General features: G+C 46.1%; 1 long non-coding RNA gene across 1 annotated transcript; it reads left to right on the top strand.

Moving 5' to 3' along the window:
* The first annotated feature begins 20,426 nt into the window (after positions 1 to 20,426).
* On the top strand, positions 20,427 to 58,153 carry LOC109280284 (uncharacterized). Its single transcript, XR_009458989.1, has 6 exons — positions 20,427 to 20,521; positions 31,242 to 31,321; positions 31,946 to 32,036; positions 34,045 to 34,131; positions 43,386 to 43,540; positions 56,207 to 58,153. It is a non-coding gene; the product is annotated as an uncharacterized LOC109280284 (long non-coding RNA).
* The last annotated feature ends 13,936 nt before the right edge of the window (positions 58,154 to 72,089 follow it).

A 72,089-nucleotide genomic window follows, 5' to 3' on the forward strand; every position in this document is an offset into this window, starting at 1 on the left:
AGCTCAGAATGGGGAAAAGGCTGTATTTATCAAGCAGATGGTGTCTTGGGACATTAGGTCTGCAGTAGTTCTGGTCATCTAAGGAAAAGGCAGGTAGATAGGCACCGCAGATACAAAAAGTAAACCCAGAAGATCACTACTACTATGATGTGGAATGGCTCACACCTGCACAGCAGGTACCTTGCTGATGGTAATGTTCCAAGGCTTTCAGGCGTTTCAGATATAGTGTCCAGGTTTCACACCCATATGACAGGGAAGGGATGACAACAGCCTGGTAGGACCACTTGCCTCCAAGGGTGGTAGTAATAGTAATTTATCACAGAAAGGATCTCTTTTGGCAGATACCATGCTGAGTACTTTCTCCTTTTGTAACAAATTATGAAAATTTGAAATATAACCCCCTCTCCTCCTGCCATTTTACTTTGCTTTGCAAATAAAAATCTAAAAAAATTATGCTGATGAAACTATAGGTAGACAAAAACAACAGGTGAGAGTGGTCAGTTGCCACAGTCGGCCTCAGTGATTAATGACTCAGGCAGCAAAAAACCCACAATTAACATTTCAGCCTTCTATGTCTGTAGTCTGACCTGTATGAGTTCTATACCTTCCTGAAGCTGTCATCTCATGTATTCCTATCTGGTGAGTTCAGCTGTAAATTTTACTGGTGCAAGGACCATGCCCTCTTGTGTGTTTTGTAAAAACCACAATATAACAGCATCAGAAGTAACACCAATAATTAGAAATGTTTGCAAGTAAATGAAGCAAGTACTCAAATTTAACATGATTGTAAAATATTTAATTGCTAAGAAATCATATACCATAAATGTAACAGGTAAGAATTATTTAGTTAAGACTAGCTAGCCAAATCTAGAGAAATTACAGAATTTAACATTTTTGTAACATAGTGCTCCCCTCTACTGGTGAAAAACACCCACTGCTTCAGTATTATATTTTTAGTAATGCTTGGAAAGCCTCACCAGAGGTAAAGATTTTTGTGGTATCTTTTATTCAACAAACTACATAGTGTAGAGAGAGGTTTGCCAAGCCTTTGGGCAGACACTGCCCTTTCCCAGGTCTCTTCAGTGAGCCATGATATCAGCTTCTTAATTAAACATGTTTTAAGAGTTATACGAACCTTTTAGTATTGTGTTGATTTACGTGTGTATATAGCTAATATCCTCACCCAAAAGCTTTTTTCCCCCTTCTTCAGACTACAATAGCTAAATTAGGCAGCATCATATAAACATTCTATTGTTACTATATAAGCAAACAAATCTTGTACATAGTTAAGTATTCTACTCCCCAAGTATTCTACTTCCCATTCGGAAAAAAAAAGAAAAAGAAAATCATTAATTTTAACCCACAAAGTAATTTTCTCTTAAACTGTGTTTGCAATTTTAGAAGCCTAATTGAGGCTTGTTTGAAAACCTGTCCCAAAAGTTTCTTTGTGGAGACTAGAAAGCCAAACTTTCTGGGAACTAGAAAAAGCAGTGGATCTCAGCCTCACTAGACTCAAGATACCTCTTAGAAAATGCCAGGTCTTAGCTTTCACTTTGGTTATGGAAAAAAGAATCAATTCTGTTGCAAAGAACTTAAACTACAACAGGCCAGAATGTTTCTGAGTCCAACTGGAAATCTCAGGGCTTATCTTGTAAGACATGTGTGGGTGTTTGCACACCTAACAGTGCTAATCTTGTGCAGCAGTCCGTGGCACCCTTGAAAGGATCTCATGGCATCTCAGGGCACTGTGGCATCTTGCTCAAGAATCACTATCCTAGATATTATTTTTTCACCATGTACTATTACCATAGTTACAGTATAAAATGGCACAGGTAATTACTTAGAGATGGATAGTTCCTGTCCTAGTGCAGGGGTGACAAAGATCTGGTCCATAGAACCCTATCATCCAGCCCATGTTGCTGGCTCTTTGTCTCAGACCGGCCTCATGTCCCACATGCAGCAAGTGCTGGTCCCAGTGTGCAGAGCCCAGTTGGTGGGGGCTGGATATGGGGCATGCCCTGTATAAGGTATGTGCTGCATATGGTACCCATGCCAGACTGGTCCTGCATGTTGGATCCATGGGGCCATGTTGATCAGGCCTATAGTCCAGTCCCATGTGCCGGATCTAGTGTGGAAGGCCAGTCTGAGGGTGCCACATGTAGTGTGCACTCCAAACCAGTTCTGTGTGCTGTGCAGTATGTGGGGCTGGGGCCAGCATATGGTGCACAGGGTAGGTCGAGGGTGCATACTGCAGGCAGCACTTTTGCCAGATTGGCCCTGCACACTAGATCCACGGCTGATCCAGATCAGGATACTGAAGGCACTGGCCGACGTCATTGCATAACCACTGGTGGGAATATTCGAACGCTTGTGGTGCACTGGCCAAGTCCCGGGGGACTGGAAAAGGGCCAATGTGGTCCCCATTTTCAAAAAGGGGAGGAAGGAGGACCCAGGCAACTATAGGCCAGTCAGTCTCACCTCCATCCTAGGCAAAGTCTTTGAAAAAATTATCAAGGCCCACATTTGCGAGAGCCCAGCAGGACAAATTATGTTGAGGGGAAACCAGCATGGGTTCGTAGCAGGCAGATCGTGCCTGACTAATCTAGTCTCTTTTTATGACCAGGTTACAAAACGCCTGGACGCAGGAGTAGGGGTTGATGTTGTATACTTAGACTTCAGGAAGGCCTTGGATACGGTATCCCACCCCATACTGGTGAACAAGTTAAGAGGCTGTGACTTGGACGACTACACAGTCCGGTGGGTGGCGAATTGGCTAGAGGGTCGCACCCAGAGAGTCATAGTGGATGGGGCGGTTTCAACCTGGAAGGGTGTGGGCAGTGGGGTTCTGCAGGGCTTGGTCCTTGGACCGATACTCTTCAATGTCTTCATCAGCGACTTGGACAAGGGAGTGAAGGGTACTCTGTCCAAGTTTGCGGATGACGCAAAACTGTGGGGAGAAGTGGACATGCCGGAGGGCAGGGAACAACTACAAGCAGACCTGGACAGGTTGGACAAATGGGCAGAAAACAACAGAATGCAATTCAACAAGGAGAAATGCAAAGTGCTGCACCTAGGGAGGAAAAATGTCCAGCATACCTACTGCCTAGGAAATGACCTGCTTGGTGGCACGGAAGCGGAAAGGGATCTTGGAGTCCTAGTGGACTCCAAGATGAACATGAGTCGTCAGTGTGACGAAGCCATCAGAAAAGCTAATGGCACTTTATTGTGCATCAGCAGATGCATGACGAATAGATCCACGGCGGTGATACTTCCCCTCTATCGGGCTCTGGTCAGACCGCAGTTGGAGTACTGCATGCAATTCTGGGCGCCGCACTTCAAGAGGGATGTGGATAACCTGGAGAGGGTCCAGAGAAGGGCCACTCGTGTGGTTAAGGGCTTGCAGACCAAGCCCTACAAGGAGAGACTAGAGAACCTGGACCTTTTTAGCCTCCGCAAGAGAAGGTTGAGAGGTGACCTTGTGGCTGCCTATAAGTTCATCACGGGGGCACAGAAGGGAATTAGTGAGGTTTTATTCACCGAGACGCCCCCGGGGTTTACAAGAATTAATGGCCACAAGCTAGCAGAGAGCAGATTTAGACTAGACATTAGGAAGAACTTCTTCACAGTTCAAGTGGCCAAGGTCTGGAACGGGCTCCCAAGGGAGGTGGTGCTCTCCCATACCCTGGGGGTCTTCAAGAGGAGGTTAGATAGGCATCTAGCTGGGGTCATCTAAACCCAGCACTCTTTCCTGCCTATGCAAGGGGTCAGACTCGATGATCTATTGAGGTCCCTTCCGACCCTAGCATCTATGAATCTATGAATCTAGTATCATAGGCTATGTGCGGGATTCAGCATTCAGGGCCAGTCTGGCATAAGCGCCACATGTGGTGCATCCCATGGACTGGCCTAAACACTGTATGCAGAGGGCCACCTGGACCTGCCTCATACGCTATGTGCCACAGGGCCAGGGTCATTGCATGCTGCATGTGGTATGCAGGGTGGGAGGCAGCGTGTACATTGCAGGCTGGACACAGGGCTGATCCAGGGCACATGCACCAAAACAGCCCCGTTCACTGGATTTAGTGTGCAAGCCAGTTTGTGGGCCCAATCCAGCCTACAAACTGGCACTGTGTCCCTCATCCAGCCTGTGGACCAGATGAGTTTGACACCTCTGTCCTTATGGATATTGCTTCAGGGCCTGAAGTTACAGCCTTTATGCAACTAGTTGCAGTGAAATTAAGTGGACCATTCAATAGAGTAAGCTTTAAAAAGAATCTCAGGATTGCATCTTGGATACATTAACCTATTCATTTCTGCCTCACATAACCAGGATAGTGGGTAAGGTGAGCCAGCAGGGCTCTTTGAGTTGTCAGACGTCTTAGGAATGACATGCTGGACAACTGGCAGAGGAATCCTCCCTCCTCCTGTGGCACCATGGAAGCCATAGCCACAGCTAATTAATGCACCTAGTCTCCTGCCCTGAACATACTGCAAAGTGTAAAATGTGTAGGTCCTATAAAAATGTGTGGCACAGGTAGAAGGATAGGAAAATAAGGCTAAGACTAGCATGTGATGCACTGGTTGACTTAGACCCTTCGAATTGCACACTCTTCCATCTCAATTCAGAGTTTTATTTAAAGAAGAAAAATGGCCATAATCTAATTTTGGATGGGACCTGAATCAAATCTTAGATGCTGAGACCCTGAACATCACCTGCAAGGGCTGTTCTGATTAAATGGATCAGAACTGAACTGCTTACTCTGGCTTTGGATCCAGGTTTGATCAAAATCCCCTGGACAGGGCTGTCCCTAGGGTGGAGTGAATTGGGGTGACTGTCCCGGGCCCCATGGTCTGTGTTGCATAGGCCCCACTCTGGCTGCTCACCAGCCCCCCTCACCTTCCAGGCCCCGCACAGGCTGATATGTCCTGGGCCTCCCACACCCCAGGGACAGCTCTGCCCCTGAGAGTCCCTCTTGGAACTGGAGGGAAATAAATATATTAGGTGAGATCATGAGGGAGGTTGTGGACACTGAAAATACCTGATCTCTGCCAGTGCATTCTTTTATTAAAGGACACAATAGTACAATTTTTGTTACCATTACACTAACTAGTATTTTAAAATGTTTAAAATCGTCTGAATCTGAGAGACTCCCAAAATCAAAATGATTAGTGCTATTCAAGGTGACTGAGGGCACATCTACACATGCAATTAATGCGCAACAATAAATTCCAGTGTATATTGCTCCAGAGCTTATTGCTCATTTGAACATGCACCTGGGGCTGCAACACATTGATCTGGGGCAGAGCAGCCCCAGTTGGCAGGGAGCCCAGGTGGTGGTGGTGGTTGGGGCGGGGGGTGTCAGCCTGCCAGCTCAGGGCTGCTCCGATCTGGTTGAACATGCTGTGGAGGGCTGGCTGGGGTGTACAAGGGTGCTTCAATGTGTGGTTAGCCGGTAGGCAGCCCTGGTCAGTGTCTACATGAGTATAGCTGCAGAGTAAAAAACTCCATTATAGGATAGTACTTGTGTTTACAGGTATGGCGGAGTTAATTAGTTTACTCCATCCTCATAACACTGCATGTGAGCTAATTAGGCAACTTTGCAGTAAAGGTCTCACGTAGATATGCCCTGAAGATAGTAAAACCTGGTGCTATGTCAGGGAAGTGCCTGTAGGTTTTTTTAAAAATCCCATCTAATTTTTCCTTTCAAACCCTTCCCATCCCAGGCATTCACCAATGGCTTAATACACATCCTGGCTACGTTAACTCCCTTCTTTCCTTACCTCTTCATTTCAGGGCTATCAGTAAATCTGAGGCTTTTTTTCCCTATGACTTTTGACTCCAGGACCTTGACATTTGTTTATTTCCCTGGCTTACAACCCAAGTTGCCAGCCTTCCCATTACACTGCCAAGACTGCCTCTCCCCTGGTCTGGGAGGGAATGGGTGCTGAGTGGCTCTGGCAGTGTGCGTGCCATGGACTGTGCACTAAGGTAATTAATTTCCATTGTAGATAGTTCATTTGATTTGATCTAGGGAAATGACAGGTCTGCCTATTTATTCTATGTGCTTTTCAGAGCTCATTAAGTGTACTTAGGGCATTGGATGAGTAGCTTTTTCATAGGTGCCAACTTTATTTTTTGCTGGTGGGTGCTTGCAGACATAAAAATCCCCCCCTCAAAACAAAAAAACTGGCACTTTTAACTCAGTACATTTCCATGCCGAGCCCAGCACATGCTCAAAAGAGGCAGCACATTACTTCTACCTGGCTCTGCAGTGGTTGTAAGGTTTGGGTGCTTTAATGGGGCTTTTTTAACACTTTTATCTAATAACAGATTAAATCAGCTTTACCTAAAAGTGCCAAAAAGCCCCACTGAAGCACCCGATCTTTACAGATGCTGCAGAGCCAGGTTGAAGTCATGTGCCACTTCTTCCAGCAAAATGTGCTAATTTATTTCTTTTTTTAACATCTGCAAGTGTGGCTGAGCACCCGCTAATTTTTTCAGTGGGTGCTTGAGCCCTAGAGTACCCATGGAGTCAGCGCCTATGAGCTTTTTGATTATTATTTGTAAACATGCTAATAAATAAAATGAAGTCCTATTCTTGTCAGTCCTCACTGTCAAATTCATTGTTCAGGCAATGATCTTTTTTTTTACCTTCTTTACTCCCACTTCCCAGACTACTGCTGCATTCCCCTTCCTGCTTCGAATCCATCCAGGATGCTGCTACAAACATCTAACCTCCTTCTTCCCTCTGACCTCATTCAGTGCCTTTTCTGAACATGCACTGGCTTCCCCGCAGCTCCTTGTTCTTTAGATCAGTGGTTCTCAAACTTTTTCCTACTAGGACGCATTTGCAAAGATACATGGACTGACCCTGAGCCACTGCAGACGTATGCCAGCATTTTTTCAGTCCAGAGGGGATGTCTATGTGGTTACAAACTGGTTTAGTTTAGCCAGCTTAGACTAACCTGCAAAGATTGAATCAATTTAGGCTCAGGCTTTTTTAATGTCTGTCCCTAGCCTAACTGTACAGAAATCCTCCCAGTGGTTTCTATAATCGCATTTCCTTTCTTTGTAATGTAAGTGAGTCTTTGATGGCCAAGTTTTGTTCCAATGCAAGTCAAAGATAAAATTCCTCTTGGCTTTTATAGGACTAAAACTACCCAAATAGTTAACATCTGCTCATCTGATAACCTCTGGAAGAAATTTTTTTAACATACCCACGAGATTTGTACAAGTAAGTCTATGCTGAAACCGAAATTCACACAAGTTCCACTTAATTTCCATTTATTTTTCTAGGGTCTGTGCTGTTCAGCATAACCCAGGTAGATGCGGCACAAAGACACCTTCCAGTGACATGTTGCACCCTCCAAATTCTGGGCTTCTCAAGGGCCTAAAACAAACCTCAGGTTCTCAAGCTCATGGCTGCTTTTGGGTTGCTGCACAATCCAGAATTCCCACAGCACTATGTACAACCTTTACATCAGCTTTACTACTTGCAGTTTCATTATGGTTCGTATATCCTGCCAGGGTTACTTCAGGAAGATTATAATCCTCCCTTCTAGACTGCATGAACCCCACAATGGCATAAGACTGTCACTAGACCTGTATTTACAAAGACTCAGAATAGCCTGAAATCTTACATTTAAGCTTACATAGAGACCAAAGCAATTAAATTATAATTGGAATCAGGCCCTCTCTGCAGGCTGAGTTACAAAGTGCCACAGACTTTCTAGCATTTGGTCTTCAAGCTAAATGTTCCTTCCCTTACCCCTAATCTTTAAGAAGAAAGGAACATTTCAAAACTTTTCAAATGTTGTTATCTGCCAAAACATGGAGCAGCTTGTTCATGATGAATGATCCCTATGTGCTGCAGAGCTATGTTATATCAGCAGTTTACTCTCACCGTTAAACAGGGCACTGCAGGATATTTCCAAAAGCCTTTTGGAGACTCATTTGTTGCACCGCATGAGCATATCAGCATGACTATCACTTTACACAGTGGAGCCTCTAACTAGCCTTACCATGCTGTGCTAGACAAAAGCTGTTTGAAATTGTGCTTTCCTGTTTATTTAGTTATTTAAGTGTTGTGGGGAAAAAGACCACACAAATACAATACTTACCTATCCAAGAGCTACTGTCAGCATTTTCCAGTTCTCCAGTAAGTACCTCCTCTCAAAGCAAATGGTGCCCAGCTGGCTTGCTGTTGTGGCAGTAGCCTCTCAGCACTGCCATATGGTACACACATGTCTAGGAATAGTCCAAATCAAGAGAGAGAAACTCTCTCTTTCTCTCTCTCTCCACCCCAGCTTTTCTATCTCATCCATGCTGATGGAGAAAACTGGGGTACAGATACTGGCATACTAGCCATCTGAGACAACAGCAGGATTAAACTCTGAGGGGTAAATTTGGGCTTGTACAAAGAAAATAGTTTTCTTCTGTAGCTCTAGTTACATGAGTGACACAAATCTGAAGCTACAAAACCAGGTTTATCTTTCAGGGTAATCTTTTCCCCCTGCCTTTTAAGCAAATATAATGCATTTCTAGTTCACACAACCTGTTGAAGAAATCCTGTTACTTTTGTAGTGCAACCTCTTCACTCCAAGTGGATTCTGTCAGGGTAAGGATTAAGGAAAAAGTAAAATAAGGACTTCAACAGATCCAGTCCAATAAGCAAAAATGGGGAAACCATTCAATGAGGAAAGCAGAGTGATAGAATAGTAAAGTTTAGCACACATCAGGCACGTCTACCTGTGCACTTTAATACACAGTAACTTATTTTACTGCACGTTAAAGTGTCACGTCAAAAACCATGCTAATACACTAATGCACAATAAAAATAGGCTACTGCACATTAAGCATCATTAAGAAAGCATGTGCTTTTGCCACTACACATGAGGGTGGCCTAATCTGCATTTATTTAGTACCTCATATTAGATTAATGCGCGGTAGCAAAAGCACACTAATGAACATGTAGACACACTCATCTTGTATTAAGATTTTTGTGAGGTTTTCCTTTTCTTATTTTAGAATGTTATATTTTTATTGTTGCCCATCATATCCATGCTTCTTTGAGTAGAATGAATATGTTTTAATGTGTAACTTGTGAAAGAAAATGGTGAGCGCATGGTTACCTGGGTTCCAGGCATAGTGAGCCCTCTGAAAAAGGACAGTCTCCAGGAAGAAGTCCTGGAGAAGCATGTGCCACGTGATTGTGAGAGAACTATTGTAACAGTGTTCTGTGTGGGAGTGACTGGGCAAAACCAGTGGTGTACGAAGTTTCAGAGCATACCCAGCACAAACAAGACCTTAAAATCCTGAGAAGAATCAGATAGAGACAGGTGCTCATGCAGTTCATGAAAGTGTGGTACCTTCTCTGCAATCAAACTGTATCAGGCTGGCAGCATTCCAGCCTGCAAGGGGCTGCTTGGGGCAATTGGAGGCAGTGGGCACACACGTGTCTCTGTGTGCACATGCAGCCAGGTAGGGTCATGAAAGCAGCCTCAGCAGCTGGGTGCAGGTAAGCGTGTGGGGGCTGGGGGGCCAGAGCTTGGGGGGGAGGGAGACAGAGAGAGAGAGTGTGCATGCTGGCACTGAAGGAAGGTGGCCAGGCGCTGAGACTTGCTGGGGGGGGAGAGCTGTGTGTTTGGGCTGGTGGCACTGAGGTTGGTAGGTGCCGGTGCTTGTAGGGGCGGGGTGACTGGGAGAGGCTGCTCAGGGGGGCAGGAGGGGCCATAACCAGGCTGCCTGGCGTGGCACAGCAGCCTCAGCCCAGGGCAGGGGGGGGTGCCCCAGGGCAGGTAGGGTGCCACAGACCTCTCCTCTTCCTCCCTCCAACCTGGGCTGGGGCTGGACTTGATCCGCTGCTGCTCGCATGAGCCAGAGCTACCACAGCCACTGCGCTCTGGCGTGAGTGAGATGGGGGCATCTGGGGGCCCATCTGGGAGTGCTGGAAGGGGCAGGGGCTGCAGGTTGTGAGTGAGGAACACCAGCATGGTTGTCGTGGTGGGGAGCAGGGCCAGGGGGGTATGGGTCAGCCCAGAGAGCATGCTGGGATGCTGGGGGACTCTGATTTAACTTAAAACAGGAAGGGGTCTGGGACAGACATTGCAAAAACTGGTTTGATCCAAATCAGTTAAGTCTGATACTATATTCAACCAGGTTTATTTCAAACCAGTTTCAGCCATTTTCAAACTGGTTTATGTGCACTGAACTTCTGTTCTGTTACAGGTTTAAACCAGTTTCTGATCACTTAATCTGGTTTATGTGTAATATCTATCCCTAGCCTTAATGTCTCTTGATGAAATAAACCACTGAAGAAATACATACACGTCTGTATCTGAATTCTGAAACACTGTTATTTCTGTAGCATACAGATTTAGAACATAAGCTAGTAGCCACTGAAACACCCAGGAATTCCTCCACTGACTTCAATCAGCATTTTATTCTTGGATTCTTGTGATTTTAGTAGAGGATTAGAAACAAAGCCAGATAAAAATGCATAGCTTTATTTTAGGCAGACAAGATTCGTTGGGTGAATTTGATATCTTTTATTAGACCAACCCAAATGGTTGGAGAATAGTTATTAAGCAAGCTTTCGGGTTCAAAAACCCTTTGTCAGGCTAAGGAAGTTTCAGCAGTTGGTGTGTGCTCTTCCTGGATGGAATGAAAAGTAAAGAAGCCAGGGGCTGGGCTGGGGAGTCAGTTGCCAGGCAGATTATAATGTATCAAAAATTCAATGTCTATGTTTAGTCCCTGATCTCTAGTATCCAGGAGGTTGATGAAATGGAGCTCATAGGCTCGTCTCTGGGAAGTGTTGTGAAAGTTTCCCTTGAGGATCAGGACTGAGAGATTGGAGAGAGAGTGGCCCTCCTGTGAGAAATGTGCCCCCACCGGTAATTAGGTATTCCTGTCTTTGATGGATTTCCGGTGTGCATTCATTCTGGTGTGCAGTTGTTGTTTGGTCTCTCCTACATATCTTCCATCAGGGCATTCGGTGCATTGGATGAGGTATATTACATTTCTGGAGGTGCAGCTGTAAGATCCTGGGATGCTGATGGCTCTGTTGTGGGGTGTAGTAATAGTGGGGGTGGTGGAGATGTGTTGGCAGGTTTTGCATTTCTTGTCCTGGCACGGTCTGGATCCTTTTGGTGTGTTCTGGGCTTGAGGAAGTTTGCTTCTGGTGATGAGGTTGGTGAGGTTCGGTGCTTGTTTGAAGGCTAGGATGGGTGGCTCTGGGAAGATCTTTTTAAGAATAGGGTCTCTTTCTAATATGGGTTGCAATTTTTTGAGGATTTTCCGTACAGGTTCAAGGGATGGGTGATAGGTCATAACCAGCGGTGTGCAATTTGTGGGGGGTTTTCTTCTGTACTGCAGCAGTTCTTCACGTGGTATCCAGGTGGCTCTTTCAAACGTGCGATCTACCTCTCTGGAGGAGTGTCCTTGCTGGGTGAAAGCCTTTTTAAGATTGGTGAGGTGGCGATCCCGGGTGTTCTCTTCAGTACAAATGCGGTGGTATCTGAGGGCTTGGCTGTATATCACAGCTTTTTTGGTGTGTTTCGGGTGATTGCTGGTTCTGTGCAGACATGTACGTTGGTCTGTGGGTTTCTTGTATACTGTGGTCTGTATTTTACCCTTCTGGATATTGATCATTGTGTCTAAAAAGGGGATGTTGGTGCTGGAGTATTCTAAAGAAAGTCGGATGGAGGGATGGTGACTGTTGAATTTCTGGTGGAACTCAATCAGAGATTGCAGGTTCTCACTCCAAATGATGAAGATGTCATCGATGTATCTTAGGTATAGTAAGGGTTTGATGGTGCATTTCTTGAGGAAGTCTTCTTCCAGGTGGCTCATAAAAAGGTTGGCATACTGTGGGGCCATTTTAGTCCCCATAGCTATTCCCATCATCTGGAGGAAGTGTTGATTATTAAAAGTGAAATTGTTGTGTGTGAGGATGAAGTGTATAAGCTCAGTAATATCTTTGGGTCTGTATTCTGGGTTGCAATCTTGTTCCTGTAGATATGTAAGGCAGGCTTGGATGCCATCCTGGTGTGGGATGTTGCTATATAGGCTGGTAACGTCCATGGTGGCTAGGAGCGTGTTGCTGGGAAGGTGGTCTATGTTTTTAAGTTTCCGTAGCAAGTCTGTAGTGTCTTGTACAAAACTTGCTCTGTGGGTGATGAGCGGTTTTAGGTGTCCAATCTGATGATTTTTTGGGCTTTTTGGCATTGATCCTTTCCTGAATGTTGTCAGAAGAACAAGAAAAACTACAGACCTTCCTAAAACCGCTTGTCACCCACAGAGCAAGTTTTGTACAAGACACTACAGACTTGCTACGGAAACTTAAAAACATAGACCACCTTCCCAGCAACACACTCCTAGCCACCATGGACGTTACCAGCCTATATACCAACATCCCACACCAGGATGGCATCCAAGCCTGCCTTACATATCTACAGGAACAAGATTACAACCCAGAATACAGACCCAAAGTTATTACTGAGCTTATACACTTCATCCTCACACACAACAATTTCACTTTTAATAATCAACACTTCCTCCAGATGATGGGAACAGCTATGGGGACTAAAATGGCCCCACAGTATGCCAACCTTTTTATAAGCCACCTGGAAGAAGACTTCCTCAAGAACTGCACCATCAAACCCTTACTATACCTAAGATACATCGATGACATCTTCATCATTTGGAGTGAGAACCTGCAATCTCTGATTGAGTTCCACCAGAAATTCAACAGTCACCATCCCTCCATCCGACTTTCTTTAGAATACTCCAGCACCAACATCCCCTTTTTAGACACGATGATCAGTATCCAGAAGGGTAAAATACAGACCACAGTATACAAGAAACCCATAGACCCACATACATATCTGCACAGAACCAGCAATCACCCGAAACACACCAAAAAAGCTGTGATATACAGCCAAGCCCTCAGGTACCACCACATTTGAACTGAAGAGAACACCCGGGATCGCCACCTCACCAATCTTAAAAAGGCTTTCACCCAGCAAGGACACTCCTCCAGAGAGGTAGATCGCATGTTTGAAAGAGCCACCTGGATACCACGTGAAGAACTGCTGCAGTACAGAAGAAAACCCCCCACAAATCGCACACCGCTGGTTATGACCTGTCACCCATCCCTTGAACCTGTACGGAAAATCCTCAAAAAATTGCAACCCATATTAGAAAGAGACCCTATTCTTAAAAAGATCTTCCCAGAGCCACCCATCCTAGCCTTCAGACAAGCACCAAACCTCACCAACCTCACCACCAGAAGCAAACTTCGTCAAGCCCAGAACACACCAAAAGGATCCAGACCGTGCCAGGATAAGAAATGCAAAACCTGCCAACACATCTCCACCACCCCCACTATTACTACACCCCACAACAGAGCCATCAGCATCCCAGGATCTTACAGCTGCACCTCCAGAAATGTAATATACCTCATCCAATGCACCGAATGCCCTGATGGAAGATATGTAGGAGAGACCAAACAACAACTGCGCACCAGAATGAATGCACACCGGAAATCCATCAAAGACAGGAATACCTAATTACCGGTGGGGGCACATTTCTCACAGGAGGGCCACTCTCTCTCCAATCTCTCAGTCCTGATCCTCAAGGGAAACTTTCACAACACTTCCCAGAGACGAGCCTATGAGCTCCATTTCATCAACCTCCTGGATACTAGAGATCAGGGACTAAACATAGACATTGAATTTTTGATACATTATAATCTGCCTGGCAACTGACTCCCCAGCCCAGCCCAGCCCCTGGCTTCTTTACTTTTCATTCCATCCAGGAAGAGCATACACCAACTGCTGAAACTTCCTTAGCCTGATGAAGGGTTTTTGAACCCGAAAGCTTGCTTAACAACTATTCTCCAACCATTTGGGTTGGTCTAATAAAAGATATCAAATTCACCCAAGGAACCTTGTCTGCCTATGTCCTTAGACCAACACGGCTGCAACCTAAACCCCTGTAGCTTTATTTTATACTTTTGTTGCTAAATGAAAAGTATCTTCCAGCAAATACAGCTCTAGTGACAGATTAAATAAAGCTCTTTTCAATTCAGTGTGAGATCGAACAAGTTTTAGAAAAGTATTTTTTATTTGCAGGAGATGGGATGCTTGGGTTTGGATAGCATTCCATGTACTTCATGAATCTGGCCATCAATTTATTTTTTCCTGCTTTAGAAAGGCCATAAGAATGGTGCTTGCTACCACGGATGGTTTAAATTGGGTGTCAAACCCGGATCTGGCCTGTGGAGGTGGGTCATCTGGCCTGTGAAGTGTCTTTCAAGGCTCATTAATATGGTTGCCAGAGCACCTATCACTATGGTCTTAATTCCTACTGCTTTGGTATGGCTGCAGAACCCAGGGAGTTAAAATCACTTACCTCCCGCTAAAGTTGCTACCACTGCTTGCAAGTCATCCAGCTTGCAGGAAGCCCCATGGTCTGGATCTGGCCATGAGGAGCCCTGCAGTTTGGCACCTGGTGACTCCTGGTTTAAACCATTCATGAAAACCTGCCATTAAAACGAGAACTTAATGCTTAAATCAAAACCACAAAGACTGGACAATACAGAAGTTTTGTTTTAAATGTATGGATGTTTTCGAATCATGACTCAAAAGTTGAAAATATCCTAAGGGGGTAATTTAATTTCATTTCTGACTGGCTATCGCAGAAGCTGAAAAAAGATGTTATTGTCACAGCATCAGCTGTGCTGGGATGTGTTTCAACATAGTTGATCTCATGGATCAGCAAAAACAGACATCACCGTTGTCCTGTATGGTTGGGCCCCTGCTGCTCCCAGAGCTTCAGGGGTCTTATCCTGAGGGACAATGATCCTGGGTTCCATGTGCTGACTTGAGGCACAGCTGTCTGACAGTACACCCCAGGGATCCCCCTGTACCAGCACAGTTTTATACTATATATTGTTGTGGTCACAGTTTTACGCATTTGCAGCATGACAAGGGGTATAGGCATCTGTTTGCTTGGGCTTTGTGTTTCCATAACCATTTCTAAGGTGGCACAAAGGTGATGTCTTTTTGCTGTCTGAGAACTACTGCAAATTTGGGCCAAAGAGGTTCAGATAAATTGAGAAAGCATCCAAGAAAATGATTGAGAGGACTAGATGGTTCTGAGGATATAGATCAGGGGATGACAACTATTTCAGCTGGAGAGCTACTTAATGAGTTTTGGTGAGTTGTCAAGGGCTGTACACACACAATCTTTTCAAAAATATCATTTTAATAAATTATAGATAAAAAACAAATTGTATACTAAAAAGCAAACATCTGCTATAACAGATTTGAATTTTATTTTAAAAAATAATTTTTGTCCTGATTTATGTTTTTTTTTGAGTAGTGTATATAGAGATGATTGCATAATAGCTCAAAAATCATGCTGAGCAGGCAGAGTGGGTCAAAGGAGGCTTGGAGCTGGGGCAGGGGCAGGGGCAATGGAGCTGCTCACTGGGGCAGGAGATGCCTGCTACAGCTTTCCCCCTGCCTGCCTAGGTGTGTGGTGCCTGGGATGCATCCCTATGCCTGCTGCTGCTGCTTCCCAGTACTACCTGCTGCCTGGAGTGGCACAGCAGGGGCAGGAGGAGTCGCTGGAGGCAGGGGGAGCCAAACAGCCCTGCCAAGAAGCTGTGCGTGTTGCCTGGGGCCAGGGCCAGGGCTGTTGTGGGGGTGTGGGCAGGAGCACAGTGCAGATTGCCCTGGGCCAGATACAATTGATTGGTGGGTACCCACCCGTGGCCAGATCCAACTAGTTGGTGGGCCAGATCTAGCCCTCAGGCCGTATTTTGCTTACCCCAATATAGATTCTTTAACTGATGTCTTTTTCCAGTCTGAACACAGCTCAAGAACTTGTCTGTCACATGGACTAAAAAAAATGATCAGATGGTTGAGAAACCACCCTTTTAAGAATTAATTAGAAAAATGGGAAACCAAGTCCTAAATGGGTGTGGAGACTGAACTGTCCAATCAGCCTTAGAAATAGGCATCACTGGGTATTTTTACATGTGTTCCAGAGGTGTGGGGGCCCTCTAAGAACCTCACTAATTAAAATGCCCACAGCATCTCATGTATCAGCATCCCCGTACTTCAAAATGGCAGTGGGGGTACTTTAACTAAAACTTGTTTGACCTTTAATGTGTTTTGGTTCAAAAGCATGACACTGCCATATTCTCAGTGCTGATGTGCATTTCGCCATTTAGACAAATGCATGCGTCACAGGACTGGTTGCTTTTAAAAGTGCCCAGCACTGTGGTGCATGCATGTGTACAAATGCCCTTGTAGACTAGCTTGTTTAGAGAGTCTGTAAGGTACTAATCTGCTCTGAAATTAACTTTCAATGCATAGAAAACAATTACTTCAGACAGAAACTTGTATTTATGGGATATATATATACCATTTGCCTGTTGCATAGCTTTGATTTTCTGAGTCTGGGCCTGCTCCAGTCTTAAAAACTTGATTAGAGCTGAAAGAAACTTATTACTTTGGAAAATAGCATTTTCTTGAACTTGGAGAAGCCCTATCAGCATCTGAAATTTGCCTATCTACACACAGATAAAACAGCACGTGTTTAAATGGCAGAAGAATGTTGAGGCACACTTAATCCACAAAAGAAGGGTGACTCCAGTTGAAGGAAGGGGTAGTAGGTAATGCATGCGCGCGTGCACACACACACACACAGCCAATGGATACAATCAGACTAAAAGACACTGATTTGAAATTAAATAGAATAGAGCCAAGAAAAAGGGTCTGCAGGAGTGTGCGAGTTTCCTCAGAATTTGCACTAAGATTGAGAACCAAATGACTACTGGCTGAATACAGGCAGGTTTTTTAGAAATTCAGAGATTCTTGCATTATGTCTCATAGCTACATACACCACAAGATCATGCAGCAAGACTGTATGGCAGCAAAGATAGGGAAGCAGCCTAGATTAGAGTAAGAATAGATTAGGGCAGAAGTGTCAGTGATATGGGCCATGGATCCATATTATCTGACCTGCAGTGCTGCCTTGCCACATGCAGCACATGCTGGCCCCAGCCCCATTTGCTGCATGTGGCATGGTGCTGGTCTGGCATGGCCTGCACATGGCATGGGGCCAGGTGGGATCAGGCCCATAGACTGGCTCTGCATATTGGATCTAGCACACAGGGTCTTTCCAGCACTGGCACCATGTGCAGCATGGGCCCCAGACCAACCCCATTCACTGTGAGTAGCACATGCTCTGAAATGGCCCCAAGGCCAATGTGTGCTGCATACAGTGCAAAGGCTGGAGGCAGCACATATATTGCAAGAAGCCTGCACAGCTGATTTAGGCCCAGCCAAGCCCTGAGGCCTAGATCTGGCACATAGAGCCAGTCCATGGGCCTGATCTGGCCTGCAGACCAGCTCTACACCACTCATTTGGCCTTTCAGGCCAGATGAGTCTGACACCCATGTATTAGGAATTACTTAAAAAAGCTATATGCTTTTCAAGTCAGCGTGGACAGATGAGATGCACCCTAGTACTGAAAGAACTGGATGAGGTAATGTCAGAGCCATAGGGTATGTCTATACGTGCAAATAAACAACTAAATTGAATGTGCATTAAGTGATTTTTGGCAGGTGTCTACATGTGAAGAACTTGGGACTAAAGTTAGTCCCAAGTCCCTTCAGCCCTGCCATGTACTCCTGTGGCCACTGGCCACACAGCTGCCAGCACTTGGCAGCCATCTTGGAAGCTCTGATCCCTGTTCAACTCCTTCCCTGCGAAGGAACTGTATGCCCAGAGCAGGGGCAGCACGCACCAGCTTCCTTCCTGCCCACCCTGCCTCCCTATGCCAGGGCTGCCCCTGCCCCTGCCAGTGGCGCCCAGCACCCCGTTGCTGCATCCTGGCTCCTGCCAGCTACAACCAGAACCCTGTGGTGCTGCTGGCCATGTTGCTGGCTCTGCTGGCCCCAGCAGTCTCCCCCCTGACCAGGCCCGAGGACCGCCATGCATCTGCCAGTGGGGGCCAGGGAACAGTCTGCGGCTGCCCCACACGACACCCTCTTCCTGCACTCGCTACTCCAGCCTGACTGCCCTGCTGCCCACCCCCAGCACCACTCTCAGGACATGCATTTGGGTGAAACAAAAAACCTTTATTGCCCTCACAACTCCCATCCCCATCTCTCCCCTCTCAACAAGTTGTGCCCCTCCACCACCCTTCCCACCCATCAACAATAAAAAACTCACTTACAAGAGGCAAACTATATACATATTGAAAACTATTTACAATATTTTGGCTGTTCAAGCCCAGAGTGGGGGGCCACGGGGGAGGAGGTGTAGGGGGCAGAGGCCCAGGGCAGGTGCCCAGCACCCCAGCCCCTGGATGTTCCTCTGCTGGTCCAGGGGCCATGGCATCCCCAGTATGTGGTGGCCTCATGCAGGGCTGGGTCTTTGGCTGCATGATGTAGGAAAGAGTGGCAGGGTTGGGCCCAGGCAGGTGGTTGCAGGTCTGGGGTGGTGGCCAGGCCAGAGGGTTGGTGGGCAGGATGCACCCTAGGACCTTGTCTCAGGGCCAGGTGGGGGCCTGCTGTGGGGCATCAGACAGGATCCAGGGGCCCTGTGGGGCCATGGGAGGGAGCCAGGCAGCAGGGGACATGTACGCAGCCACCAGGGCACGGAGGGTCTCGATGGCCTGGTGTTCAGTGTTCTTCTGCTGTTGGAGTTGCTCCAGGCACTCTTGCTCCAGGGCCTCCATGTGGCCCCAGTGGGCCCGCTGCACCTGGTCCTGCACCTTCACTCAGGTGATGTCCTCTGCCCACCTGACCTGCTCTCACATCTCCTGTGACTGCTCCCATGCCTCCTGCTCCTCTGCCACCACCACCAGCCACTGGAGCAGCAGGTTCCAGTCCCTGGTGTGCCACTGGTGCAGCCAGCACATCCAGACCACTCCAGTGGTGGGTGGTAGGCTTGCCCCTGCATGCAGATGTTGGCCCTGCAAAGGCACGAGACAGAAGCCTTTTGTGACAGTTTGCAACATTTCAGAGATAAGATACTTTGCATCAGGGGCTGTGCACTGCCTGGCCTCTGATTGGGGTTCAGCTGCGCATCAGAAAAACAAGAGGAAGGGTGGCGTCATCGTCCTGTCCCACGCTTAGCCTGCATGTAGGGCTTCAGGAAGCAGCCAGGCAGGCAGTGTGTATCATGGAGCACAAGGTATTCTGGGAATTTTAGTTTTATAGAGCAGCAGTGACAGCAGAAAAAAAAAGGGTTGAGGGTTCCTTTTTCCCCCCAGCAGCAGAGAACTTCCCTGATGCTCTAGAGAACTACAAGGCACAGAACAGCTTGCACTGCTCCTGTGTGCTGTTTGTGTGTAAGCAAAAAGAAGTGGGGAAAGGGTTAGAGAGGGCTGCTCCAGGCACATTCCTGGGACATTGTGCCTCTGTTCAGATTGGATAAACTTGGATAAACTAGAAAAATGAACCAACAGTGTGCCAGCATTCCCTCTAAGCTGTGTGGTGTGCATGGCCATGCAGGTGCAGCTGGCAGCATGGCATAAGTGTGCCTGCATGGCTGTGCATGTGGCAGAATACCATCTCTGTCTCTGCCCAAAACTCTGCTATCTGACAATTTGGTTACCAGTTGTAACCTGAGTTGGATACATTCCTGAGGGAGGGGGGAAACCTGCTCCCTCTGCCTATGTGACTGGCATCACATACCTGGGTGAGGGGCTTAAGCTCCCTATTGTTTAAGCAATGCCAACATGACTGGGAAGGGGCTAAAGACCCTGCCAGCCTGCTCGGCAACCAGTAATGCATTTCAAATTGGTTGGCTGGCAGCCAACAGTTGCTGGCCTTCATTGGATCAGGTAAATGAGGTCATAAGATCTATATAAGTTAAGGACTGCCCAGGAAGAGGGGCAGTAGTCATGATAAAAACTCACAGAGAGAAGCTGGACCATCTGAAACTTGCTCTCTCTCTTGAAACTCATGATCAATGAACTGCCTGTCTCCAGAGGGAACCTCCACCTGCCTTTGGATGATAATCATGAGTAAGTTACATGAGATTTAACTAGATATATAGCTTGTAGTAACTCAGATGTGTGGTCAAAGGCTACCATACCACTTTGCTCTAAGGGATTTCTCTAATATTGTTTTACCCTGTACTCTATTCCAAACCTACTCCTTGTAACCAATAAAGTTCTCCTTTGTACCTAGAGTGGGAGACTTAATGGGAAAGGGGCTAGATTATGCCTTGGAGTCCCCTTGGTTTGGCTGACTAAGGGAGACCACTATTTGTGCTCCAGACTGAGGGAAGTATCCCAAGTTATTGTAGTGGGTCAGTGTGGCAAGGCACTGTGTGTGCCTGCCACTTTAAGGATCTGGAGCTGGCAGCCACCAGGTGCCTGATGAGGGCAGCCATTTTGAATCAGGGGCTGTCTATATAAACAAGGCAGTTCGGCTGCTGGAGGCCTAGGCAACAACATCACCTGGTTGGAGGGCTGCAGATTTACATCTGGAGGTAAGGAGGAGCTGTAGGGGATGGATAGGAGGCTCCTTGGTCCTGGGCATGACCTAAAACTGCACCCTGCTGGGAGTGGGTGGCCTGGTGGGGCTCTCAGTGGTGCAGGAGCCCCCAGGAAATGCCAGGCCAGTTACCACCCTGGTGAAAGGCGGGTTGGGGCACTTTAACTCATAGCCCCCACCACTGGGTGGGTAACCCCTGTGTTTGTAGGGCCCGGAGGGCAGACCCCAGGAGAGAGAGAGGGGCTAGAGACTCAGACCTGATTGAGAGAGTATCCTTGACTGGTCCATGCTGGGGCCAGAACCAGGATGGTCAAAAGGGCCAGGGTCCCACCACGAGGGATGCCCAAGAGCTGAGGGCCTGGGGTCCTGACTGGCCTGGAGGTGGGCCAGGGCTGGTAGCCAAAGGACCACACCCGAGAGGGGAAAATAGTTTCAGGGAGCTAGATAGCTGAATGAAGGCGGGGTAGGCCACCTGAATGGAGGGATCTTGTGCGGGGTCCGGATAGAAGGATTCTGGGGCCCAGTGTGGGGCCTGTGATGATAAAGAACACCTAGATGCCATCTGCGAGGCTTGGGTTGTGGTGTGGGGGAGGAATGGAGCTGCAGATAGCACCCCCTGGCATCGGGGCAGTAAATGGGCAGCCTCCTGCTTAATTAACATCTATTAATTAATCAATTAACACCAAGGCATGGCAGGTGAGAACATGGGTGGTTGGCCCAAGAACAGGTGGGTGGGCCACAGAGATTGGCCCCAAGCAGGCTCCCTGTTACAGTCAGGTACCCTCAAGGGCTAATAGGCCTGTGTTTCCCAGAGGGGACAGATCCAGGATCAGTCCAGACTCTGGATGGTGGCAGCATTACCCCCAGGCTAGCGGGTGTGCCCCAGGAAGGGGGTCAGCCAGACGTAAGGTGCCCCCAAGGAGGCACTCAGAGCCTGGAAGGGGGTTGGGTACAGTGAGGTGGGTGGCTCAGTGCAGGAGCACCCCTTTCTGGTCCATCACAGTGCACGTTGTGCAGCTTAGAGGGAACAGTGCAGTGTGCTCTTGCAAAAAAAGACCTGCAGCATATTGGGCTGCAAGGCAGGATAATAAGTAAGCATGACTTGCAATGAAGGGAAGTGGTTCTTCCACTCTACTCAGCACTGGTGAAGCCTTACCTGGAGCATGGAAAGATAGATAAAGAAAGTAATGAAGAAAGATGTGGACAAATTAGAACAAGTCTAGCAGAGAGTGACAAAAACGATTAGAGGTCTGTGCAACAAGAATTACCTGGAACAGCTGAAAGAACTAGGATTATTTAGTCTGGAGAAGAGAGGACTGTTTGATAATAGTCTTCAAGTACCTGAGGAGTGATTATAAGGAGGATGGAGATGGGGTCAGGTCTGGGAGCAATGGTCTCCAACTGCAGCACAGGATATTTAGTCAAGAGATTAGGAAGAGCTTTTTCACTATGTGGGTAGTTAAGTATTGGAACAGGCTACCTACAGAGGTTCTGGAATCTCCATCCCTTTAAATTTTCAAAAGCAGATTAAACAGACACTTGACTGGGATGGTTTAGTCAGTGATGATCCTGCCTTAAGCAGGGGGCTGAACTAGATGACCTGATGAGTTCCCTTCTAAATCTGTTTTTCTATGATGCTAAAATTCAGAAACTAATATTCAAACACGCTGAACCTTGGAATAGTTGGATTTTTGTTTTGTTCATTACAGAGGGAAGGCCCATCTGCAAACTCTGGAATCATATTTGGATTTCAAATGGCCCATTGTTCAGGGATTTTTATGTGTGGGCCAATAGGCTAGCATATACATAAATCTGAACACAGTCTTACATATATATTCAATCAAAGGGTTAAGCTATTTTGGGATTTCTAATGAGTTTGTTTGGAGATCAAGTCTGCCAACTGTTCTGGACATCTGCCTGTAGATAAAAGGAGATGGTCAATGATGTACAATATTATTTGATCTTGCTGCCTCAAAATGTCGTCTGAATTTAGAAGGGGCTCCAAAGCACTATTTTTCAACTATATTCTAACTGACTTACATTCAGCATCATCCTCTCCTATTCTTTGTAAGCTTGGCAAACTGGTTCTGTAATTGTTTCCAGGTAGTTGAAAAGCAACTGGAGAGATAACAGAAAGGTTTCAAGCACAGAAAATGTCCTGCTGTGAGTCATTTGTTGGAGAGGAAGGAAGTAGCTTAATCTTCCACAATGCAAATCATCTCAGTTTATTCCCTGCCTCTCAGTCCTTATTTTGTACTTGAAACTTTTAGTAGAGATGTAGACTTGCTGATTACTGAGCGTGTCTACCCATGCACTTTAATGCGCATAAGCCTATTCTAATGTGCATTAAAGCATCACAAAAAAGTGCTCTTTAGCTCATGTGCATTTTTCTAGTATCTCACAATTGAGGTAATAGATTTAATGTGCACTAATGAACATGTAAATGCACCCATTGAGTATTTGCTGTCCTGATCTGCTCCCTACAGGTGCAGGCTGTTGCCGAGTACTCCTCTTCAGTAGTTATTTCTGACTTCTATCCTTTGTAGAATTCTTGTTTTAGTTTCAGGAGGTCCATCACTTCCCTGTTGAGCCAAGGGGGTCTCCCAGCCCTTTTGAGTTTTTAGAATCATGTCTCTGAGGAACAACCACTCTTCTTGTACCCCCTTCCTCATTGGACCATGGTCCTGCAGGGCCTCTCTAACCAAACCCCTAAGTGTGTGGAAGTCAGCTTTCCTAAAATCAAGGATTTCTACTTTACTGGCCAATTTCCCTGACTTATGGTGGATGGAGAAAATGATCATGTCATGGTCACTGTTGCCCAGTTTGCCTTTGGTTCTCAGGTTGCTCACTAAATTGTCCCCTTTGGCCGGAACCAAGTCAAGCAGGCTAACACCCTTGGACTGGTGGAATGTCTTGCCCCTGGTCAGCCCATAAGTCATTTTTAAAGTCCTCACCCAGACCACCAGGGGAAGATATGACTTGTCAGCATGGTAAACTTAGTATGTTGGGAGACCTACCCTCTAAACTGGAGGCAGTGTAGTGACAGGTGAGCTAATTAGCATGGGCTGGTGATTGGCTAGCCTGATGCTGGCCCCATAGAGAACAGTTACAAGTTCTGAACTGAAATCAGCCCTGCTGTAGAGAGGGTCACAGTGAACTGCTGGATTCTGCAACTTAAGACCCTGAACTGGCATGAGGCAAATTACAAGAGAATGTCCAGTAAGGGTGATAATAGGAAACTTGGCACCTAAATATGGTGGCCATGGAGGCCACTGAGCAGAGAGGGGAGCAACAGAAGTTAGCTGGAACAGTAACTCATTTCTGTCTGAATTTTATTTGCAACCTAAGTGCTAGAGAAACATGAACTTAATGTATTTGATTAGCCCCTTTGGGACATGGCAAACTTGTATCAGCCTCAAGATAATGTATTGAAACTGGAAAAAGTGGAAGTCTGATTTCCTTGGTAGTGACTTTTAGTTTTGCTTTACAGCTACTCTTGGGAGACACCATGAGAAGGTAGTCCCTATCACCCTCAGATTTCTTGCATACAGCTTCTATGTGATACATGTATGCTGACAATGTTGCCATAGTAGCCCAAGGAATAGACGTGACAACTGGAAAAGACACTGAGTACTGACTTGCAACTCATTGCTAACTATGTCCACAAGAGGCACTTAAAGTTAAATATCAGTAAATCAGTATCTTCACCTTCCACCTGGACAATTGCTGAGCCAAGAGCACACTGAATATTAAAGTAGACAACCACATCCTTCCCCATGAGCATACTCCAACCTATGTAGGAGCCGCATTAGACTGTTCCCTCATCTGTCCTGATGCTAAGGTCCTAATCTATCTGATGCTATCTGTCCTAATGCTAAGGTCAGCATTCGAGGTGCACTGATATATTGGTCCCATATTGTATCGACAACGATAAAAGGAAAATTGACATTATCAGCAATTGGCTTTTTTTGGCAGATGTAGCCAATAAATGCTGCATGCTTGCATGCAACTGCAGTGCAGCATGCAGGCAGCCAGAAGTGCAGCCTGGCAGCATGGAGAGCAGCATCCAGCAGGTAAATCTGTTGTGGGGGAAAGGGTATAGGGGGGCAGACTGAAGCCCCGCGGTAAGGGTGGGAGTGGGGTTGGGCAGGGGCAGATGTTGCCCAGCTATGGGAGGGCACAGGACAGAGCCATGAGTGGCTCATCTTGGGGGCATGGTGGAGGCAGCTTCCACTGCTGCATGCCTGCCAGGAGAGAAGGGGGGGGCATGTGCCCCCCGGATCTGTGAGTGGGGTGAGGGTGGGTTGCCACTGTGGCCTGAGGCAGGGTGCAATGCTAGGCTCTTCCTGGTGGGGGTGGGGCTGGGCCAGGGCTGCGCACAGGGTGGGCAGTGGCAGCACTGGAAGTGGGACTACGGTGGGTCTACAGCCACCCCAAAATTTTCCATAGCTCCCCTCCCAGCGCTGCTACCGCCTGCCCTAAGCACAGCCTGGCCCAGCCCCCCTGCCAGGAAGAGCCCAGGGCCACCCATCGCCTCAGCCCGCAGTGGCAGCTTTCTCTCATCCTGGACACAGACGCCCCCCTGGGGTGCATGCAGCGGAGGGAACTGCCTCGTACCCCACCCCATCCTGGCTGTGCAGCGCCTCCCCCTGCCTCTGCCCCAGTGCCAGCCCATCACCACAGAGGCCTCAGTCTGCCCCCCACACCCCTTCCCTTCCCCATCGTCTCTTCCCCCACAACAGACTTACCAGTGAGATGCTGCTGTCCATGCTGCCAATATGGCAGGCTGCATATTGGCAATTGGATCAGTTGGGTCCCGGCTTCGGTGCAAGATGCACAGGTGGAAGCCTGTTGTGGCTCTGTGAGCCCTGGGACCCCCAGAACTGCCAACAGGACCCCTGCAGACCCTGACTCTGACCCCCAGCACAGCTGAGAGGTAGGTGGGGCTCATGGTGGGAGGGAACTAGCACAGCTGCAGGGCATCTGAGAGAAGCTGAGGAGGGTCATGCCCCTCCCCTTGGCTCCTACTTGGCCCAGCCCTCCAAGAAGCCACGCAGCTGGTGCCACCCAGCACATGAGACACGGAAGGGGGGCACTCACCTGTCCCCCTCTCCATGGGGCAGGGACCCCCAGCCCCCTAGAGCAGCTTGGTGCCTTCGGTGGGCCCTTCTGCACATGCACAGAGTTTAAAAAGGGCCTGCCAGTGGCAGAAGTGGCAGTTTGGTCTCAGCTCCGGCATGAGATGCATGGGCCCATTTTGCCCCCGAGAGCTCCAGGACCCCTACGACCCCTGACAGGACCCCTGTGGACCCTGACCCCCAGCACAGCCAGGAGGTAGGCAGGGCCTGTGGTGGGAGGGAACTGGCACAGCTGTGGGGCAACTGAGAGGAGCTGAGGAGGGTCATGCATCAGCAGATGCATGACGAATAGGTCCAAGGAGGTGATACTTCCCCTCTATCGGGCGCTGGTCAGACCGCAGTTGGAGTACTGTGTGCAATTTTGGGCGTCGCACTTCAAGAGGGATGCGGATAACCTGGAGAGGGTGCAGAGAAGGGCCACTCATATGGTTAAGGGCCTGCAGACCAAGCCCTACGAGGAGAGACTAGATAAACTGGACCTTTTCAGCCTCCGCAAGAGAAGGTTGAGAGGCAACCTTGTGGCTGCCTATAAGTTCATCACGGGGGCACAGAAAGGAATTGGTGAGGTTTTATTCACCAAGGCGCCCCCGGGGGTTACAAGAAACAATGGCCACAAGCTAGCAGAGAGCAGATTTAGATTGGACATTAGGAAGAACTTCTTCACAGTTCGAGTGGCCAAAGTCTGGAACGGGCTCCCAAGGGAGGTGGTGCTCTCCCCTACCCTGGGGGTCTTCAAGAGGAGGTTAGATGAGCATCTAGCTGGGGTCATCTAGACCCAGCACTCTTTCCTGCTTATGCAGGGGTTCGGACTCGATGATCTATTGAGGTCCCTTCTGACCCTAACATCTATGAATCTGTGAATCTATGCCCCCGCCTCCTACTTTGCCCAGGCCCCCAGAGAGCCACGCGACCAGAGCCTCATGAACAGAGTGTGCAAACAGGTGCATTTCTGAGCCCAGCATGTGAGTTACCATGGGAGCTTGCGTAGGAGGGTGAGCAGGAGGGCACAAAACTGGAGCCAGTGAGCCTGAAGGAATGGTTGGCATAGTAGTAGCCCAGACTTCTACTGGTGTAATGGTGATGGGGACGCTCCACACCCTGAGGATCCCCTCCAAGTCTGGGACCGCCCCCTGCCCTGAGTCTGGTGCTTCTGAGGCCTCCATCCAGACAGAACCAATGGTTCTGGGCTTCACTCAGACAGAGCCCCTGGCTCTTGGCTGTAGGAAAAGTAGTAAAAGGGCACAGCAACCCCCTTGGCTCAACAGGGAACTCGTGGACCTCTTACATCTATAAAGAGAGGCTTATAAAGAATGGAAGACAGGAAGCATTGCTAAGGAGTATTCTGCACTGGTCTGCCGCTGTAGGGGGTAAACCAGGAAAGCAAAGGCTGTAACCAAATTCCAACTGGCTACACAAATCAAGGACCATAGAAAGTCCTTCTTTAGATATGTGGGGAGTCAGAAGAAAAACAAGGGTAACACTGATCCCCTGCTAAACCAAATAGGACAGTTGACAACCAACATCCAGAAAAAAGCTAACCTGCTTAATGATTACTTTGCATAGGTTTTTCATCAGCCCAAAGGGACTGTCTTGCCTAACATGATGCGGGATGGCCAGGGTGAGGGTGAATATACATCAATTATTGGCGTCGACCTAGTGAAGGAACACCTTGAGAGGGTGGACACCCACAAATCAGCTGGTCCAGACAGATTGCATCCAAAAGTGCTTAAGGAACTGGCAGGCATTATAGCGTGGCCACTGGTAAGGATATTTGAGTACTTGTGGCAATCAGGTGAAGTACCTGAAGATTGGAAGATGCTTCTTGAGGAAGTTCCAGGATGTCATCCTCCCATTGTACTCGGCCTTGGTAAAACCACAGCAGGAGTACTGCATCCAATTCTGGGCTCCACAATTAAAAAAGGAGAAGCTTGAGAGAGTCCAGAGGAGAGCCATGCGCATGATCAGAGGGCAGGAGAACAGGCCCTATGAGGAGAGGCTGAGAGCCATGGGACTCTTCAGCCTGGAGAAGCAAAGGTTCAAGTGTGACTTGGTGGCAGCCTATAAGTACATCAGGGGTGTGCATCAGGACCTGGGGGAACACCTGTTCACCAGAGCATCCCAAGGGATGACAAGGTCCAATGGTCACAAACTCTTCCAACACCGTTTTAGGCTGGACATAACAAAAAACTTCTTTACTGTCTGAGCCCCCAAGGCCTGGAATAGACTCCCCCCACAGGTGGTGCAAGCACCTACTCTGGACTCTTTTAGGAAACACTTGGATGTTTATCTCGCTGGGATCTTTTGACCCTAGCTGACTTCCAGCTGCTTGGGCAGGGGGCTGGACCCAATCATCTTGTGAGGTATCTTTCAGCCCTAATGTCTATGAAATCTATGAAAAATCAGCCATTGGTATTGGCCCCAAAATCTCTATTGGTGCAGCCCTAGTCAGCAGTAAATTCTTTGCACAGGTAGCTGCCTTAAGTTGTTTAGCCAGCATGATATGGGGTACCAACTTCAAAGTTCTCTGATCCACCACGCTTGCAATGGTATATGCCCCAGCAGAGTATTGTGCTCCTGTGTGGTAGTTAGCACACTAAAAATCTTGACACTATACTTAACAGTGTGCAGAGACTTATTACAAACTGCACACCTTAACCAGATGTACTGTCTGTACTCTCAGGCATTAGACCAAGTGATATAAGAAGATCCTAATATCATTACTCTCAATAGAGGCAAGTGATGATGAAAATTACCTGCTCTATCAACTGTTAACTGAAGACCTGAATGGATGGAGGCTTAAAAGGCTTAAAAGTCATAAATTGTTTGTACATGAAATCCACAAGCTCCTGGAAGAGATTGGGGATGTTGAACTAAGGCTATGGGTAGCAATGGAGTGGGTCAACTGCTGGGAAAAGTCAGACCTATTCTTACATCATTTTATAGCGACACCAAGTGGCTCTCCCATTGAACATGAACTTGACAGAGAAGTGTGGGTCAAGCTAGCAGACTGAGATCTGGATGTGGGTGCTTGAAAACACTTAACAAGATAAACATCTTGGATAGCCCTCTGTGTGAATGCAGTGTCAAACAGAGCTGACCAGAGCAGGGTGCAGGGCCCAGGACTAATCAGCATATGTAGGGCCCCACCCCTGCCCTGCCCCGCCCCTCTGTGCCCTGGACCCAAAGAAGCTGCCACCGCCATTGGCAGCGGCGGAGTTGGTGGTGGGGTGGGGAGGGTAGTGAGCCGCCAGATGTGAAGCCAGCAGCGGTGCAGAGTTGCTGTGGCTGCTCTGCCCGGCTCCATGGGGCCCTCCAAAGTGCAGGCCCTGGGGCGGTCAACCCGATTCGCACCCCTCCCAGGCACAGCCTTTGTTCAACAAACAGCACAGCACTTAATTGAAAGCTGCAGTCTTTATAAATGCCCAGATGGGGTAGATGGAATCTGCACATAGAGTGATAATACCAGATAGTGGCTTATAGTTTTGGAGGTTGATATCTGACACCTTACAAAAGGAAGAAGCCTCAGGATATTTAGTGCATTGCTTTAAGTTGCTTTACTGGTCCCAGGCTCACAGCAGTGTTGTAAAAGATACAGTTTGGGTTTGCAAAAAGACAGAGAAGAATAACGTCCGGAACAAAATTAGTTGGTCTAATAAAAGGTATCATTTTGGAACCAAGAGTTCTACTTTTTTGTAACAACAAAATCTATGCACTTTTACTCACTATTCTAACATCATGCAAGCAAATCTGTATTTGGCAGCTTATATACTGTTATATTCAAACAGACAAAACACACCAGCTATGTCCTGAAATAGCACCGGCAGGCACAATACAGGTTTGGTTTTCTTTCCCCTACACTTAAACAGAAGTTAGTTTTGCTCATTTTATCCTTCACTTTTTGCATTTAATCTTGTAAAAATGAAAAATTAAGTGGATAAAAGGCACCTGGCCAGGGTATCCAGCTGCTGTGGCTACAGTTTCTGCTACTGTAATGAAAGAAGAGAAAACTTTTCATCCCTGTGAGCAAACCAGACATCTCCTGCTGCAAAGGTGATTGATTCTGAGATAGCAAATAGAAGCTTGGTATAGAGCAGAACCTTGGAGCCAATTATCTTCCCCCTCCTGATGCAGGATTCCTTGATTTCTTACTAGACAGTGCAAACTGTGATGTATATTTTTCAGAGTATTGCCACCCATAAAGGGGCCTTCATTAACTTTCCTTTCCCCCCCAGATTTAAAGAGAGATTCTGCACAATGTGAGTCCATGTAATAACAACTCACCATGTTATGACTCATATTTCCATCTGAAGCATAGGCCTATTTGTATAAGCGTGTCCATTAGAGACAGACTCAAGCAAAACTAATGCTCAAAAAGATTAATGATAAACACATGTTCTGACTTGTTGCCTAGAGCTAAGGTTCATTGCACCGGATTTTTTGGCCAAATGATGTGCTAAGCATGTATGGCAGAGTTAAGTATTGGTATGGGGGTGTTGGCTGTATGTGGAGTGGTGGCCCACTGGTTAGCATGTGTTAAATATCCACCTGTCCCCCATCAGAGACAGCTATTTGGCTGGTTAAATTTTCACAGAATGGCATCATATTCAATTCCATGGTCAGAGGAAGGGGAGATTTCTCCACAGCTGTCTGCTTTACATGAGGGCTGGCCCCAAAGCGTGTACACAGGAGTTTGCTTGTGTACCAATAGAAGCCAATTTAGCCTCATATCTTAAAGAAAGAACTGTTTTTTTCCAGAGCTGTCTCCCAATGTGATAAACTGCCCTCCCTATGGAAGGAATTTCCCAATATTTTATTTTAACCTTTTGGGGGTTTGTTTTTGTTGTTTTGGTAATTTTAATAGTATAGTTCCATTTTTAGTTTTGGAGCATTCACCTTAGAGTTGTATAACAACAAGAAACTAATAAGCGGGGTATAAAAATGAAGCCTGAAGCACTCAAAACTCATTTATAGAACCAGTAGATAAAATCCATCACTATGTGAAATAGTCAGACATTGGCCAGACTCAGGAAAAAGCCGTCCATTTTACTCCTTCGAAATTAGGGAAAAGGAAAAGTCAACTAACAACAGGAGGCTGACATCACAAAGGTGAACTGACCACAATATTATTGTTATTACTGCTATTTATTTGTATCATATGTAGGCATAGGAGTCTTTGACCATTTGTGCTAGTCTGTGCCCAAACTTTGTAGAGAAAGCTCTCCCACTTTACATTAAATTCTTCTCACAGACTGACATAGACACACACAAATATATAACCTCCTCTCTCTTTATAAAGCTGTTAGGCTCTATCTCTTAAAGGCTGGAAAGGGACAGACCTTCTTACTTCCATTTTTATTTATAACCACTTTGGATCTGCTTTGAGACCGTGGTGATCATGACAAATATCAAGCAGACTAAATTCTGTTGAAAGTGTCTAGCCATACCTGGCTCTCTGCTCCTCCAGCTGTAATATACATTTTGTTCTGGGTTGCTTTCCATACTGTGAGTGATGGGGGGCAGTGAAACTAAAACTAGGTTAACACCTTTCTTTCATTTCTTGTTGTTTCTTTCGACCAGGGACAGTGATGCTAGTTCCTGGTGACGACTGAAAGCACAGCACTTCAAACCTGGACTTCTACAGACCCTCCCAGGCAGAGGTCTCAACTATCAATGGATTACATCTGTTTAACTGCCTAGCTATTTTCTCCATTATGCAAGTGGGAAGATGGAGGCAGAGTAGCAAACAAATTCACTTAAACCTTCAGAGCAGATCAGTAATAGGGCCAAAAGAGAACATACAAGTCCAGACCCCCAGCCAGCCAATCTCATTACCACATGACATTTTCTCCAGCAATATGTCTAGCCCTTGCCAACCAATTGTAAATGATTCATTTTGTTACTGCATAACCACATTTTGTGGGTAGTCACTAGTCAGTTTGAGTTACCTACTCAAACAAAATACTTTCATTAAAACATTGTCATTTGCAATACCTTCTAAGTAGCTTGAGTGATTTGAAAACAGTAAAAAAATTGCTATTAGCACACTGGAACAGAAGAAATCACACGCTGGCAATTGGAGGGATGGCAGTTAGAATCCCTTGGACAGAATCAGTGCTTTTAAATTAATTTTTATTGTACCTCAGCACTGCAAAGCAGTAAACTTAATAATACCTAGGAACATGAAGAAAGTTACACAGTGTAACAGTCATGTGTTGTAAAATAAAACTTTCCTGCCTAGTGCAGTGGGGCTGGGCCCGATAATCTTGTGATGTCTCTTCCAGCCCCTACAGGAGGGTGATCCAGGCAGACCTTGACAGGCTCAGAAAATGGGCGGACGAAAACCTGATGGTGTTCAACACAGAAAAATGCAAGGTACTCCACCTTGGGAAGAAAAACCCACAGCATCCTTATAGAATCTACAGTGCTATGCTTGCTAGCACCACGGCTGAAAGGGATATGGGGGTCATGATTGACCACAAGATGAATATGAGCCACCAATGTGATGTTGCAGCTGGTAAAGTGAGCAAAACTTTGGCGTGCATCCATAGATACTTCTCAAGCAAATCCCAGGATGTCATCCTCCTGCTATACTAGGCCTTGGTGAGGCCATGGCTGGAGTACTGCATCCAACTCTGGGCTCCACAATTTTAAAAGAATGTGGAGAAGCTTGAGAGAGTCCAGAGGAGAGCCACATGCATGATCAGAGGGCAGGAAAACAGGCCTTATAATGAGAGGCTGAGAGTTACGGGACTCTTCAGCCTGGAAAAGTGCAGGCTCAGGGGGGACCTGGTGGCTGCCTATAAGTATATAAGGGGTGTGCATCAGGATCTGGGGGAACATCTGTTCACCAGAGCATCCCAAGAGAAAACAAGATCAAATGGTCACAAACTCCTCCAAGACCATTTCAGGCTGGACACGAGGAAGAACTTTTTTGCTGTCTGAGCCCCCAAGGCCTGGAACAGACTGCCACCAGAGGTGGTGCAAGCGTCTACTCTGGAGTCCTTTAAGAGACATTTGGACATTTATCTTGCTGAGATCCTTTGACCCCGGCTGACTTCCTGCCCCTGGGGCAGGGGGCTGGACTCGATGATCTTCGGGGGTCCCTTCCAGCCCTAAGGTCTATGAAATCTATGAATCTATGGATGAGCTAACTGATGGGTTTTTCAAATGTTTCAGTTTCCATCCTTATAATTTGGAATTATGCATAAAAGAATCACATGCCATACCAAAGATTAGGGGATTTTTCCCTCTTTTTTCTCATTAGAGGCAATGGAAACTAAGTTTAATAGATTATGCACAAATATGGACATGAATTTGAGAAGCCACTCTGCTACAAGCTCTTACACATGAAAACAAACATGCACACTGATGCCAAAGCAACACTGAGCGATGTTTTGACTTGAGTGTTGCGGAATTGCAGCTGCTTCCTTTGATAAGAAGTGGCTGGTACTCAACTGATTGGCTCAACATGTCAAGAAAGATTTCCACTTGGTGATGTGGAGTGAACGCAGCTTAGGTGCCACAAGCACAGCTCTGCGCTGTTCTGTTTCCCTTAAAAAAATTTCCAGCACTTGCCACTGTTTGGAAAGAATCTGTACCTTCTTTGTACACGTCTAGACTAGTTTACTGCATTTCACTGTGACTTCTTGTCACAGTATCAAAGCCAGTGTGAGCCTTTTGACTGCTGCTGACCAAGGCAGTCTTTGTGTAGTCTTCAAAGGCAAAAGAATTTGCCAGCAACTGACTCAGTTTCGACTGCTTGCCAGGAATTTGCTGCATGCCATACGATCTAGTTTTGAGTCACTTTCTAAAAACAGTCTTGATGCAGAAGTACTTAAAAAGAAAAGGTCTGCAAAACCCAGCCAGTGTAACCCCAGGACTGGCTTCTTTAAGGGGAAACACTTTCAGCTTTCAAACCATTTAACCTGCTTTCTGTATAAATAGTTGCTCTATGTAACGCTTAAAAAGTGATGTGACAACAGGCTGGAACACTGTGTTTTAATGAAGATGCCATGATGAAGAGGAACACACTAGTCTGATGCAACATGACATATGCATTTCATGGTGCTTTAAAAGGAACCAGAGGCTGATTGGAGGTTTAGAGTCATGAGAATGATGCCTGAACATCTCACATTATAATCTGCCAAAAAACATTTCTATGAAAAACAATTCTGAATTCCAGAGGAAATAAGGTATTTGGTTCGGCTCACCACGAGGTGTCACCACTTCTTTATTTTTAAATACACTGATGAGTTTTTCTGTGTCTGGGGGAAAAAATGTTGAGGGTGCAGGCAGGAAGTGAATGCACTGTCCAAATATCTGGTCCACCGCTGATCAAAAATCTCTTAATTAAAGGCAGGTTTATGTATCCTTTATTCAGAGAAAAATGAGAAATCGCTTCCAGCCACTTCTGTGGATTCCTGCCATCCAAGCCCATACTGAAGCACTAAAAACTTCATGAACACAGGTAACCATAAAGTTTTAGGATGGTTGGCTCACCAGGGAGTTTTCCCTACGGCAGTTTGTTTTACTGTTAGAAATAAGCCTGAATAAATTGTCAAATATATTTCAATATATTATTTTCATATAATATACTGTTTATGTGGTGCATGTATGAATGTGATTATTTTTGGTACCTAGGATGGAACTGATCTTGTTTCTACATGACTTTCAGAATAGTTATCTTTGTTAAATTGAGTCTCCTTCTATTAGTGCAATCATTTTGGGAAGCTCAGAGATTGAGTTTTATTTAACCACAGAACCAGTATAGACCAGAGGGCAGCAATGCAAGCCCCCTCCCCTCACACCATTTCTCCCACAACCTTGTGGAATCATGTCACTTCAGCAGATGGGATGACAGGTCTTTCTGCTGAGACTGATACACTAGCGTTTAGGGTCTGTTGGTTTTGTGAGGTGCCCTGTGAACATTTCTTAATCCCTTCACAGAGGTCATCAAACAGAAATTAGACTGGAATATTTTGCAGTCATTAATCATGTGGGCCAGATGTAAGTCAATAAACTAGAGAAGAAGACACTCAAGTGTGAAGCCCAAGCTGTCTCATCTCATCCCCCTCACCCTTTTAGAACATAGCATTCAAAAGCTAAACAGAAACTGTGCTGTCTTGTCAAGAAAAGATAAGCAAGCACTGCCTGCACACACTTGTCTCTGATTCTGCTTAGTGGGCACCTCTACATGAGATAGCTCATCACTACGGTGATATAGCAACAGCGACAGGGCTCATTGCTACAGTAACATAGCATCGGTGGGTACAAACCATGATGCTGATACTGTCACCGTAGCAATGAGCTACATCGCCTGTAGCTTGTCGCTATGGTGACGTAGTATCTAATGACTGCACAGTACCAAATGCACAGCCAGGGGCACGTGTAGATGTGCCCAGTGTGTAATACTTGAAGGTTCATAGTGGGAGAGAGCTGACACTCACAGATGTGCAGGGAGAATAGGGTGGTAAAAGGGCTGCTTCTGGCTAGTTTGGAGGAACTTGGCAGTGATAGAAGATTAAGCTGGTTGCCCATTAGGGGAAAATTATTTCCCCTCTGATCCCCTGGTGCAACACACATTTGATTTAGGGTTCATTCACTGAGCCAGAGGAAAATTCCAAACAGCCCTGGTTTGCATTCAGCTTTCAGCTGACCTCCTAAGTAGTTTAATCTGGTAATGGCCCTCCTCTCCTTCTCAGAGCTACTTAGGGATTCAGTGTGGAAGCTCCTGAGTCACCTGGACCAATAGTTTTGGGTGGTAGAAACAGACTTTTTAGGATTCCCATTAAGGCAGGACTTCTTTCCTACCATACACATTTTTCAGGTCATCGCCACACAGGCATTGTGTGTTCTGAAGGCAGGCTTATAAGCAGGCTTTCTCTTATAAAACAGATGTCAAATGTGTTTTTATTGTAATGGGTCCTGAGTTTCCATCTTCCTATTCTATACATTTGGAATTTGAGAAACAGGGCTTATTTAGGAATTTAAGCCTACCCAGTTTCCTTTTATGCGTGGTAAAATCATGTCACTGGGGTGGTCCTGGCATAGAGCTTCCACATATGGCTGATAAAGATGATATTTGTAAGAGCTGAATCTGCCAGATTAGATTCATACCACAAATTTGCAATTAAGCCCCTGTAAAAATTAAGCATGATTATTATTTCAGTGTGATGAAGAAGCAGAGAAAAACCATCCTGTAATGACTTAGGTTTATAAGGGGTATCATTCAATTTTCTAAATGAAAAATTTAAGGTTTGTTTTTTTATACCCACTATAATTCAATTACTATCCCCATAGCACCTAATGATAAAAACAGATCTATCTCTTGGTTTATTTACCTGGGGTACCTTTGACTAACTACAGATATTTGGGAGGTAAAATTGGGTTCAAAATGGCTGCCCAATTTAAACTTAGCTCGTCCTGGTGTTGACCTTACACTTACAGACCCAGGCTCAGTGACCAGCCATCAATCTAAACCTGTAACTGTACAGAAGTTCCATTTACACAAACTGGTCTAAACATTGCAGAACCTCATTTAAGATAAACCTGGATCTATGCAGTATCAGACTTATTCAATTTAGGTCAAACCAGTGCATGGAACTTCTGTCTACTTCCCCTGCGCAGCCCTGGACTGGAAAACCCAGTCACTGGCCCCAGCCCTGGAGCGGCTCTTTTCACTCCCCCTCTCCTCCCCGCCTGGGTCTATTTTTTGCCTCTCCACCAGTCCTCTCAACCTCCATCCCACAAGCTGCTCTGGGTGCACCCGCTTTTATCAGTGTTCACTGCTGTTGGCACCAAGCAACTAAGTCTGGATGGGGAAAAGGGTGGGAGGGATGGGGATGTGGGTTTGCACTAGTGAGAGGAGGGCGGTATGAATGTGAGTGTGTCTGAGGCCTAAGCTTGGTCCGGCTGTAAGCCGGGAGCACTGTGTCACCTGGATGCCATCTGCGAGGCTTGGGCTGCGGTGTAGGGGAGGAATAGAGCCGCAGATGGCGCCCCCTGGCAAAGGGGCAAGAATGGGCAGCCTCCCGCCTTAATTAATATCCTAATTAATTAACAACAAGGTATTGCAGGTGAGACAGGTGGGTGGCGCACTCAAAGGCAAGTGGGGAAACTGTGGCTAGTTGGGGAGCCCCACTTTGCCACAGGAATACATATCAAGGCTGGTTTTCAGAAAGAATCCAAGACTGTTGGATCCTTTGTAGACCTGTCATCAGTCTATAACATGGTCTTGATTAAAGGTCTGATGCTGAAGCTCATAAAGATTATACCCTGCCACCAAACACTACACTGATATGAGCAATGCTGAGTAATAGGTGGCTACATGTCCACCTAAGTGACATGAGTCAGCTCACCCCGGTTCCTCAGAAATGAGCTGCCATAAGGTTCAGTACTTGTACCAATGCTCTTTAATATATGCACAAGGGATATGCCTTCAACAGTTGTGCAAATTAGTATATGTGGATGACTTTGCTTTGGCAATGCAAGCAGCCACCTTCAGTGACATCAAGTCTACCTTGAATGAGGACCTGAATCCCGTGGAGGAATATTTTTGGGAATGGAGACTCAAGCCAAATACCCACAAAACAACATTTACTGCATTCCACCTTGATAACAGGGATACTAAGCTTACTCTGAAGGTAACTTTATGCGGCAACACTGTACGGCATGATCCCATTTCATTTTCTCTCAGACTGGGGCTGGACTGCATGTTAACGTTCCACAACCACGGGAAGAAGGTAGCTGCCAAGACAAAGATAAGGGTCAATTTGGTCCAGCAATTGGCAAGCACAAGCTGGGGAACATCAGTTTCAGTATTACAGACATCACTGCTGTCCCCTGCATACTCTGTAGCCAAGTACTGCGCACCAGTATGGACCAGAATCAACCACACTTGTCTTGTTGACATCCAGCTGAACTCTGCAATTCAGTCCATCACTGGAACTCTCTAATTCAGTGGCCCTCAACCTTTTTTTGTAGCAGAACCCATTTGTAAACATTGATGGCCAGTCCGAACCCAGTGCTTCCCACCCCCAGGCCCCAGCCCCCCAGTGTGTGGAGTGGGGGGGAGGGGGGGGTGTGGGCCCAAGGAACCCCTTGAAGTCTGGAACTCTGACAGTCTGCGAAGGAAGAGCCACAGTTTCCCACATTTTTCTCCTTTTGAAAAAAGGAGAATCCATTTTTAAAGTTTTTTGATTCATTTTTTAAAGGTTGTTTGCAACCCTTTTACATATTCTCATGACCCACTTCTGGGTCATGACCCATGGTTTGAGAAACACTGTTTTAATCAGCTGCAACACCTTGGATGCCCATGCTGACACACATCACTCCTCCACAAGGCAGCAACTCTGCAGGAAGTCCAGCGAATGTAAGGAAAACAAACTTCTCCTCATCCACCAGGACCTCAACAATGCCCCTTGCCATCACCTAAAGTCACACAAGCTCTTCTGGATCCACGCTCTTAATCTTTAACAATGTGACTTCAACCCTGACGAAGCTTGGAAAACCAAATGGAGTTCACAGGAAGCCCCGAATAAACATCTTGTGATAGATCCAGCACAGAATATCCCTAGTTTTGACCTCCTGCAGTGCTCATGGGCAACACTACACTGTATCTGCATAAACCATGGGAGATGTGGATACTTAATGCACAAATGGAAAATTAAAAACTCTCCAGTGTGTGACTGTGGTCACACAGAATTCACCATGGAACATATGATGACTCAATGCATAATCCACAAATATGAAGGAGGTATCATATATCCTTCTGCTCCTGATACAGTTGTCTGGCTCAACCAGCTAAATGTAAAATTATAATTGCTGTTCTGTATCTACATCAGCCATACGAAAGAAAAAGAATCCTGCCTGTCACACCTTGATGTTCCTAGTAAAGTTTGGAAAGAGAGGTTACCTTAGGAACCTAGAGCAAGATCCACAATGGCCTTCTGTCAGCAGATCCCCTCAACCCCACTAGACCTGTACTTGTCTCCCAGGACACCTGTTGCCTTATGGGCTAATCATGACCTCTGACCTTTCCATCGGCCATGGCCATGCCTTTCAGGTGTTATGCATCATCACTCTGGTTGGACTCTTGTCCTCAAAGTCACCATGCCACCTCAGGCCTTTACTTACTTGTAGGGGCTTTGGCCTTCTCAGCTTCTGCCCCTCTGTTCTAAGTAGTCTCTTAGCCATGGCCCACTATACCAGACCTGGCTTCTGGGCTCCAGCCCTGTCAGTTATCAATATCAAAAGCACCTTCACCCTGAGTCCTGCAAGGTCTGTTTCCTACTCTCTAGTTCTCATATGTGTATATATCTAGTTCCAACATGCATACATATCTCAGCAAGTGTTGCAGCTACACCTCTCTCCCTGCAAGAGTTCTTCCCTCTGTGTTTCCAGAGCCAGGCTGACTGCTATGGCTCCAGTCCTGGCTTAAATTTTCCCTCAGACCCTACTCACTTCTGGTCAGGTGGCTTGTTAGCCTGGCACAGCTGCCTGCCTCTCTCTTATTCTAATGGGCAGCTTGGTGTTGCTACCCTGACTCCTATACCAGTGGCTTTCTTGCTTAGGTAAGCTCTGCCTTATCATAGTATTGCTGTGCAACTAGCTTCTGGCCACTAGCTTCTCAGCTTCTGATTGCCTATTCCTTTGCAGCTAACTTTATTTGGCTGTCTGAGTGTTGTCTACCACTGTTTTGCTCTCTTAAAGAAACAGGAGCTGAAGGCTCCCTGTTACAGTCTGCATGTCCACTTACATACAAGCGCTGATATCCTGGTCCTAGTAAAGTCATCCAGAATTTTGCCAGTGGGTCCAAGTCTGCATCCCAAGCCAAAATACAAATATGTTTGCTTTTTAGGGTCATTTTTCTATTTCTGCCATGTAGTATTTTCACCCTATGGTAACCGAAGAAGATATTCAAGAAGATATCAGAAGTGTCTGGTGTCATTCCAGTATTTATTTAGGTCTGAAATTAGAAGTGCCACTTTTAGGTTCAGGGGTCAAGCTGAAATGTCAGAGACATGAATGGTTTTGAACTCTTCTATTTGGCATTACCAGGTAAAACTCTCTGATCTGCCAACTCTTTTATGCAGTATCATCCAAATTGGAAATGGGACTGAGCTGCAGAATATGAATCTCCCTCAAACAGCTTTCAAATGTCTGAATTACATGTATGTTAACAGGATGGAACAAAAATTACTGGAGACATTAGGCTACTCTTTTGACCAGCTTATGTGCCTGGTTTGAAAAGGTGGCAGATGATGGGTTAAAATTGGCATTAACCAGAACAAAAGTCGTAAGAGGAGGCTGTTATGGATCCACAAGCAGAAACACTCTAGAACAGGGGCAGGCAAAGTGCAGCTCATGGGCCAGAGCTGGCTGGCAGTGGACTTCATTTCCCAGCAGCCCCTGCCCATGTGGCTGGGGCCAGTTTCCATGGAGACCCCAGCAGAAGGTCCACTGTGATAGCATGGGGCTGGGGTTTCCATGGAGACTGGCCGCAGCAGTGCTGGCAGGCAGCAGCAGTGCCAGCCTCTTCCTGGTGCCAGTCTCTTCTTGGTTCTGAAGGGGGCTGTGCTGTAGGTGGGAATGGGGTCGGCTGAGCTGCTTCTGTCTGTGCGGGATGGGCAGCGGCCACAGCAGTGGCAGTGGTGTTGATGGGAGGGGTAGCTACAGGGAGTTTTGGGGTGGCTATAGCCCCCCCAAGTCTCCCCCCACCACTGCCTCTGCTGGCAAGGCACATGGCAAAGCAGGGAGCTGCTCCACAGCTAGGCTGGGATCTTGCAGCCATGACAGCATGGTCCAGAGCCAGGACAGAGCCACAATCTGCAGCCTGCATGCTCCAGGCCAGATCCCGTGCTTTAGAAGTTTCTCTGGCTTCCCAGAAGGTAGGGGTAGCAGGGCACTGGGATGTGCCAGCTCTTCTAAGCCTGAGAGGCTGCTTGCAGGTGGCAAAGGGGAGCTAATGAGGGTCTCACCTGACCCAAAGAGGGCTCAGGCTAGAGCGATACAAGTCTAGCCCCTGCACTGGTCAGTTAGTCTCTCCCTGGCAACCATGAAAGGAGAAGCTCCTGGCTGCAGGGACCTGAATTTAGCTAAATAGACTGAGACTGGGGCCCAGTAAGGGGTCCAGGAGCCTAGGAAAAGGCTGGGACCTGGGCCAGACAGTACACATGCCCAGGGGAGGGCTGAGCTGGGCCAGAGGGTCCACAAGCCCAGAGGGGGCTAAGGTGGACTAGAGGGTCCAAGAGCCCAGAGGAAGTGCTGTGTGCAGGACCAGGGGTCTGAGAGCCAGAGGAGAGACTGTGTAAGGGACCAGGGGGTCTGAGGGCCCAAGGGGGCTGAATGTATAAGTAGTTAACATTAAAGGGAGAAAACATCTGTGAGGCTTGGGACATGGTGTAGAGGAGGAAAAGGAGATATGCAATTTGCCTATAAGGCTGCAGGTGCCCTACAGAGGCCTAGTCTAGTTGAGAAGGACCTATCAGGCCTGATGTCTGAATTGAGGCTAGTGGGGGCTCATGAGAAACTCAATGGGAAATTGTTAGGTTTAGGACTCACTCTAAGGCCTGTTGGCAGCCTCCCTTAAACAACCTTTAATATTAAGAACAAGACATGGTGGGTGAGCGCTCTCGGAAAGTGACATTTGAGTCCAAGATGGGCAGGAGCTGCAAGGCCACCAGGAGCTAGTGGTAACTGAGGGGATGCTGACTCTGGGAGATTTTTACAGGATTTTTTTCTGAGGGCTAGGTGGTAGTCTGAATGTAGGGGAAAGATTTTGTTAGGTTTGTTTTGCCGTACTCTGTTGTCAAAGCACTTGATCACTTTTTTCTTTTCTATTCCCTTTGTTCTTTCTTGTAATAAACCCTTTTGTTTTTCTGTGACTTTACTGAGCTGCCATGGTAAATCGTGATTTCTGGGCAAATTAATAACCTAGGCATACCCACTCAGCATAATGGGGGATCAATAGGCTTACACAAATCCTAGGTACATCTATGTTATATTTTATAGGAGCTACCCTACCACAAATAGCCCTATCACATTGCCACCAGGCCCTCCAGTTAGATGCAGTTTACGGTCATACCCAGGGCCATTATGTCATAGACAAGTGGTTAAAGCACTTGCAATAGAAGTGGGTGACCTGGGCTTTATTGCTCCCATCAGCTTGAGGAGACTTAAATTTGCATCTTCCACTTCCAAGGAGAGTGCTTTAGTTGCCAGGCTATAAAGTAGTCTGGGCATGGGAATGCATTCCCTGCTCTCCCCAGCCCCCCCAACCCATTCAAATCTGGACCGATGGACTGAAAAGAAAGTAAGATTCATGGAGGCCAAGTGAGAAAGGGAACAAGAATGAGCATAACTGTAGCCCATTGAGGAGACCTTTTACCTGGGAGAGGGCTGACCTGGTGCCGATGCCTGCTTCAAGGACTGCTAGTACATTTTATATTAAACAGTCATCGGATGGAGTACAAAAGCAGCCCTTGAAGCAGGGACTGGATCCCAAGTCTGTCCTGATCAAACTGTTGTGTAAAAGAGGGAACACTGCTGCCTTCTCTGCCTTTGATGGGAGTATTTGTAACTGTTGTTTCTTGCATGCAGCTCACTCTTAGAGCTTGTGTTAGGCTCATTCTGAGTATGCCTCTTGGATTGATCCCTGCCATAGAAGACAAGCTAAGGTTTTAAGGATGTCCCAAACGAGCCAAGGTATGAGACAGGTGGTGAGTTGCTCAGTCTGGCTGAGACAGAGACAGTTTGGGGCATGCACAGAAGCAGAGATTTAGGTTTTATAGCATTGCCACTGGCTACCTGGTCAGCGAAGAAAAACAATATTAGCAATGCATCATTAATTTCCTTGATTATGCTGACCTTTTCCAGTGGTCTTGCTTCAGAGGATTGCATGAAAACCAGAGGCTGTCCCTTCACAGTCAAATGTATGAATACACTGCCAAGAAGTAATGTCACATTCACGCTACTGCTTAATGGCCCATTAAGAAGTTATTAGTTCAGAAAAATGGGTGAATGCCTATGGGTGTCACCAAAAGCATTCACTCAGAACTGTTATGAGGAGGGTGAGAGGGGCTGGAAATCCACTCATGACACTTGCATACACTGGCCATATGTTTCAAAGTTGTGTTCTAAGAAAAGCATGCACCAATAAGTGGCTTGATTTTCAAAGGTTTGCTCCCACTGAGCTTCCCCAGAGTTGTGGCTTCACTATGTCCAAAATCAGGCTTGCTTATCTGGCTACTTAAATATGGCAATCAGTACTAGCTTTGGGTATCCAGGTCTGAAGATTTTAGGCTAAGAGAAGAACATCACAGCCAACCCTGTTATCCTCTAGCCCCAGTCAAAATGCAAAGGTTGCTTTACAAACACAGAATTTAGAACCTGCACATGGGGTCTCTAGTCAGCTGGGGAGGGATTCACACAGTCAGTTCAGAATCCTAGCCAGATGCAAACTCTGCAAGTACCACTATGGGTCCTGCTAGTTGTTCAAATTAAAGCTGGATAGAAACCAGCTATAGAGTTGTTACACTTTTTCAAGCACTAACTTAATACCTGGTTGGCTCTTTTACCTGGTTGGCTGGATAGTCATTTTTATGATGTGATAATTACTTTGCATGTGTTGCTGGTCTAAATTTATTGCATCATTAACCAATTCATTGTGTAATATATGTAACATGTAGCAGGAGCCTTAAAAAAGTGTTTTTTTTTTTCAAGATGACAAATTTCCAGACAGCTGGATGTCACAGATGTGCTGGGCCACCCTAGTGTAAAAGATGCAACTGTGTTGAAGAGCATGTGAGCTGCAGAGCTACTTATGCCAGAGCAGAATTTGCCCTATATTAATAAATGGTCTTGCACTGTGGAACAAGGTAAGCAGTGTATGCATGGCATACCTTTAACACCTTGCTAATGAGCCTATGCCAATAGATCAACACCCAGCTCCCACTCATCTTTGGCTTCTTATTCTCTCTTTGATTTATCTTAATATTCCCAACATCTCCTGGGAAATCAAAGGAGGAATCTGGTTGTATTAATGTAACTTGGACTTGTCTGGTTTGTTAGCCATACATGCTGACCTGCTAGCCTTTCTTCTTTATACGGGTATTCTAAAGTTTTCAGGAGCAGCTGTGCTTCTCTTTCATTCCTATTGACAATGACAGTGATATAACTGGGGAGATGTGCTGGTATTTGCCTTTTAGAAATAGCTGCCTGTGTCAGATGACTGTATTTGAATTGATTTGCAAAGGCAGTGGCCTGGTGGATGAACAGCCATTTAGGAATAGGTAATTAGCTAGTGCCCTGCTTCTTTTCAGGAGCATGTGGTAATGGGAATATAGCAGCCTGCAGCGCATTGAATTTATTGAGCAAGTTCTTTGCCACTGGCTGAGTAAGATGACATTTTATCATTGCGGTGCCCCACCCCCTTATCTCTTCTTGCAGACATTGAGTTAACTCTGGTTTCAAAGCAGTAGGAAATAAAATTGTGTAACTGCCAATCAGCCGGTAACTGGAAACCCCTTCTCATTCTTTTGTTGTCATGCCATCTAATAACAGCCCAGGTGAAGACAGTTTGCTCTTTCAGGGTCTATGGTGGAGTAGGAACTAATGGACTCTATATCCTACAAATCATCCAGGATGGAGTTTCCATTTTCTCATGAGCTGCACTGAAGGCACTACTGCACCTAGCACTCCTAGCTATGCATTTGGATTTGACAGATATCCCACATATTCACCCTTACATAAAGGTAGAACTTTCATTTGCTGGTCCATGGCTCTGCTCACCTCCCTAGAATATTAAGGTGCACATAAGCCAGGTTGCAAAACACTATGTAGAGCACACATGCCTGGGGGACACTGGCCAGGACAGTTGTGGAATATCTGCAGCATTCTTTTTGCTGTTTTTGTCTGTCTGCCCTACTGACTGGGAATCTTTGGTCTTGTACATAAGCTTCTTTGTTTATGAAAGAAATATGGAACTGGTACAAAATCTTTGCTTCAGGTGAGTGGAGATGTAACTAGTACATCCACACACTCCTTCTAACTGTTTGAAGCATCTTGGGTGCTTGTACACATGACGATTGTCATGATGTACACATGACAAATGTAATTTGTGTGGCTTAATGGTGTTACACATTACACGTGGGCCAGTTTGGGGGGTTTTAAATGACTTTGCATAATTGAAAATTAAACTACATCTCGATGTAGCTTAGATTGCAATATTACAAAGTGCAGCGATACAGCTGTCGGCTCACCCCTCAGCTGTGGGAGTGGCAGGCAGGCTCTGCAGAAAAAAAAGGATCGGGCCCTTTGCCACTTCTGCCTTCAGCAGGCACCTGCTTCTGCTCCTTCCCCAGCTCGGAGGCACCTGACCAGATCCAACTCTTCCCTGAGCCTGTTGGGGCTTTCTCGCTCCTAGAAGAGCAGGAACTGCCTGGAGAGAGTCCAAAGAGCCAGGCAGGAGCCCAGGTGCAGGTTGCCATGGCAACCAGCCGGGAAGGAAATTAGTCAGCACCTGTACCTGGTCAGCTGACAGGAAGGGGCAGGGCCTTGGGCCCATATAAACCCCAGGCTGAAACTAAGGGAGGCAGTTCCCTGCCAGCAGCTAAGGGGAAGGAGCTCTCTTAGAATGAGAAGGGAAAGAGGCCTGACTAATCTCTGCCCCGGGTAATGGTAAAGGGGCAGAGCACACCTGTGGTAGCCTATGTTAAGTTATAGCCTAGGGGCTTATGTTTTGTTTGTAGTTTTATAACAACGGTAGTTTGGGTGAGGCTATTTTGGGAAGGAGGAGTCCTCATAGGGGCCCACTACAAAGTGGAGACCCCGGTGCCAGAGCAGGATTGCATTTGTGGCACAGAGACCCCAGCGCCACAGAGGGTGCAGAGACAGGGCTGCGGAGAGCCCAATGAGGTCAAGGGGTCGAATTACAATGAGGGTGAGGCAAGACAACGCCAGTACCATCTGCGAGGCTTGGGGCATGGTAAAGGGTTGGTTGGAGTCACACATATAGCCCATAAGGCTAGGATGCCCCGAAACACCCATTGCGAAACAAGATTCACAAGGGTCCGGGAACCTACGGGGTCCAGTAAGTCCATCAAACTGTGTCCAAGCAGAATTAGAGGCAGTCTCCCTATTTTCATATTTTTTTCAATCAAAGATGTGGTGGGCAAGAACTGAGGGTGCCCATCGGGCCCAGATTGGCATGGTCATGGGGCCTTAGTAGAACATGGCTATCCTTAAGGACCCCATCCCATGACAGGCTTCCAACACTCTGTGCACTATCCCAGCCACCTTTCCACCACCTAGGACTGCCCTGCAATGGGGTGGCTTGTCCCTGGGGTAACATGGGAAGTGGCAGGAGGGTGGCTGGGTGTGCCGGTGGCCAGAGAAGGCAGCAGGGATGGTGCACAGGGTGTTGGAAGTCCAGGTGGACTCATAGAAACACAGGCTTGGCAGGATTCCAGCACCCTGTGCACCTTCCCTGCCACCTTCTCTGGCTGACAGCACACCCAGCTGTCCCCCACGCTGCCCCAGGGGCAAGCCAACCTGTTCTTGGGTGGCCTCAAGTGGTAGGAAGGTGGCAGGGATAGTGCATGGGGTGCTGGAAGCCCGAGCAGGCTTGGGGAAGAGTTAGATTTGGCCAGGTGCTGTCTCCAAGCTGGGGCAGCACCCACCCACTAGCAGCCTGCCTGGGCATCCCCAGGGGGTGCTGCCATCATGGAGGGACGGACCAGAGCTCCCCGCAGCTCAGGGGTCACTTGGCCAGCTGGCAGCTCAACCCCTGGCTGCCAAAAACAAGTGGGGGGGGGGCTCACTTCTGTCTTCAGCAGGTGACTGCTGAAGGGAGTGAGGGGCCCAATCCTTTTTTTTCCATTTATTTTTTTTTTTAGCCAGGTGGAGCCTGCCTGCAGCCAGGGGGTGAACTGCTGGTGGGCTAAGTGGCCCCATAGCTGTGGGGGGCCTCAGTTCTTCCATCTGTGATGACAGTGCACCACAGGGTTGCCTGGGTGGGCTGCTAGTGGGCAGGTGCTGCTGCAGCTCAGAGAACAGTTGGATCAGGGAGGTTGCTGCCTCCAAGTTGGGGCAGCCCACCTGGGCATCCCCAGGGGCCACTGCTGCTGTGGAGGGAAAGACTAGGGTCCCTTGCAGCTTAGGGGCTGCGAGGGCTGCTGGCAGCTCAACCCTAGTCATGGGCAGGTTCCAGCTCTGTGGAAAAAAAGAAAAGGATCAGGCCCCTTGTTGTAACAGTGACAGAAGCCCCTAAATTGAAATGGTGGGTTTCAATTAAAAACCCACCATTTGAATTTAGGGGGACACAAAATAAAACCTTGGGGATTAAACCCCCGTCATGTGTACAAGTGCCCCTTATGGCGAGGTGTGCTTCTCCATAGGCTTGGCTGTAGCAAGCAGAAGCATGTACAAAGATCAGGTTTGTTTCAACTGGCACACTTACAAATATTTCCTTATAAGGCCTGGGTAAAATAGATGTGTACCTGAGATAACTATATAACATACACTAGCATAGATCTCCCCTCTGTGAGATGAATTGTACTTTCCCTCGCCTTTTCATTTGTGCCCATCACTGATAAAGAAGCAAGGTTTGTTTGGTAATATCTTTTATTGGACCAACTATACAGTTGAGAGAAATGTTAGACAAACATTTGGGTACCAAGGGCCCTTCCTCAGGTTTAAAAGAAGTAGATACAGCTCATGCTACCTACCCAATACAACAATTACTTTTGTTTAACTGCATTAAATAAATAAATGAAAAGAAGGGGAAGAGGGCAGTAAACATGTGAAGAAAATGTAATCAGAAGGAGCTCCAAAACAAGTAAAAGGCTCACTTATTTCCTGGACCATCAAGGATTGGTTACAACAATAGTTGAACATAATATCATTGTGCCCATCTCTACTCGATGATTTGCTCCCGCAACGACTTTGCCTGAGCCACTGGTCTTGCTCGCCAAGGAACCTTGTGTAGACCCCAGAGGGTTCCTCGATTACCTTCGGGGTGTCCCCCAAACTATCCTGCCATGACTTTGGATGGTCCTTCAGTGAAGGGGGTCCCCTTTGAGGATGCCACCAGAGTTGTCACGTATCCTGGCAGATGTCCACAGGGTTCCAACCTCCCCTACACCCCAGCCATACTCCAACCTTCGAGATGAGCCTCAGGATCTTTTGCGGCTAGCCCCTGTTGATGTCTTCCTCAGTTCCCACGTGTCTTCCTTCGCGGACGGATGCCTTGGGCTCTGACCCAACCTGGAGGGTCTGGTGACACTCTGCCTTTGGGGTTGTCCCTTTTGATGCCCTGCACGTTCTTTGGTGGATGCTGCTGGTGGTCGCCGTGTTCTCACGTGGTCCTTCGTCTTTAGTTGGGGTCTCTAATTCCCCAAACCTGGTATGGTGTACTAGGCTAACCTGCTCTAGGCAGGGAACTAAAATAGATCAGACCAAGAGAGGGAAACACAAACCGAACACTCACCACCAGAAAACCCCACACTACAGGAAAAACCCAAAGTGAAAAGAAAAGGAACTAAAGGCAGGACTGCAAGAAAAATGGGATAAAGAAAAAAAGAGAAGAGGAGCAACCATGGGGCTGAGAGTTCCGTGCTCCCCTTGCCCCTAATGCCCCTAGACTAGCATGTCCTCTGGGTTGGGACCTGTGCCTTCACCCCAGCCGGGGTTTCTCTTATCTCCTCCAGGATCCACCTCCGCCCTGGGGTTGTGGCATCCGCCGCCTCCGGCAGGAGCTTCTTCGCTGGCTCTTGCGGTCACTGCTGCCAGCCTCACTGCCAGCTCCTCTGATCCCTGCCAGTCTTCCCCAGTGTGGGGATCTCCTGCAGCCCCTGCTGCTGCCACCACTGACCTCACTGCTGGCCCCTTTGATCCCCGCTGGTCGTCTCTGGCATGGGGATCTCCTGCAACTTCTGCTGCTGCCGCTGCTACTGACTACAGCAGCCAGATGTGCTCTGCCCGGCGGTTCCCTACTGCTCCTCCAGCACTTTGTGTCCCCTTTCCTGCGCTCCTGGGGCCGGCTTTTATCTTCGCTGGGTAATGCCTCTTTGTGACATCACTGGCTCCAGCTGGAGATGGGCACAGCTGATTAAACTGCTTGGGCGGTTTTCCCTGGTGCACCTACCTGCTTCTCTGGAGCCCTGCAGCAGGTATTTTTTTTTTCTTTTTCCTTTGTCTGGGATCTGCCTATGGATGAGGCTTCCCCCCTGCCCAATCCTGCATCCCTGGGACAATCATTAATAAAAGAATTCATAAATGATTGTGCATATGGACTTCACTACATACAGTACACATGGAAAATGGGTACCCTTCACTGTATTCTTCCCCTTGCACTCAGGGGAAGATTAGACCAGGAAGATGCTTTATTTTGGGTACATTTTGTAATGCTAAGATTGCTACTCTTGTTTTCCTTCCCAAGGCAAGTAACTGTCCTGTGTGTGGGTTGAGGGAGAGGGAGCTTTGTGGGATTGAATTCACCCACAGGAATTTCTCAAAGCATTATTGGATGGTGGGGAAGGAAAAGGTGGTTCGCTATACATAGGCTTGAGAAGGCTTTACAATGTGCCATCTTCAATAGAGGAAGGAATTACAATGGAACCTGAGAGTTTCTGGAAGAGAATGGATATACTGAATTCACTGGTGGAACCCCTATTTTCTTTCACCAACCTTAGTTCTAATCCCATGTAGCTTGATTGCCTTTTGTGGATTTATACTGGTGTAACAGAACACAAGATACTCCTATCCAGCAATGCAGAGGTCTTTTCTCTCTTAAACCAGAATACAAACTGAACAGGTAGGTTTGTATTATGATAGAAACAGGAGGCATGAAAGGTCCTACATGCTTGTCTTCTAACTTACCTGCACAATCACTTGGTTGATCAAGAATCCTAGCTCTGTGACAGACGAGTGCCAGATGGGTCAAATGAGGTAAACTGTCTAATGAACAGATTTTTCTCACCAGACACTGGCAGTAAGAGTTGATACTGACATCTCTTAGTAGACATAAGTTCTTAATTCTTTGGCTCTGGCTCACTAATGTGGCGGCCAGGGTGATTTGGCATTCTTTTATCAAGAACATAATTCAGTGCTGCAATTTATTTAAGCTCCTGTGTTCTTCTTTCTTTGCCTTGAATAAAAAAAAATCCTGCAGATGTCACAGCACTGAAAATCACTGGAAAAAAAGTGTGTAAATGGAGAGGGGGTGAGGAGTAGGAGGGGAGGTGCTGGAAAGTCAAATGCATGAAACTATGTAGGGGAGATAATTTCATCATCCAGTTTTGCAGAGGAAAATGCCTAACTGGCTTTGGACCATTGCTATATAATGAAGTGTTACCTATTCCCAAAAGGGAGTATGACAAACAGTGTGTCAAATATAGTAACAGCTCCAACTAATGATGATAACAGAGCCACTTGTGTTCAGGATGGGTAAGTAGACTGGTTCAATGGTTGGTCACTGTTACTGTGGGGCTGTGCACATGGACTGCAGAGAAGCAGAGGGAACATGCATTTCTGTAATAATTGGTCAGGAGTTAAAAAAAATTATGCCATTGTATTAAGCTGCGGATCCCATTTCTTTGATATTTTCTAAATGACTACATAGAACTTGCCTGTCCTTGGGACTCATTCCTGTTTCAGAGCAACGTGGGACAGCAGTGTGGCAATGGTTGTGGGACAGATGTCCAGAAGTTCTCAATGTATGATCTGCTGGACTGTTAGTTGGAGTTTCTCATTTTTCTGCTATAGGTATTCTTCCAAAAAAATTGTGGGGACAGCAACTTCAGAGTCCTACCAGGCCATCTTGCATGCTTCTTTGTCTCCTGGCCAGAGCATCTCTTAAGACTGAGTAAGGAAAACAAATCCTCTGCACTTTGCACTTAAGTCTGGACTTTGCAAGGAGCTAGGTAACTTAGCCTGATCCTGCGAAACACTCCAGCATATGAATAGCCCCACTGAGGCCATTTGGATTATTCTTATATTTAAACATATATGTGTGTGTTTTATGTTGCTCCGAACTTTGCTGAATAGAAGGCGTGGACAGAAGTGCAGATCCCTGCTGTAACTGAGAACGCTTTGCAGGAAGCATTCAGAGTTAGAGTGATCCCCCGCAACAAACAGAATTTTGCTGTTGGTTCCAGGGGAATCCAGCTGCTGGCTGGGAATCGGCAGCTAGTTTCTCCTAGCAACAGCCTATTCTCCCTTCCCACCTGTTCCTGTTTTCAGAATGAGAGGGGAGAAAGGGAGCAGAGGGGGCTTGTTCTAGGAGTTCCTCAGCCAGTGCTGGAAGGTGGGGTGGGTGAATTGGAGCACATTTCTTGGACCATCATAGGGCATAATTGAACCCTATTAAAATCATGAGACAGCTAAAATAAAATATATCAGTAAGGACCACTACAGCTGTTTGCACCAGGTTTTTACACATGCTGATGTATCATTTTGCGGTGCACTCAAGATGCAGTTATTTGCACCCAAATATGTTTTGCAGCTAAAATGTTCTAAACAGAAGATCTTATTTTTGCCTTGAAACATTTTGGAAGACCAGCTTTGAAGTCATGGAAGTCACAAGAGTTTGCTTTTATATCTTTCAGGGTTTTACTTATATTTAATACAGAGAGACCCCAAATGGGGCATTGAATCCAAAACTTTGGGTAAGTTCTGATCAACTTTCTGACTTCAAATTTGCACAACACAGGCACATCACCAACACTTAGGAGGGCAGCTGGGCTCAGCTATGGGTAAGGGCATTATTTTTTTAGTGCCAAGGACGTACAAGAGTGTAATCAGAATAATCTGATTTGAATCCCTGAAGTCTTGTGATCTACAAAGATTAAGAAACATTTACACATAGCCCTGGGTGTAACAAGTCGCCCTCCCCAGTGCCATCTTCCTGGACATCGCGCCTTACGTGGGGTGCCCTTGGAATTCTTCTGTCCAGCTCTAATCTTGCCTGCCACGTCTTGATGGAAATTATTATGTGAGTGGGGACTGCCTATTATACTGTGGTATGTTGGGGTCTCTCCTAGGATGGCCTGACCCCTTTTTTCCCCATCCAAACCCACCAAACAGGGTTTGACTCTGAGGCTGTAGCTTTTCCGATTAGTGCCTGGAGGCTCATGGCCCCCTTTTCTGCCCCCTTTTGGAGCATGGCACTCCCTGGCCCAGAGGCATGGGTGCCAGCCCCACAACAAGGGGGCCGCAAGTTCAAAACGAAGGTGTGACCCTGCCAGTCGAAACAAAAAAATACGCTTGCACCCCCAGGTGCACCAGGCCTCCCTGACTTTTTTAAGATCGTCCTTTCAGTGCCAGGGTCTGTGCCCCTAAAAGCTGCACCCTCACTAACCGCCTCATAGCCTCACCCAAACCTCCAATCTTATTCAATAATCACAAAAAAATAATAATAACTGCACGTGCTCAATCAATGCAGCGGGTCAGCTTACATGAACTCTCTTCGAGTCTCGGCTCTGCACTGCTGGCTACAGTCCTGGTTGTGGATGCATTTGTCATCTCGCAGGGGCTCCTGTAGCTTCCCCCTTCCTGCCATGGACCACTCCTCAAACTTCTTCCTGGAGCTCTCAGGGGCACTGCTTCCCCTTCGGCTGCTGACCTCCTTACTGCTGTTTAACCCAGGGTTTTCATAGTCCTGCCTCTTCCGGTCAGCTGACTAGCCATCCCAGTTCAGCAGTTAACCCCTTCCTCACCAGCCATCTGTGCCCAGAAGGTTCTGGCCTTAAAGGGGCGCACCTGCTTCCTCGTGACAGGGTTAGGGTTCTCTGTCACACTGGGAAATCAGGATACACAGCCTTGTAGTTCCAGTTTCTATCTTTAATGATACATGCAAGAAAATTCAGATCCTGAGAAGACCCCTGGTCCTCTAGACATGGAAGGTCAGGTCATTTACCAAACAGGCCAGGACATTTTTGAGATCCCAAGCATCCAGAGGCAATTCACTCCAAAAAATTCTAGAGCAGATATGTTACATAGGTCAATTCATTTACAGAAGAAGCTCATCAGGAAAAATAATACTAAAGATGCCAGTGACAAAAAATCCCAACAACATAACAAACAAAAACCCCCAATCTGTTGTAGGGCTCAACCATGTACTTAGGCAAAATCAATGGGAATCAAAATCAATGGCAGTTACATTTTCCTAATGATTGCAACAATAGGTCCAGTAATCACCATATACTCTGATATGCTCTTATCTACTTTAAGAAAAAATAAAGGAACATGTATTTTTTTATACCAGTGCTAATCATTTTGAGACCATGTGTGCAGACCAGGCTAGGTATTAGATGGGTTCAGGTTTAGAAGATTCTGTGTTACCTTCTGCCCTCCATAAGCTATGGCTTCCATCGAAGTTCCCACCAAAGAAGTTGTTAAGTCTGAATTTTCCCAATATAGTGGGAATTATACAGGAATGAGGTCTTTATGGATCTGATTGCACATCTATATACAAATGTAAAGTAATGCTATTTTAGTGAATGGTGAATGGCTGGATTAGATATGGCGTGAGATTAGAATTTGTCCTGTTGTCTGTAATGCTATTGTAGGAAAAAATAACGGCTTTTCTCAACAGCATAAAATGTATTGGGCTGGGAGAGCCTTGAGGAGTGTGGAATGGAATATGCCAAATATTTTTGCAGAAAGTAAAAACTGTCCCTGCTTAACAGGCCTGGATAGTTTACATGTGTGGTACAATGTGTAATGGAAACCTGGGAAAACAAAGAAGGCTTGTCAGGCTTGGGATTCCAGCTGTTTGCAGACAGTTGAAGCAAAAGCAGACTTTATTCAATGTCTGCAAATTCTTCCAAATTTTCACAGTTCTTAAATTTAAGTTCATTTACATAATCAATGCAAAATATCTGATGGGAAATATTGCATGCATTGATTACTGTTGACATAGTAAAAAACAAAAGCTTAAAATACTTTCATATACAATGTGGTGATGGCTCATAGACAGAAACATGTCAAAAAGCAACTGATGCTGTTCTCGGCTGGAGTAATAAACTAACAGTCTGCTCTCAGCTACACTGCTGCAGCTCCTTTGACTCTAATTAGCTGTATTGGCTAAACTGGAGCATCATTAACAGAGTGGGCTGGATTCTCTGTAAATTGGGAGGAGCTCTAATCATGCTAATGGAGTTTCACTAATTTAAAATCAAAGTGAGTGAGAGGAGAAACAATCCCGGAACCCTTTGATTAACCACATTAAAGTCTACGGAATTTCCTGTGGTGGTAAATATACTGACATGCAGGCCAGGATCATATTAGGCTGACTGTAGAAAGAGGCTCAGCAAGGGGGAACCTCCCTTTGGTGTCTGCCTCCTTGGGTATGTGTACACAGTGCAGGGCAGTGCCATGAGCATTTTGTGACTAAAAGCTTGTCCAGCATCTCTCAGCTGTGCTGTTGGTACAATGAAGGATATAAAAAAAATCCCCCCCAAAACAAAAAGAATCTTTGCCCCTCATATTTCCTGGACAATCACAGCTACAGCAACACTCCTACCCTACGTTAAATACCTGAACAGTTGGTATGTCACTAGAATTCCTCTGTAGTGGACAGGCAAAAAGTCCTAATTAGAGAGCTGCAGAGAAAAGTATGTACACATAGAAATTGTATGGCTACAGCCACACATCTTAGAATATTTTGTTGTTCCCACTATGCTTTCCACAGATTCTTTAAAAAAGGAAATTGGCAGTGCTTCATGTTCTAAATTGGAAGGGTGGGATTGAACAGGAGATCTTAATGGGAATTATGGAATGGAGTCATAAGAGATATTGTAGGATTATCCTACACATTCATCCCTTAATGGTCTGGATCATTAATGAAGATGTTAAACCATAGTGGATCCAAGGGTCTATCCTGGGTCCAGTATTGTTCAACATCTCCATTAATGATTTGAGTGATGAGACTGAGTGCATGTTTAGCAATTTCATGGATGACACCAAGCTGGGTGGAGTGCATTTTGGAAGGAAGGCCTCAGATGACCTGGTTGAACTGGAGAAATGGGCCAAAATCAATCAGATGAAATTCAACAAGGACAAATGTAAAATCCTGCACTTGGGATGGAATAATTGCATGCACAAATATAGACCTGGTAATAATTAGTTAGGTTGCAGTACTTCAGAGAAGGACCTGGGGGTAACAGTGGACCAGAAGCTGAATATAAGCCAACTGTGTGTTCTTATTGCAAAAAGCCCCCAGACCAGTAGTATAATGGATGCATCTACATGACACACTTACTGAAGAGCTGCCTAATTAGCCTCGCAGTAAAGTCCACATGTTCCCCTACTAGGCCACAGGAAACTAATTAACTCTGTTGCAGGTTAGTACTTGTAAATACAAGTACTATCCTGCGGCAGTGTTCTTTAGTGGGCAGCAATGCATGTGTAGATGTTGACAGAGCTGGCTGGGGCACTAGTGTGTTTCAGTGTGGAGCTGTCTGACAGCTAGCCCCACAGTGAAGCGCTCTCGTGCTGCAGACAGTCCTTCTGCAACAAATTGAACTTGGTTGGAGCAACCCCAGGCTGGCAGGCTGACCCTCTGGGTCCCCTGCCAGCCGGGACTGCTTCAACCTGGCTCAACATGCTGCAGTCCTGGGTGCACATACAAATATGGAGCTGGGTGCAATAAACTCAGACATAATAAGTGCTGGAGTTAATTGCTCCATGCTAATAAAATGTGTAGATTCACTCACTGGGCTTTATTAACAGGAGTGTTTTTTGCAAATCAATGGAAGTGATTTTTCATTCTATTTGGCACTGGTGAAGCATCCCCTGGAGTACTGTGACCAGTGACCATTTTTGGGCCCGACATTTCAAGAAAGACTTGGACAGATTGGAATGAATCCAGTAGAGAGCAATACAAAGGATCAGAGGCTTAGGAAACATGATTTATGAGGAAAGGCTGAAAAATTTGGATTATTTATCTTGGAGAAGAGAAGACTGGGGATGAGGTGGTGGTGCTGATAACAGTCTTCAAATAACTGAATGGCAATTATAAAAAAATATGGAGATAAACTTTTCTCTATGTCTGTAAGGGGACAGGATTAGGAGGAATGGCCTCAAACTGCAAAAAAGGAAATTTAAGTTGGAGATTAGGAAGAACTTTCTGGCTATGAGGATGGTCAAGCTACCTAGAAAGGTTGTAGAATCTCCATCCCTGGAAATCTTCAAGATCAACATAGACAGACACTTGACTGGGGTGGTTTACTCAGGGATGATCCTGCTGTGAGCAGGGGCTGCACTAGATAACCTTGTGAGGTCCCTTCCATCCCTGCTTTCCTATTATCCTACAATCCTATGGAGAGAGACTCCCAGGTAGGACTGTATGCAGACTCTGGAACCAGAAACAGCAGAACTACATTAGCTTGGTATTAAGAAACACAGTTTATTAGGCCAGGTACACCACAGCTACAATGCATGTTCAAAATGATCTAAATTATTAGATGCATCAGACCATTTAAGGTTATCCCCAGGTACTTTATATATAACATGCTTTTAAATTTTTCTATTTTCCTTCACAGGCCTAAAGGAAAGCAGCTTGCCTCCTACACATGTGAGGTTCAAGATTCCAATCAATTTTATATTTGTTGCAGAAAGAGCTATCAAATTCCTCTCCAGACAATTTAATTAATTAGAAAATAACTGATTTGTAAGGTGCTGAGTGGCAGAGTGGCCTTTATAAAGACATGAACTGGAGAAAAAGTACAACCACCCATGCTGTCTATCTATATGTATGGGTTAAAGCAGTGGCTCCCAACCTTTTTTTGCTGTGACCCTAAATCTGGGTCACAATCCCTGCCCCTGGCCCCGCTGCAGACTCACTCATGCCCAGTGGCGCCAGCAGAGCCCAGGCCAGGCTCATGGGGGGCAGCAGCGGTGAGAGCCGTGTGGACCGTGTGCCAGGAGAGCCCTGCAGAGGGGAGGGGCAGAGTGAGGGTCGGACCTCCTGCGACCCTGATTTGGGTCGCAACCTGAGGTTGGGAGCCACTGGGTTAAAGACTTATGAGTCTATGGTGTGTAAAGGGCTCAGTATGAGAAACTGGCCCTGAAACGTCTAATTGCAAACCAGTTATGAAAACCTACACATGACAAAAGTAAGGGCAAAGTTTTTAACAATTTGGAGCAATTTGTTCTGTGTTTGTTAAGGGCCTAGCTCAGCAGGTTACACCAATAACTGGGACTTCTAGGATGACATCATATTCTACTAAAACAAAATTTCTAAGGTCTCAGTCCTCTTCAGTAATCTTACACACCTTATATGCATGTTTGTGTTTCTTTTTCCTTTAGATACAATAATTAAATTCTTCCCCCACCACATGAAACTCTTTGGCCATGTCAACTTAAGCAGGGGCATGCATTTGTAGCAGCACAAATAGCAGCAGCACAAATTTGTGCTGATACTTTGTGTCACACTGCACACCCCTGCCAGTGCACAATGTGTCCCCCTGCTCCATATGGTGAAGTGGGGACTGGCTGTATCTCAGTGTGGGGTTAGTCAGCTGGCATCCCCTGCACTGAGGCACACTGTGCCCCAGCCAACCCGGAACGGCATATGGTAATGGGGGCAGGCAGGTGCTGCCTGCTGTCCCATCTCCATGTGCTGCAGAACCCCAACGTTGAGGCACCCTGCACCCCAGCAGACAGGGTTTGTTAAAAACTTTGCCCTTAAAAGTTTTTAACAAACTTTTAAGTTAAAAAAAAGTGTGCCTTGAGATGGGGGAGCAGACAGCTCTGGGCTGCCCGCTTCCCTGTCTCCATATTTGTCCCAACAGATGCCACTTTGGCATGCTTTGCACCACGTTTTTCTTTAGGGTTTTTTTTTTTTTTTTTTTTTTTTTTTGCTACCGGGAAATCTCAGTAGCAAATTTTGCCCCAGCACTGCAAATTAGGAGCACCACACATGGTTTAACATGCAACACGTGTGGTTTGTGGCTCTGCAAAGAGTTTTATGGTGCCACAAACTACACGTGCCTGCCCATCTGGACCTGGCCTTTGATCTTATCATGTTTCTTATGTCATTTTATTTTTAAAATGGATAGTACTGGGAAAAGGGGAATATAATGTCATTGTCCTACTGACATAAGCCCTATTATGTTGCATATAATCTGTAGGTATCTATTATAATTAACTGCCAAGTACATTGGATGTGTATGTTTCTTTGGTTTCAATGGAATGCTAGTGGATGAGGTATGTGGGGCAAAAGAAAATCAGCGATGTCTGGATAAAGATGTATTTTGCTCACTATGGCCCATACAATTAAACAAAAATGCCAGTTTGTTCACCTCCAACAGGTATTTTTACATTTTGTCTACCCCACACAGTACAGCTCCTAGAAATACTTTGGTTCATTAATTGTTTCGATATCTTCTTGTTGTTTGACTATACTTAAACATTGAAAATACAATCTATCATTGTTTCACTATCTGGGGTTTGGCAAAACTATTTTTAAAGCGTTCTGCTTTTTAGACTATTCATTCCCAGACTATGAGGCAGCTTGATTGTGAGATGGAAAGTATTAGTGGTGGTCTTGCATTGATATGTTGATAGTTTGCACATCCCCACATGAAAGAAAAATTCAAGGCAGTTCTTCAAGGCTCTAAATAATTTTCATTCTCTCTACTTCTTCTCACTTATACTTTGGTGCATCGCTCTTGACTTTAATCACTCCATCAACAATTCCAGGATTGTTCCTCCATTTATCCACTACCCCAAACTTTCCTTCACTCTGCCTCATGGACATGGAATGCTATCCCTGGGGTGGTCACCACATCTTTGTTTAAATCTCTCCTGAAGACCCATCACTTTCCTTTGAGGAACTAGATAACTCTCATGTTTGACTATGAAGGTCTCAAATACAAGAAGGGAGGAATACATGGATACTGTCTGAAAGGTGGAATCAGAGTAGGAGAAAGAAGAGAGGGCTGAATTGTGGTAGGAGGCTGAGGACAGCCACCATCAGCTAACCAAACAACCATGTGACTAAGCATATGTCTTCCTAATGCTTCCCTAATCACTTCACATGTATTTCATAGATTTCACAGATTCCATAGACATTAGGTGCTGGAAGGGACCTCATGAGATCATCGGGTCCAGCCCCCCCACCATAGGCAGGAAGTCAGCTGGGATCAAGTAACCCCAGCAAGAAAAATATCCAGATGTTTTTTGAAAGAGTCCAGAGTAGGTGCTTGTACCACCTCTGGGGGGAGTTTGTTTCAGACCCTAGTCACATGCACCATAAAGAACTTTTTTCTTATGTCTAGTCTAAATTGGCCTTCCTGGAGTTTGTGGCCATTAGACCTTGTTATCCCTTGGGGAGCTCTGGTGAACAGCTGTTCTCCCAGGTACTGATGTACCCTTTTTATACAATTGTAGGATGCTACCAAGTCACCACTCAGCCTTCTTTTCTCCAGACTGAAAAGTCCCAAGTCCCATCAGAAGTATGTTACATCTGATTTCTTTGCACTTTGTCTTTGGTTTTCTAGATTGTAATATCTTCAGGGCAAGAAATGTCTCTTTTACTGTTTTTCAGATACCAAATGGATTCTATCCATAACAGTCTACAGGGGTGGATATCTGTGTTCACCCATCCTTTAGTACTTGGTAAGAGAATAATTGTTTAAAAAAATGTCCCAATGATTGGTCAAGTATCTTTTCATTTTTCAGAAATGAGCCCCAGGCTGGATTCCTTCTCCTCTGCATAAAGCTAGCTTGCCTCTTTGAAATGGAGGGTCCATTTCTGTCCCCTTCTAGGCTAATTTTACACAATACACTTTTGCTGGCCTAGAAGGGTAGGTTGAGAGGGCGTTTTTTGACCCATTCCTTTGATAGCATAAAAGTTGCTTATGTAGTTGTGTAGATTCAGTTATGCCAAGGTAGACATGCATTTGTGAGTAGAACTTACTTCACTTGAAGAAGTGAGGGCTAACCAGCATAGACAGAAGACCTGACTTTATTCAGGCAAAACTGATTATCTTCAATTGAAATTATGAGTGAGTAAGAATGCCTATAAGAATTTGCTCAAAGTTTGAAGCTTCAGTATTTCCCTTTAGGTATATGAAGGCTCACTTGAAACTTGTAATTTCCTTATATCACTTGGGGAAATCTGACTTACTCTGATTAGTACAACTTTCTGATATACTGACATTTCCTACCAAAATCACAGCAGATATGACTACACAGTCAAGTCTCTCTTTCCTATACAGGTTCTATCAGCCTTTTAAAAACAGATGTGCTGGAGCCTGACTTATTGAATTATCATCTGATTTCCCTAGTACCCTCAAAGAATGAGGTCATGTTTTTTCATGGTTGTCTAAGTTTGTCCAGAGTATAAATATGGTTACAACTGTGCAGTGGAGAAAGAGGCTTAGGACTCTCCAAATTACATTTTTGGGCCCTGATGATTTTCCTGTTGAAGCTGATGGGCAGTAGAGTAACATAGCTAGGAGTAGGCATCAAAGCACCAGCCCTGGCTACCAACTAAGAGAGGGACTTGAATGGTGGCCTCTGGGGGAGTATTGGCCCTGGCAACAGCAGCAGCCCTGCACCATAACAGTGGCAGTACCTTTCTTGCAGGGTGTTGCCCAGGGTGCAAAATGTGTTAGTTATGCCGTTGCTGATGGAGAAACTTGCACTGCTTTCAACTGGGGCAGGATCAGAGGTCTTATTATTTTCTTGGGAGGCAGTTTTCTGAAAAAGTGTTCCTTTGAAGCCCTGGCATGTGCCTTTATACCTCTGTTTGGAGATTCCCTTCTTTTATTTGTCTGCTGCTATCATTATCAGAGCTAAGTTTAGTTTCCCAGGCTATTTCAGATAAATGAATGAGCGCTAACCTGCTTCCCTTTGGTGTGTCACTCTTTATATGTATTTATGGAGCCTGTAACAAATGCTTAGCTTACAGGCCCAGCCTAATAGTACAGCAAAAAATAGAGAAAAGATTATGTAGACACCACACTGGGAACAGCTATGTAAACAGCAGCCTGGTGAGAGCTAAGTGAATGTCAGTGGAAAATATAAAATCTGTCCTTAGGTATGTATTTCAGACAGTTGGTTATAAATCAAAGACAAGTGCTTGGTAACACTTGGTAACGTAGACTTTTTCTCTTGAGCTGAATAAAGCCATTTGTGGGAGCTGGCCCAGATTCTCCAGTCAGTGTTCAGATAGTTTCCTTGTAAATAAGTCAAGACCTCTTAAGTCTTGTCACAGGCTTGATTTTTAGCTCTTGTAAGAATTTGTAGTTCTTGATTTTTAGCTCTTAGCCATGGTCCTAAGTATATGAACCCAAATAAAGAACTGGATTTTGGGCTGGGAGTATGGCTAGAAATCCTTCTTGGGCCACCCAGTGGCATACCTCTGTGGCACTGGGGGATTCTCCTGGACATCTCTGGCCAGAGTCTTGCCCGGCCCAAAGCATGGTTTGTGTGTACCAGGCTACCAACTGACAGTCCCCCGATGCCCACTGTACTAAGTATACATAAGAAATTTCTTTTGGGCTGGGATTAGAGATGGAAATCCTTGGGCCACCCTGCACCATGCCTCTGTGGTTTTTCTAGTTTTCTGGTTTTCTTGGAACCAGGTTGATTTTTGGGCTGGGAATACAGCGAGAAATTACAGCTGGAAATTCTTCCTGGTCCAGCCCATATGGCCTGGGGTGTCCAAGAGGGTCCCCTCAGTGCCACACAGGCATAGCATGGGGTAGCCCTAACTCTAGGGTGTAATAGCCACATATAACAGTGCATGGGAATGGCAGATGTGCACCCAGCTCTGGGGTGTAACAGCTGCAAATAACAGTGTATGGGGAGGGTCGAGATACGCCCCAGAGCTGGGTGCAATGGCCACATATAACAGCTTAGCACAGCTCTCACCATACACTGCCAGGGCCCTTCACTCCTGACCCGCAGCCCCCTACCCTCTCAGCCTCGCCGGTCCCTCTCACTCCTGATCTGCCCCCCCCCGGCCCTGCTGGTGCCCCTCACTCCTGACCCACAGTCCCCTGCTCCCCCTGCCCTGATGGTCCCCCTCACTTCTGACCTGCCCCCACCAGCCCAGCTGGTGGCCCTCACTCCTGACCCACAGCTGCTGAACCACAGGGAGACAAAAACCCTATGTTTAAAACCCCAGGGAACTGCCTATGTCCTTAGATCAACGCTGCTACAACCAAAAACCCAGTCCAACAGAAAATAATTTTAATTAACCTGAGTCTTGAACTGCGTGACCCGTAACAATTTGATCTTTGCCATGAAGTTCATGCAAATATGGGGAACAATTTTTTTGTGGAATCCAAAAAAGTTGTATTTTTCATTAATCTGAGCCTTGAACTAAATCACCAGTAAAAATGTGCAAGATTAGCACTTGGCATCTTGTTGCAGTATTGGAATAGGAATTCCATGTATTTCCATGGAATTCCAAGTGAACCCAAGCGGCACCTGGTGGTGAAATTGTTGCAAGGCATGGAAAATGCCATTTTTGCCCGTATGTCAAATCCATGTTGAAAAAATAATACGATAAAAAAAATTCTCTTGGCACAAATTCATCCGCTACAAATAGAAAATGTCAGAGATGTTTTAAAGTACCATAATAAAAATGACTAACATGATGAAACAAGGTGACAACATGGATCTTCAGAGGTGATTAAGCTAGTGAAATGGCGATTTTTGGCACGTGGACACAGGAAAAGTGCAATGTGGACAACTGCCCTTGGATTTTGGTAATTTAAGAGGGGGCCCTATTTCAAGGCTTTATAAACCATGCTTAGATATATAAATTTAGTGCAGAAAAAAGAGAGGAAACAAAGTTTTCTCACAGGGAGCACACAAAATCTCTTTAAGCTGGCTCTTACAAAATGTTCAGAGCTTCATGACTGGCTCACTCTGTGCATGAGCTGGCTCCACCACTGAGAAGGTGGTATATAAACTCTCCAGGGGCGCATCTACACAAGACATTTACTGTGCAGCTGACTAATTAATTGTACAGTAAATGTCTCAGTGTCTACATGCATGCCCCTATTAGGGCACACAAAACTGATAAACGCAGCGCAGTAATGCTTGTAAATATAAGTACTACCCTGCTATAGAGTTTCTTTGTGTGTAGCAGTGCACCTGTAGATGCTGCCCGACTGGCTGGATCATGAGGGTGCTTCAATGCTTGCGCTGCCTGCTGGCTAGCCCTGCACTGAATCACCCTTGTGCCCCAGCCAGCCCCTTCACAGCACATTGAGCCCAGTTGGAGCAGCCCCGGCTTTGCAGGCTGACCTCCAGGGTCCCCTGCCAGCCAGGGCTACTCTGACTGGGCTCCACATGCTGCTTATGAATATACTGGGTGCTTCTACATGTGCACCAGACTGCACAGTAACCACTGTTAGTGCACAGTCCCAGTGCTGTGTGGGTCATTTCTGACCCTACTGCACTGTAGTTTTGGTATCACGGTTTGTGCCTGCTGATGCTACATCACTGTAGTGACAAGCTACATCACCATAGCTTGTCACTATGGTTAGCTCCCACTTTGGAGCTAATTGCTCCAGAGTTATTTGCTCCTGGCATGAACAGCACATGCCCCTGGAAGCTGGGGGGGCATGGCTGTGCTGGCAGCAGTGTGAGCCTGGCAGCCATAAGCTGGGATGTCCCACAGACGGTGCCGGCACTGTCGGTGTGGGGGTTGGGGTGGTGCTGAGCGCCAACCAGGGGTTGGCAAACACCTGCAGGTACTGCCAGCAGTGTTGGTAGCAGGGAGCAGTGATTGTGGACTGCCCGCAGATGCCACCAGAGGTGTCGGCAGCGGGGTGATGAATGGCGACCACCTGCATGTGCCACCGACACTGTCGGCAGTGCCTTTTTGCAGGGGCTGCACCACCAGGCTCAGGGGGTGCACGTGCACCCATGTGCACCCCCTACCCATTGCCCCTGGCTCCCGGGCGTGCTGTTTGAATGGCAACCTGGGAACAAAAAACTCCAGAGCAATAAGCTCCTGAGTTCATTTTTTTTTGCATTAATTACACTTGTAGACATGCCTAGGGACAGCAGTTTTGGACTACAGAATGGTCAGTCACAACTGCTGAATAGGCACACAGTTCAGAGGAACATAAAGGCCCTAATCCTGCTCTTGGACCACTGCAAATCAAGAAGAACTTCATCCTAGACAATGGGTTTGTACACAGCAAGCACAGAGCACTGGCAGAGTCAGCTCAAAGAATGGAATCTTGCCTACATTTATACCTTTACAGCACTAATGAAGCTAGGAGGTTACACAGGTAGAGATACACTTTTGGTTTTCAAGCCGGTTTTGTGTCTTTTAAACTGCAGCACCATTATAGTGCATCTAAAATAAAAGGAGCATTTTCCAGCCTTCACGCACCTGGAGGATATTTAAAAAAAATAATATAAGGGCCAGATCCCATTACACCTATTGGGCATATAAGTGGGCTTAGGTGCCTAAGTGTGATCCTATTTTACCCTGCTGAAAAACAGTTAATGATAAGAGATAGGTGGGTTCTCCTCACTATATTTTTGTAACATAGTCTTGAAAGTGAGATTTTGGTGTGTGAAAAAAGTAACAGTTTTTGAGAAGCTTAATCAAGGCGTAAGTATGTAAGTGCCTAAGTCTATTTACACACATAAGAGGTGGAACAGGATGTGGCCCTAAGTTCCTAAATGATGAAAACTGGCACCAGAATAATCAGACTGATTTTCAAAAGTGCTGAGTATTCCTAGCTTCCATGGTCTTCAAACCAAGGATGGCTTTGCTCCATACATAGTTTAATTGACTTTAGTGGGACTACTCATAATGAAAGGTAATATTCAACATAAGAGTATCACCATATTCATAATGTTTGATGTAGGAATCTAACTGTAGGTAACAGTTTGGAAAATTTTGGTTGAGATATATTGGCACACTTGATTTTTCCAGCCTAGAAAGAGATTATACTGTCTTAAACTGCAAGGAAACAAACATATGAATGAAGAGATATTGTAAGGCCATACCTAAGACATCAAACCAAAGCAGCAAATATTTGTTTAAGCTGTACCACACGAATCAACAAGCACTGATTCATTTTTCTGGACCATCTTTATCTTTGAATTCTGCTACTTTTTGAGAACTCACAGATTCCCTCTACTAAACAGAAAGAGGAAATGAAAGTGTACATTGTTCTGTCTTTGGCAGTTCCTTGGGTTACAAGGCAAGTTTATCAGTGAAGAAAATGCTTTGTAGCTGATACCTGATGAATGTTATTAGCAGCTGTTGTGGTTCTCCCCCACAAAATTTAGAGAAAAGAACGCAATGAACTTTTCCTCTTCAGTTTGTGTGTGTCAAGTTTCTACTGTCACCCCAAACAGAAACTGCCAAGTGAATGTATATATGTGTTCTATATGGGAGTCCAGCCAAAACTCAAATAATTTTATGAACCTTCCTGCCACAACAGTTGGGAACTTGGATAAACCAAACCACCAAATCTTGAGGTTTTGCTGAAAGTAAACCCTTGCCAACTAGCGTGTAAACCCCCCCAAATTACAGACATATTTGCTCAGGTCTAGCTAGTAGAGCTATAGCAGTTAATCACCACATCTCCCCTCCCAGGAAAGCTTTGACAAACCAGCTTTGAACTGCTAAGCACAGCTTTAGTGCCTGCTTCTGCTTCTAAGGGGCAAGATCAAAGTTTTGCCATAAGCTAGTAATCCTCAGCCATGGTACCTCAGGGTGCTGTGAGACCCTTGCATGGGTAGCTCAGAGCCTGGTCCCTGTGCAACCACTCCTCCTCCTGCATGGTGCCAGGTGCCCCAATGTGCAGTGGACAAGTGGCACCCACAGCTGCTCCCTGTCTGTCGACAGCCCTTGCCCTGGCCATCCCTGTGCTTTTCAGCCCAGCTCATTCCCTACTGTTCCCATGCTCTTTGGGGGTGTGCATGGATGTGGCACCAGTCCTCAGCATGCCAGTCACTTGAGAAGTAGCTGGGGTGGCTGGGGCAGGGAGGGTCAGGCTGTAGAAAAAGCAGGGCACAGTGGGGTGAGGTACTGCCCACACCATCCTTACCTGGCACCAGCTAAATTTTACTTCAGTGTATCTCAGTGAGGTGCCACTAAATTCCAAAAACATGGAGGGGTGCCATGAGGCTAAAAAGGTTGAGGACCACTGCCATAAGCAATGGGTAATATGTATATTAACTTTGCTGCCCCAAAGGCAAAGCAGTTACTGTATTGTGACACCCTTTTTATGATGAGCTTTACCCCATCCCCAGGAAGTCCAATGGATTTAGTGCATACTGTAATATAAAAATAAATACTAGCAAAAACTAGCAAAAACTAGACATTAAAAACCAACTAGACAGTTTCACTTTTAGATTTCCTTGTGCCAACACACATGCTGTAATCTTTGCAATCCAAACTCTTCAGTGGAACATTTTATTTCTTGTTCACTGAATTAAAAAAAAATCATGGATGCATTTTCATTGGCTTCTAATTTTGGAAAAAACTTATTTATACCAGACCAATGTTTTAGGCCAAATTTGACCCTAGAATGTCACTTCAAAATTAGTCAGTGTAAAGTGTGATGTACTGGGACAACATACAAATATCTATCACCATAATTTTCAAACTTGGGTGTGTCTGAAATTAGGTTCATAAATCTATATTTAGACACTTAGGTAAGTGGGCTGGTTTTCAAAAGTGCTGACAGTTCCAATTGACTTCAGTGAGATTTTTGTCTTCAGTACTTCTAAAAATGAGGCAACATAGTTAAGCATTTAAATGTAGGCACTCAAGTTTGAAAATGTTGGCCAATGTGAGAAGACAGAGATATGATTACAATTACAAATGTGATGGGCTAGCTGGCAGTGACTTAGCCCAGGGGTTTTGAAAGGGCAAAAGATAATTGGAGGACTTGGGACTCCCTTTCCTCACCAATCTGGTAATGATTTGGCCGAGGGGTTTTGAAGGGGTAAAAGATGGTTGGAGGACTTGGGATTCCCTTTCCTCACCAATCAGGCCCCAGAGACTCACCCTCCGTGTCCCCTGATTGGCCCCTTGGGTCACCTGGAGGGGGATAAAAGGGGCAGCGCAGCTGACTCAGGAGATACCAGCAAGGGATCACAAAGAAGGAGCTTCAAAGAGCTGGGCAGGAGCAGTTGCCCCAGAAGCACCTGAAGGAGTGAGACCTGCAGGCAGCAGTTGGACCCTCAGCAGCGCGGCATGTGGCCAGCAGGAGAGGCTCCCCGCTGGGCTCCAGGATCCCCTACGAGAGGCTGTGGCCAGAAGGAGAGGCTACCTGCTCCAGCAAGGATCTGAGCAGTGACCTGAGAGGTTCCTAGCTCTGCTTCCAGCTCCTTCAATAAGAGGCCAGGAAGCTCAACGTGAGGCCGGGGCTCCAGGAGGGTCAAGACCCCTAACAGCTTGGAGTAGGCCTAGCACTGGTGGCTGTGTGGTAGAGTTTCTGCCTACTGTGTGGGAGGTCTAAGTTCAAGTCCCAGCTGTAGTGAGTGAAGTGACAGGGAGAAAACCTTCTTGCAGTGGAAAGAGGTCATTGTGTTTTGCCTCTTTCCCCCACCTCCAGGTACCTAGGTCCTATATTTCTTGTTATTTGATATTTTGTATTTTTTGCCTTTTATATTTCACCAACTAGTATTGTTTATTCTGCTGTTTGTGTTTTATATTTTATTAACCCTGTCTTTTGTCAATGATTGTAAGTGTCTAGCCTTTGTTGAATCCTGCCCCCTCGGGGCGTTGTAGTGTCCCCTATACCCCTGGTCTATGCCTGTTATGTTCCCAGTACTGTTCTCTCATTAAAAAGTATATGGTTAAGGCCCCAGTGGTGGTCTGGCTCTGCTCTATAGGGGGAGGAGAGTCCCTACACCTCCCGAAGCGCTTGTGCACCTGCTCTGATCCCTTCAATTAGAGAGGAGGTACCTTTTGGAGTACTGCCTGGGTTACACAAACACTTTCACAAGAAAATGATCTGAGCAGAAGGACTGGCTTGATGTACCTTTTTCAAGTTTAGAGACTCTGTGGAACCGGTAGGGCCCGATCCTATTCTACCTACTAGCTGCCTAAATACAGAGGCATAAGTCCTGGGTGGAGAGGAGAAAGTACCAAGAACTGGAGAGAGTCTCATTTCCCTGCACATGGGCTGTTGCTACCAAGGGCTGCTATGCTGTGGTGCAGATGCCCCCTCTAAATTAGTGCCTGAGGCTGGTGCCACTCTTGTCCACTGTAAAAGGGAACCAGTGGGCTTTAAGAGAATGCAGCAAGCCAAGATGGCTGTGGTGACGAAACCTCAGGCTGGCCCTTAATTAAAAGGGGAAACTCCTATGTGTGGCTGGGGAGTCACCTGACAGGAAGAGGGGCAGGGCTTTGAGGTATATAAGCCAAGGGCCTCAGCCACAGCAGGCGGTCTGGCCTCTGCAGCCCAGGGAGAGGAGCTCCTGAGTAGCATGGATGCGGAAGGGGACTGACCAGCGCACAAGCTGTCCCTGAGAGGTGCAGGTATATTGCTAAAGGGGACTTATAGCCTATGAGGAGGTTACTGACTCAGTGAGGGAGAGTTTTCCTGTTATGCAGTCTGTGGGTTTGCATTTTTGTTCTGACTGAGAACTGGAGGACTGGATAGTGGCTGGAGGAGACCACATGGGTGCCTGGGAGGTGCTCCAGATTTTTAGCCCTATCAGGGGCAGACTCCAGTTGAGAGGACCAGGGCCTGCACCCCAAAAGGGATATAGGGGCAGGCTCCAGCTGAAAGGGTGGAGGGCCACAGGGCCAAGCAGTTTGACATGGGCCAAGGGCTATTGGTCCAATCAGTGAGATGGGCCAAGGGCCAGACAAGGCTGAGACTCAGAAGCCAGGCTAGAAGAAGGGGGCGAAGAGTAACCAGTGGACTAAACCAAAGAGGGCTGAAGCCCATACAAACTAGTGCATGAATATAGAATAACACTTGAGAAGGCATAGGCATGGCTATTAGGGTGGACAGAGGCCTCAAATAACCCATAAAGCAACTGATGCCCTGGGGCCAAAGGGGGCTCCACTTAGGGCACTGAAAAACAGGACTGAGGTCAGCTGAGCATAGGAGGGACTTGCTGGCTGCTTTCTACAAAAGAAAAATAATTCCATCAATGAGTGTCAGGTGAGAGGGAAAGGGAGGGTACCTTTGGGAGCCAAGGAGGTTCATGGCCACCACCGGATGTTAAGGATGCCCTTGGGCAGGTCCTGTTATATCCACTCTTACATATGTATGAGTTTAGGTGTCTGAGAGTATGGGCACAAGTACAGTTGGAGCCCTTTCAAAAAGGAATGCTTCAAAAAGCAGCAGCTGTTATTTTCTAATTGTTATGTGTAAATCAGCTGAGAACTATACAAAAGTATCAAAACCACTCCAACTTTGAACCCTGCTTTATCCAGGGTTAAAGTTAATGTTTTGCTACATTTGAATCGTCATCAATTTGTTGATTCATACCGTAAGTGTGGGCATACTGCACCCTGCATAAGTCCCTGAAAAAATGGTTAAGGTGTCCACTTTGTAACATTTTTGCCTCTTAAGACCAAGTCACAAAAAGCAGAGAGGAGGAGGAGTACCTAGCCACCTTTTCAGTTGAATGCTTTTTCAGGAACTTCAGCAGGGTAGTATAGGATCCTCTAAGTTCACTTAGGAGCCTAACAGGTAGAATCAGGCAAAAGATGTGAACTTCCCTCCCCATATCTGAGTGAACATCCTGCAGGCAAATGGTTATAGGAGTTTCCATGGCTATAGAATCTGGTCCCTTTCACCCATAAGTGCTCTATCCAGTTCTTGTATATTACCTTGCATGAATGTCAGGTAACAACATTATTTTTTTCCCTGTAACTTACATTTCTGACAATTTGTATTTTTCACATATTTCCCCTCAAGAAGTCAGACAGTTATAGCTCTCCCTGGATGGTCAAAAATAAAATTAGAATATTTCCTTCAAAAATTGCAGGTTTTAGTCAAAATGGAATATATATGAATTGAGGAGATTTCTTTTCAAGCTGATCAAAAAAGGTAAATCAAATTGCAGTCTTGGCTTTAGGGCTTGGACATGCATAAAAGAAGCAGTTCAAACCTGAAGCTGACAGACATACAAGCCTGTTTAAATCAGTTGAAAGCCTCCTAGGATAGTTCACAAATGCACCTGGAAAATTAAGTACTATTTTGAACTGGTTCAGTATATGTGAGGACGCCTAACGTTCTATAACACGGGGCTGGTCAGTCCCATGTTCAGTCTTCCAGGCACTCCACACCAGTCCCATGGTCAGACCTTCAGACATCCCACACTGCATCAGTCCTGACTCACTCAGTTGTTGTGACAGGCTCTATTCAGTATGCAGCCAGAACTCCACTGCCCCACTTCCTTTCCTTTTGTTGACATTTTTTATCAATGAACTCCTTTGCACTACTTATTCAGTAAAAGCTATCTTTCTGACAACCAGAACTGCCTTCACTCTACTTGGCAACAGACCCTCATCACATTCCTCCTTCTTCCCCACCCCCAGGCTCTTGGGATAAAAAGGCATGGGTCCAAGCACTAGCTCCTATTCTCTTCTCTCCAAATCTGGCAAGCACGTTGCAGAGAGCATAGGTGTGAGAAGAGGTTTAGTACTTCACAGTGTGTGAACTGGTTCCCAATCGGTGGCATTTGGGAATTGTTCAATTGTTATATGTGTCCACACTCTTAGAGTTGGCCTTTTGCTGGTAAAAGGAGACCCCAGGGAGGATCACTGAAATCAATGGGGGCTTGCAGCAGCAACACAGGATTGAAGGCTGCAGGAAATATTGCACCCCAACAAAAGTGGAGGATATATCTCTAGGTCAAAGAAGGAAAAGAAAATGGCTTACTAAATATATTCCTGATGTAGCTCTTACTAATTAGATTTTCCTGTATATCTCAATACTGTGTATAGAAAGCATCATGCTTCTTTTGGTGAGTCACTTTTATACCTAGATAATACACAATGAAATACATTATTGCTGCAGGTTAGAAAATAACTAGTTTCAACTGGCGCTTGGCAGAACTTGCAAAACACTGAGCAGCTGGTGCTGCCTATCCCAGTCTTCACTTGAAAGTTATTTCAGTGAAAAAAAAATTAAGTAAAGATCGAACTGGACTTTGTGGCCCTATTTGGCTTATGCTTACCTTGCATTTTTAAAATGGTGCAATTTTATCGTAAAAAATATATATATTCCAAGAAAAATAACAAACACATTTCTAATGTTGTACTTATGAATTATTCCACTGGAAAATATTATGTGAAGTCCTATAGCAGGTATCCAACAACAGCTGGAATCCAGAGCAGCAAAGGAGGTATTTAACTAAAGGGTTAGTGTCTACAAAAGGTTGGTTTCTTTAATTTCACTGGAGTCAAGCATTTCAATTGAGTCGAGCATCATTTGTGAGAAGCATCTGCCTCACTTCCTCTTTCCAGTTTTGCCTTGGAAGACTATTTTATCAAGGGCATAAATAAAAATCAATGAAGGAAGGTGTGTGCTCATGACCAGTGTGCAGATATAATTGCTGTGACTATCTTGGGAAATGGGTTTTCAGAGTCAAACATTATTAATGCTATTCAGTTCTTGCACAGTACTTTGTATACAAATGTCAGTGCAAAACCAAAGTGATCATACCGCTCAAGTGGGAATTTTTATTCTCCTGCCCTTTAAACAAATGAAAAAACCAGTATGCACAGATGTTAGATAATTTGCCCAAGGCCACACACAGCAAGTCAGTGGTGAAGTGGTTGTTAGGCCTCTGGAGTTCCTGGCATTCCACCCTGTGACCAAACCACTGGAACACACTGCCTTTCACAGCATAAATTATTATTTTTTAGAAGGAATATGTAAAGCAGCCAGGATAGTCATAAATAATATTAAAAACTCAGCTATGAAAATAATATATTTTTTAAAAAGCACCAAATGCATGTTGAAAGAAAAGTATGATTTGGATGGTTTGTTTTTTTTTTTAAATAGGAAGGCTTTTAAATGTCCTACAGAGTAGCCATTAGGAAATTTCTGATTAGAAGGAAGTCCTTTGCTTTGAGACAAAGAGCTGAATAAGCTGGAACAGGGGTGGATTTGGGGGGTGGGGTGGGGTGGTGATGCAATTGCACTCTATCTTTGGCTGTGCCACATGTGCACAGTGAGCTCTGAACTTAGTGCCTGATCAGCATAGGCTCTTGCTGGAGCTCCACATGAACAGTGAGCTCTGGCCAGAGTCAGCCACCACTTTTGCATGGGTTCAGAGCCCAGTGGGTGAGTGCCACCACTGTCCATCATCCCCTCTCTCCCCTCCCCCTACTGAATTCAGTAGCTGCAAAAAGAGGGGATCACCAGCAGTGGCATTAGGATTCCAAGGTAAAGGGGGCAGTTGTGGCCCTGCCTGGACTCCTGCAGCATATGGAGACCATAAAGGCCATGT

This window comes from Alligator mississippiensis, chromosome 1, assembly GCF_030867095.1.
Source record: "Alligator mississippiensis isolate rAllMis1 chromosome 1, rAllMis1, whole genome shotgun sequence".
In the NCBI taxonomy this organism is placed as follows: Eukaryota; Metazoa; Chordata; order Crocodylia; family Alligatoridae; genus Alligator; species Alligator mississippiensis.